This window comes from Corylus avellana, chromosome 1 (genome assembly GCF_965113065.1).
Source record: "Corylus avellana chromosome 1, dhCorAvel1.hap1.2, whole genome shotgun sequence".
In the NCBI taxonomy this organism is placed as follows: domain Eukaryota; kingdom Viridiplantae; phylum Streptophyta; class Magnoliopsida; order Fagales; family Betulaceae; genus Corylus; species Corylus avellana.
The window spans coordinates 43970378-44024426 of record NC_142490.1 but is presented as its reverse complement, the minus strand read 5'-3'; the positions used below and the strand labels follow the sequence as shown (position 1 = coordinate 44024426).

General features: G+C 35.8%; 7 protein-coding genes and 1 non-coding gene across 8 annotated transcripts; 5 read left to right on the top strand and 3 right to left on the bottom strand.

Moving 5' to 3' along the window:
* Positions 1–9617: 9617 nt before the first annotated feature.
* Positions 9618–15123, top strand: LOC132169958 (uncharacterized). Its single transcript, XM_059580895.2, has 2 exons — positions 9618–9638; positions 12973–15123. Exons 1-2 carry the CDS (start codon positions 9618–9620, stop codon positions 15121–15123), a joined length of 2172 nt encoding a protein of 723 aa, XP_059436878.2.
* A 1650-nt stretch (positions 15124–16773) lies between these two features.
* LOC132171117 (Adenine nucleotide alpha hydrolases-like superfamily protein) lies at positions 16774–20318 on the bottom strand. Its single transcript, XM_059582346.2, has 2 exons — positions 19565–20318; positions 16774–17052 (listed from the first exon to the last, which is right to left on the bottom strand). The coding sequence occupies exon 1, from the start codon at positions 20190–20192 to the stop codon at positions 19572–19574; it is 621 nt and encodes a 206-aa protein (XP_059438329.2). The 5' UTR covers positions 20193–20318; the 3' UTR covers positions 16774–17052; positions 19565–19571.
* A 957-nt stretch (positions 20319–21275) lies between these two features.
* On the top strand, positions 21276–24737 carry LOC132169056 (phosphoinositide binding protein). The gene is made up of 2 exons (XM_059580146.2): positions 21276–21611; positions 23881–24737. Exons 1-2 carry the CDS (start codon positions 21373–21375, stop codon positions 24551–24553), a joined length of 912 nt encoding a protein of 303 aa, XP_059436129.2. The 5' UTR covers positions 21276–21372; the 3' UTR covers positions 24554–24737.
* Positions 24738–27158: 2421 nt separating this feature from the next.
* LOC132170870 (PLAC8 family protein) lies at positions 27159–30686 on the top strand. The gene is made up of 5 exons (XM_059582007.2): positions 27159–27532; positions 28649–28712; positions 28922–29086; positions 29795–29860; positions 30046–30686. Exons 1-5 carry the CDS (start codon positions 27270–27272, stop codon positions 30241–30243), a joined length of 756 nt encoding a protein of 251 aa, XP_059437990.1. The 5' UTR covers positions 27159–27269; the 3' UTR covers positions 30244–30686.
* Positions 30687–32298: 1612 nt separating this feature from the next.
* LOC132169957 (transcription repressor MYB6-like) lies at positions 32299–33254 on the top strand. Its single transcript, XM_059580894.2, has 3 exons — positions 32299–32446; positions 32552–32681; positions 32762–33254. Exons 1-3 carry the CDS (start codon positions 32299–32301, stop codon positions 33252–33254), a joined length of 771 nt encoding a protein of 256 aa, XP_059436877.2.
* Positions 33255–33501: 247 nt separating this feature from the next.
* TRNAT-AGU (transfer RNA threonine (anticodon AGU)) lies at positions 33502–33575 on the bottom strand. The gene has a single exon. It is a non-coding gene; the product is annotated as a tRNA-Thr (tRNA).
* Positions 33576–39490: 5915 nt separating this feature from the next.
* LOC132169955 (uncharacterized) lies at positions 39491–48024 on the top strand. The gene is made up of 5 exons (XM_088515708.1): positions 39491–39832; positions 40239–40664; positions 40780–41028; positions 44723–45743; positions 45888–48024. Exons 1-5 carry the CDS (start codon positions 39491–39493, stop codon positions 47750–47752), a joined length of 3903 nt encoding a protein of 1300 aa, XP_088371834.1. The 3' UTR covers positions 47753–48024.
* A 4023-nt stretch (positions 48025–52047) lies between these two features.
* Positions 52048–53325, bottom strand: LOC132169954 (putative disease resistance protein At5g45440). The gene has a single exon (XM_059580892.2). It carries the CDS (start codon positions 53323–53325, stop codon positions 52048–52050), a length of 1278 nt encoding a protein of 425 aa, XP_059436875.2.
* Between the last annotated feature and the right edge of the window lie 724 nt (positions 53326–54049).

Sequence of the window (54049 nt, the reverse complement as noted above, 5' to 3'; positions counted from 1 at the left end):
GCTAATTACGATTCCAAGGCATAATGAAAGATTGGCAGCATCCTTTCGTCATTCGTCAACTTGGCTAATATTATTCTATAATTTGCGATGACCATGAAGCCAGATGTTTCCTCTCTCTGTTGTCATTTTCCTTTCTTAGGACAAATATTTATTTTAATTTGTGTTTACACCACAGATTTGACTTGTTAATTATCGTGTAACATCTCAGAAACGAGAGTTTTGAGGTTGCCAGGTTCACCTTCATGATGTCATTTCCCCACCCCACTTTGAATAATTAGCAACAACCCCTACTCCCTTCTTTTGACTGACGGCTAGCTAGCCCAACTCTTTTGAATTAATGTCAATTTCCAAGACAGAGAGTGGTTTCTTTTCTTTTCTACCATTACATGAAAAAACTAAAAAAAACGAGAGCTTCGTTTTTTCTTCCTCCTTTATTTTCTCACTTTTTTTATTTGACAATCATTTCATTCAAAACAAAACCTTAAAATATAAGTATTTATTTCATGCTTTATGGTGTTTTGATCTATTCACACTAATGAGCATGCACATCTCTTATTGCATTAAGGTTGCAATTTAATCCATTAAACACAAATCATTCAAGATAAAACCTTAAAATATAAGTGTTTATTTCATGCTTTATTTTGTTTTGATCCATTCACACTAATGAGCATGCACATCTCTAAGCCCATCTACTTGGGCTAGGACTATTAATTACGACTATAGCCTAAAATTGGGGCCGTTACAAGAAAATAGTTTGAACATGAAGGTATGAAAATATTTAAAATAGTTCAATATCTCAAAGGTACGTTTTTATGATTTCCAACACTTTTTTTTTTTCAGAATAATGCCTTGCGTATGAGAGTATGTTCTAGTTGTACTAAAGCGTTGAAATAGATACATGTCAAACACTATTCTTGTTTAATTATACTTTGAACAAGTTACAAGATAAGAAAATGCTCGAGTACTAAAATTTTTACTATAGGCCTCTTAGAATTTTGATGTGGCAGTCCGTAATTGATGAAATGACTAAGCTCTTATTTCCATGGGAAGCATGAAGAATGAAAATACTTAATCATTTCACCAATTATAGACTTTTATGTTAAGTTCGTAAAGAATTCATGGTAGAAGTTGTAATAACCCTAGCAATATCCTGTAAGATATTATGAAACATTGACAACATAAATTCCAAAAGGGCATACATCAATTAGTGAACTCAATATGATTAACTTGTTTCTTGAATTTTCTCTTTATTCCTTCCTTCTAAATGCTCGAAAAATGAGCTTCTTTGTTTTTTTTGGATACATGTTAGCATATAATTGGAGACACACATGTTACTAAAAATTTTTAGGAAAAACTTAACTTAACTTTCCTAAACTTCAATCACTTTCGCGATTACTCATTCTTAAGTTTAAAAACTCTCAATTTAGTGTATCAAACTTCCAATTTTTTGCAATCATTCTTCGTTAGGTTTTTTTGTTAAATCCTAACAGAGGGGTGTCAAAATTACCAAACTATCCCCAATTTGTTTTGAAAATATATATATAAAAAAATAGAAACTTCACACAAAATCTCTTGAACTTTCACGCGCTTTGAAATTACCCACCCAAAAGTGAAAAAAACTCTCAATTTAGTGTAACAAACTTTCAATTTTTTGCAATGTCACCCATCCGTTAGAATATTCCGTTAAATCTTGTCAAATTTTTCAAAATACTCCTATCTTTTTACTGTAAAAAAAAATAAATAAATAAAAAATTGCAAAGATTCAAGCATAAGTATTTTTGCAAATTCCATTAAATTTTGACCAACGCCTGAATTTTTTCAATTTTTATTTTTTATTTTTTTATAATAAAAAGATAGAGGTATTGTGGGAATTTTGACAAGATTTAATGGAAAATCCTAACAAATTGATGATATTACAAAAAATTGAAAGTTTGATATACTAAATTGAGAGTTTTTGAATTTTGGGAGGTAATTGCAAAGGTGATGAAAATTCAGGGTGGCTAAGTGAAGTTTCTCCAAAAAAAATTGTAAAGATCCAGGCATTGGTCAGGATTTAATGGAATTTAGAAAAATACTCCCGCTTAAATCTTAGCAATTTTTTTTTTTTTTTTTTTTTCAAAAAAACAATGTTATTTTAGGAATTTTGACATATATGATTTAACGAAAAAACGTAGAGGATAAGTGATGTTGCAAAAAATTAGATATTGAATATACTAAATTAAGAATTTTTAAACTTTAAGAGGACATTGCAAAAGTGATAAAAGTTCACGGGGTTAAGTGAAGTTTCTCTTAAGATTTAATATCCTTCAATATTTTTCTAAGAATGAAGTTCACAAAGGTGGCCCACGTACTAGAGAAGTATCTCTTTATTCCTTCCCTTGTGTTTGGGTGTAGGTATCACCTTTTTACATTGGATGGCTTTAACTTTTTATTTTTTATTTTTTATTTTTACTCAAATGAGAGAAAACGTTACAAGAAAAATGGTTTTAACTTGATATAGTATAAAGGTGAGTTAAGTTGCAAATCTCATAAGTCGCAATTATTTTAAACCAAAAACATCTATAAATACCCCAGCTTTGATTTTAAGTTATTGTAGATCTTGATTTCCCATTTGTGTGTGACACATTGACACCTCTCTCTTCCATTTGTGATTCTTTTTTCAAAACAATAGTTGGTTGATCATCCCAGCCGACCAATAATCAGAAAATAAGCAAGTCCACCATTCCGATCTTATTCTACGGCAGATACGTATCACCCTTCTAATTAAGAGGGTCCTTCAAGTTAGAAGGGTCCTACAATTTAACTTGATATTTATGGTATACAAGGTCAACTCCATCACAATAAGCCCTTGAGATTCAAATTCCGCTAAAATGTATGTAACTCCTCTAAAATGTTTTCGGAAACACGACTTTTTCAAGGATTTGGAAATAACTTTATATATATATATATATATTATTTTTAAATTAATTTTTTTCGTTTTAAAAAAAAAAAATCAATTTCTTTTTGAATTTATAGGGGTATTTTTGTCTTATTAAGAAATTTATAGGGGCATTTTTATCTTATTGCTAGTATTGGGGGGAGCATTGACAATATTTTGATAGTTTAGGAAGGACATTATCACAATTAAAATTGGGAAGACATTATTATTAATTGAGTGATAGTTTGAGGGGTAAGTGAATTTTATCCTAAGTATTTATTTCATGCTTTATTGCATTTTGATCCATTCACACTAGTGAGCATGCACATCTCTAAGCCCATCTACTGGGGCTAGGCCTATTAATTGATAGAGCCTAAAATAGGGTTCGTTACAAGAAAATAGTTTGAACATGAAGATTGATAATAACGTGAAATAGCCAGTCCAATATCTCAAATGTACGTTTTAACGATTTCTAACACTTTTCTTTCAGAATAATGCCTTCCATATGAGAGTAGAGAGAAGATAGAAAGAAATAGGATAAAGCGAAAAGATGATAATCTAGTCGTACTAAAGCGTTGGAATGGATACATGTCAAACACTATTCTTGTTTAATTATACTTTGAACAAGTTACAAGATAAGAAAATGCTCGAGCTCACCATAAGCCTCTTAGAATTTTGATGTGGCAATTCGTAATTGATGAAATGACTAAGCTCTTATTTCCATGTGAAGCATGAAAAGTGAAAATGCTTAATCATTTCATCCGTTATAGACTTTTACGTAAGTTTGTATAGAATTTGCAATACAAGTTGTAATAATCCTAACAGTATCCTATAAGATATTATGAAACATTGACAACATATATTCCAAAATGGCATGCATCAATTAGTGAACTCAATGTGATTAACTTGTTTCTTGGTTTTTCACTTTATTCCTTCCTTTCTGTACGCTTGAAAAAAGAGCTTTTTTTTTTTTTTAATTTTTCTTTTATACGTGTTAGCATATAATTGGAGATACACATGTTACTAAATTTTTTTGGGAAAAACTTAACTTAACTTTCTTGAACTTCAATCACTTTTGCAATTACTCCCCCCTAAAATTTAAAAACTCTTAATTTAGTGTATCAAACTTCCAATTTTTTGCAATCACCCATCTTTAGTTTTTTTCCGTTAAATCCTAACAAAGGGGTGTCAAAACTATCAAAATATTCTCCATTTGTTTTGAAAAAATAAATAAAAAATAAAAAATAAAAACTTCACAAAACCTTCCGAACTTTCACCAGCTTTGAAATTACCCACCCAATGTGAAAAAACTCTTAATTTAATGTAGCAAACTTTCAATTTTTTGCAATGTCACACATCCGTTGGGATTTTCCGTTAAATCCTGTCAAAGTTTCCAAAATACCCCTATCTTTTTACTGTAAAAAAATAAAATAAAAAGTTGCAAAGATTCAAGCATATATATTTTTGCAAATTCCGTTAAATTCTAACCAACGCTTGAATTTTTTCAATTTTTTATAATAAAAAGGTAGATGTATTGTGGGAATTTTGACATGATTTAATGAAAAATCCTAATGAATTTGTGACATTACAAAAAATTGAAAGTTTGATACACTAAATTTAGAGTTTTTGAATTTTGGAGATAATTGCAAAGGTGATGAAAATTCAAGGTGCCCAAATGAAGTTTCTCTTAAAAAAATTGTAAAGATTCAGGCATTGATCAAGATTTAATAGAATTTATAAAAATACTCCCGCCTAAATCTTTGCAATTTTCTTTTAAAAAGAAAAAAAAAATTGGTATTTTAAGAATTTTGACACGATTTAATGAAAAAAAAAAGGATATATAGGTGATATTGAAAAAAAATTAAAAGTTTGATACACTAAATTAAGAGCTTTTAAATTTTGAAAGGACATTGCAAAAGTGATAAAAGTTCACGAGGAATAAGTGAAGTTTCTCCTAAGATTTAACATCCTTCAATCATTTTTTGAAGAATGAAGTTCACAAAGGTGGCCCACGTACTAGAGAACTCCTCTCTTTATTCCTTCCTTTATGTTTGGGTGTAGATATGACCTTTTTACATTAGATGGCCAGCTTTAACTTTTTCTTCTTTCCTTTTTTTTTTTTTTTGTTAAAAAAAATAATAATTTAATTTCTACTCAAATGAGAAAATGTTACAAGAAAAATGGTTTTAACTTGATATAGTATAAAAGTCACTTCAATTACAAGCAAACATGTATAAAGGAGTTAACTTGCAAATCTTATAAGTCTCAATTATTTTAGACTAAAAACATCTATAAATACCCTAGCTTTGATTTTAAGTTATTGTAGATCTTGACTTCCCATTTGTGTGTGACACATTGACACCTCTCAATCTCTTCCATTTGTGATTCTTTTTTCAAAACAATAGCGGGTTGATCATCCCAGCCGACCAATAATCAGAAATAAGCAAGTCCACTCTCCCTATCTTATCTACGGCAGGTACGTATCACCCTTGTACATCACATGGCTAAAGAGGGTCCTACAATTTAACTTGATATTTATTGTATACAATCGTTTAAACTTTCAAATTTTAATCCATATCACTTATGATTGAAATGTGTCCCCAATGCCATTTTTTTTTTTTTTTTTTGACATGTCCGCACAAGAGGGGGGAGGGTGATTCGAACTAGTGACCTCCATTTCATTAAGTGTGGTCCCAGCCGATTGAGCTACCTCTTGGGGACGTCCCCAATGCCATTTAATATTAACAGCATTCCCATCTTTTTTTTATAATAAAAAGATAGAGGTATTGTGGGAATTTTGAAAAGATTTAATGGAAAATCCTAACGAATTGATGACATTACAAAAAATTGAAAGTTTGATATACTAAATTGAGATTTTTTGAATTTTGGGAGGTAATTGCAAAGGTGATGAAAATTCAAGGTGGCTAAGTGAAGTTTCTCCTAAAAAAATTGTAAAGATCCAGGCATTGGTCGGGATTTAATGGAATTTAGAAAAATACTCCCGCTTAAATCTTAGCAATTTTTTTTTTTTTTTTTTTTTCAAAAAAACAATGTTATTTTAGGAATTTTTACATATATGATTTAACGAAAAAACGTAAAGGATAAGTGATGTTGCAAAAAATTAGATGTTGGATACACTAAATTAAGAATTTTTACATTGCAAAAGTGATAAAAGTTCACGGGGTTAAGTGTAGTTTCTCTTAAAATTTAACATCCTTCAATATTTTTCTAAGAATGAAGTTCACAAAGGTGGCCCACGTACTAGAGAACTATCTCTTTATTCCTTCCCTTGTGTTTGGGTGTAGGTATCACCTTTTTACATTAGATGGCTTTAACTTTTTATTTTTTATTTTTTATTTTTACTCAAAATGAGAGAAAACGTTTCAAGAAAAATGGTTTTAACTTGATATAGTATAAAGGCGAGTTAACTTGCAAATCTCATAAGTCGCAATTATTTTAAACCAAAAACATCTATAAATACCCCAGCTTTGATTTTAAGTTATTGTAGATCTTGACTTCCCATTTGTGTGCGACACATTGACACCTGTCTCTTCCATTTGTGATTCTTTTTTCAAAACAATAGTGGGTTGATCATCCCAGCCGACCAATAATCAGAAAATAAGCAAGTCCACTATTCCGATCTTATTCTACGGTAGAGACGTATCACCCTTCTAATTAAGAGGGTCCTACATTTTAACTTGATATTTATTGTATACCAGGTCACCTCCATCACAATAAGCCCTTGAGATTCAAATTCTGCTAAAATGTATGATAACTCCTCTAAAATGTTTTCGGAAACACGACTTTTTCAAGTATTTGGAAATAACTTTAATATATATATTCCAATGAATTACCTTAAAATATAAGTATTTGGGGAAAGTTCATATACCCCAATCAAACTACCACCCGATTGGTAATGTCCTCCCAAACTTTCAATTGTGACAATGTCTCCTCACAAACTACCAAAAATTATCAATAATCCCAAATGACAAAATTACACTTAGTAAAATAAAAACAAAAATACTAAAACTTCTAGAAAAAACCTAAAACTAACACACAATAATCCAAGCGATGGCCAAATTTTAAAAAGTACTAATAATAATAAATTTTGATTTTTTTATAAAAATTGAAAAATTTTCATTTTTTTAAAACAAAATTAAAAAAATAAAAATAAAAATTTCCGCTTAATTTTCAATATATATATATATATATATATATATATATATATATAAATTAATTTTTTTCTTTTTAAAAAAAATAAATTTCTTTTTGAATTTATAGGGGTATTTTTGTCTTATTAAGAAATTTATAGGGGCATTTTTGTCTTATTGCTAGTATTGGGTTGAGCATTGACAATGTTTTAATAGTTTGGGAGGGACATTGTCACAATTAAAGTTGGGAAGACATTGTCAATTAAGTGGTAATTTGAAGACTAAGTAAATTTTACCCTAAGTATTTATTTCATGCTTTATTGCATTTTGATCCATTCACACTAGTGAGCATGCACATCTCTAAGCCCATCTACTTGGGCTAGGCCTATTAATTGATAGAGCCTAAAATAGGGTTCGTTACAAGAAAATAGTTTGAACATGAAGATTGATAATAACGTGAAATAGCCAGTCCAATATCTCAAATGTACGTTTTAATGATTTCTAACACTTTTCTTTCAGAATAATGCCTTCCGTATGAGAGTAGGGAGAAGATAGAAAGAAATAGGATAAAGCGAAAAGATGATATTCTAGTTGTACTAAAGCGTTGGAATGGATACATGTCAAACGCTATTCTTGCTTAATTATACTTTGAACAAGTTACAAGATAAGAAAATGCTCGAGTTCATTATAAGCCTCTTAGAATTTTGATGTGACAGTTCGTAATTGATAAAATGATTAAGCTCTTATTTCCATGTGAAGCATGAAGAGTGAAAATGCTTAATCATTTCATCCATTATAGACTTTTATGTTAAGTTTGTAAATAATTTGCAGTACAAGTTGTAATAACCCTAGCGGTATCCTGTAAGATATTATGAAACATTGACAACATATATTCCAAAAGGGCATACATCAATTAGTGAACTCAATGTGATTAACTTGTTTCTTGGTTTTTCACTTTAATTATTCCTTCCTTTCTGAATGCTCGAAAAAAGAGCTTTTTTTTTTTTAAAAAAAAAAAAAACCTGTTAGCATATAATTGGAGACACACATGTTACTAAATTTTTTTGGGAAAAAGTTAACTTAACTTCCCTGAACTTCAATCACTTTTGCAATTACTCATTTTTTAAGTTTAAAAACTCTTAATTTAATGTATCAAACTTCTAGTTTTTTGTAATCACCCATCTTTAGTTTTTTCCGTTAAATCCTAACAGAAGGGTGTCAAAATTACCAAAATATTCTCCATTTGTTTTGAAAAAATTAAAAAAATAATAAAAAATAGAAACTTCATAAAACCTCCTGAACTTTCACCAGCTTTGAAATTATCCACCCAAAGTGAAAAAAACTCTCAATTTAATGTAGCAAACTTTCAATTTTTTGCAATGTCACACATCTGTTAGGATTTTCTGTTAAATCCTGTGAAAGTTTCCAAAATACCCCTATCTTTTTACTGTAAAAAAATAAAATAAAAAATTGCAAAGATTCAAGCATATGTATTTTTGCAAATTCCCTTAAATTCTGACCAACACCTGAATTTTTTCAATTTTTTATAATAAAAAGATAGATGTATTGTGGGAATTTTGACATGATTTAATGAAAAATCATAATGAATTGGTGACATTGAAAAAAATTGAAAGTTTGATACACTAAATTCAGAGTTTTTGAATTTTGGAGGTAATTGCAAAGGGGATGAAAATTCAGGGTGGCAAAATGAAGTTTCTCTTAAAAAAATGCAAAGATTTAGGCATTGATCAGGATTTAATGGAATTTATAAAAATACTGCCGCCTAAATCTTTGCAATTTTTTTTTTTTTAAAAAAAAAAAATCGGTATTTTAGGAATTTTGACATGATTTAATGGAAAAAAAAAAAAAGAGGATATGTAGGTGATATTGAAAAAAATTAGAAGTTGGATACTCTAAATTAAGAGCTTTTAAACTTTAAGAGGACATCGCAAAAGTGATGAAAGTTCACGAGAGATAAGTAAAGTTTCTCCTAAGATTTAACATCCTTCAATCATTTTTCGAAAAATGAAGTTCACAAAGGTGGCCCACATACTAGAGAACTCCTTTCTTTATTCATTCCTTTATGTTTGGGTGTAGATATTACCTTTTTGCATTAGATGGCTTTAACTTTTTCTTTTTTTCTTTTTTTCTTTTTTTTTTTTTAATTTTTTTTTTATAATTTTAATTTCTACTCAAATGTGAGAAAATGTTACAAGAAAAATGGTTTTAACTTGATATGGTATAAAAGTCACTTCAATTACAAGAAAACATGTATAAAGGAGTTAACTTGCAAATCTTATAAGTCTCAATTATTTTAGACTAAAAACATCTATAAATACCCCAGCTTTGATTTTAACTTATTGTAGATCTTGACTTCCCATTTCTTTGTGACACATTGACACCTCTCTCTTCTATTTGTGATTCTTTTTTCAAAACAATAGCGGGTTCATCTCAGCCGACCAATAATCAGAAAATAAGCAAGTCCACCATCCCGATCTTATCTACCGCAGGTACGTATCGCCCTTCTAAAGAGGGTCCTACAATTTAACATGATATTTATTGTATACAAGGTCACCTCCATCAGAATAAGTCCTTGAGATTCAAATTCCGCTACAATCGAAGCTTTCAAATTTTAATCCATGTCACTTGTGATTGAAATGTGTCCCCAATACCATTCAATATTACAGCATTCCCATCTTTTTTTCTAAATTTTAACCGATAGCTTCTTTTTTTTTTTTTTTTTTTTTCAGTTGAAATTTTTTCATATGCATTTAATATTCTATTATTTATTCTTTCTGCCATGGAAGGAGGGGGTCACGACTCCCTCCTCCTCCCCCTTCCACTCTAATCCCATATTCCTCATTCCCCCTCCTCAGGGGCGGAACTAGGATTTTAGGTGTGGGGAAACAAACTTTTTTTTTTTTTTGTTTTGATAAGTTAACATTGACTTATATAAATACAAAAGTACATAAATAAATATAATTTATCTATATGTGTGTTGTGCTTGTTTATATAAAGTAAAAACATAGAATTTTTAAATTTAATCTCATAGTTAAGATCACAAACACACAATAATATAAATAATTAACAAAATAAACTAAACACGATCTATAGAGTTCAAAAAAAAAAAATTGTACAAAAAATAAATATTATAAACCCAAATGACTGCAGAATAATCACTCAAAAAATAAATAAAACAGATGTTTTCATCATATTCCACACTTTTGCAAAAAAAAAAAAAAACATAAACAAATACATGCAAGGAAAAACGAGACATGGAGAAGATGGTTAAGAGAAAAAGAATATAAACGGAATAAAGCATAATATGTTAATTTTGGGGGGACAAATATATCAATTTTTAAGGACGAATTCATAAAATATGTATATTTTATAAAGAATTGTAAAACATTTGGGGGGACATTCCGTAACACTTGGGTTCGCCCTGCCCCTTTCTTGCATCTTTTGAAGCTCTAACTGCCTCTTTGGAGGCCCTACTTGCCTATTCAGAGGCCCTATCTATTGCATTTGGTGATTTATCCTGTCTCAACAACTCCATCATCTTCTCCTTCACTATAGATCGACTGGTCACTGCCTCCATCAGCGACTCCCAGCCTCAGATCCACCCTCTTCTTCAAATCTTTGGATTTGATTTTTTCAAAATCAAATATGTCTATTTCAAGAAGTTACTACTGTACACGCGCCACTCTACTATGTTCCTAGGCGTCTCTGCTACCATCTGCCTCTAGCCCCGTCCCCATCCAGCCACCATGCAACGGAACATGTTCAACACGCGTCGACGCGTGTTGAACATGTTCCGTTGCATGGTGGCTGGACGCGTGACGTCTAATCTCCTCCTCTCTGCCACCTCCCACCACTTTTGCCGGTCTCCTAGATCTAGCTGCTGCATCCCGACGTCCACCGCCGGCATGTAGTCTTAATGTGCTGGTGAGTGGCTTACACACCCTGGTCACCAACGACCTCCTTGCGGCCTTCCTCCGCCTCATTAGCCATCGATGATGTTGTTTTGTGTTATTTTTTTATTTTATGTTTTTGGCTTGTAGTTTTAAGGGCTTTAGATGCCCTCACCACCATTTATGGTGTTCTTTCGATCTGGTTGTAGATCGTTATGCGGTGTTTTTTAGACTCGTTCTCGTTTATCCTTTTTCGTTGGCTTTGAATTGACCTTCATTAGTGTCTTTTTCTTTGCTATTGTGGTCCTCTTTTGAGTGTGCTGTTGCAGTCCTCTTGGTTGTGCCTTTCTCTAGTGCACCTTGTCGGTCAAACCACCTTAATTAGTGGCCAATTTTTTTGGTCTTCATGCCAAGAATCTATAGGACGGTGTCATTTATTTGATGCATTCCATTCTAATTTTTGTTTACCTACACCTACACCGATGTGGTCATTTTGAGGCTTATTGTTGCATTGCACATCCCTTTGTTGTAACTTTTCGTTGATGCACTAAAAAAAAAAAATCTAGGAAACCCAATCCAAAATTGCAACCAAAAACTTGATCATCAAACATCACAATCAACTATAGACAACAAGCCACAAAATCTCTTCAAGCACACCCATTTGGCCATCACCCACCTTGCTCCCAGGATATGTGCGTACAGAGGGCAGAGTGCTTCCTCCATTGCTATCACTATCAGTGCACTCAGCCTAGTTATATAAGTATGACTGAGGGAATACAATTTTCTCAAACATCAAATTAAATCTTGAACGACAAAACTTGAGATTCAAAATTCACTTAATTTCTTTGCATTAGTTTTCTCTGCAACCCGCCAGAGGTACGTGTTTTTTTTTTTCTTCCTTTTTATGTTCTATAAGAGCTATCATGCACCTGCCATCAATTTATTTGTGAAATCCTTGCGTTTATACCTTATAGTTTGGAGAAATGCCATTTAACATTATTCAAACCTTTTTTTAGCATTTTTAATTGATATGGCATGCGTAAATTCCTCTTAATTTTTTTTTTTTTTAATTGAGATTTATCTAAAGATGAATCAAGCGTGTCATGTCAACTGAGAATACTAAAAAAATGTTAAAAGAATATTAAATAACATATCTCATATAGTTTGTCCATAAATTTCATCATATGTCATTTTTATAAATTATTTTGTCTTTACGTCAACACAATTATTCTTATAGAAAAGCCGTTAAAAAACTTTGATGTCCATAATTGAACCGTCATATTATGCAGTCAACTCTCTTTTTTTTTTTTTTTTTTTTTTTACATGTCTGCAAAAGGTGTGGGAAAGGGGGATGGAGATTCGAACTACTAATTAACCTCCGCTTCATGGGACAAAAATTATCTACAAACTAATATGTAGTTAATTCATACAAACCAATCTAATAAAGTGACATATATCTCATTACTATTAAAAACATGTGATTCTCACATGTTGAGGGATACATGTCACTTTATTAAATTGGTTTGTATGAATTAACTACAAACCAGTTTATAGCTAATTTTTGTCCCGCTTCATGATGTGTAGTTCTCAGCCGATTGAGCTACCCCTTAGGGACATTAGTCTTATACCAACTATTATATTAAGTAATCATGTTTTGACTATCATAATTAGCTCCCTATGGTATCAAAATGAATTCAAAGGTCTATTAGTTCTGCCAAAAAAAACAATTTACTTTTTACAATCAAATTCTGCCAACTCATTTAACAAATTCGGTTAGTGTGACACTTACTTAAATAGGACACGTGTTACAATTCTATTGATTCTTACATTTCACGCTATCAGAATCTGTTAAATCAGTAAACGAAATTTGGAACTTAGTGTGCTTTTGTTCTAGCAACTTAAAAACTAACACTTTTTTGTTGAACAGGGGTGAAGGAGACGAGAAAGAAAATTAAGCAAGACAATGTATAACTCGGGCCTTACCGGATTGAAGAGGTTGTATGATCAATGGAACATCCAAGGTTTCGTTCTGTTAAGTCTCTGGTTACAGAGCATTCTAATTCTATTTGCACCACTCAAAAAGCGAACAAGAAGTTGGATAGTAGTGCTGCTGAGTTTGGTAGCTTACTTGGTGGCTGATTGGACAGTTAGCGTTGCAGTGGGACTTATAACCTACAGTCAAAAAGAGATTCATGATCAACATGGTTCTCGGAAATTCCCTAATGATAAATATGCTGACATTCTGGCGTTTTGGGCTCCCTTTCTTTTGTTGCACCATTTACCAGAACAGGATAGTGCCGGCCTCTGGCAAAGGCAATTCATTGGGCTCCTAAACCGGGTTGTCAGTGCTTTTACTGTCTTCAGCCAATCCCTTCCCAGAAACAGGTTATCGGTTCCCACTATCCTTCTGTTTGTCGCTGGAACTCTCAAGTATGGTGAGCGAACATATGCTTTATTACAAGCAAACCCGAATAAATTAAGGCAATCCATGGTTAAAGCACCTGGTGACCCAGGGCCGAACTATGCAAAGATCACGGAGGCATACTCTGGGCCGAAAGAGGCCAACCTCCCGACTAAGATAGAATTGGTAGAGTCAAAATTTGAACGTTATGCGGCAGTAGATGAAGGCCCACTGGATGACGTTAAGGCGGTGAAACATGCTTATCACTTCTTCCAAATCTTCAAGGGTCTCATCGTGGATCTCATCTTAAGTTTCCGCGTACGTGAAGAGAGCCGACTGTTTTTCCATAAAAGAAACCCGGAAGATGCCTTTAAAGTGCTAGCGGTTGAACTCAACTTCATGTATGAAGTTTTCTGTACGAAGGCTGCTGTGGTGCATTTAATATTTGGACACCTCCTTGTCCGGTTTATATCTTGGTTTGCGGTTGTGGCAGCCCTTTCAGTCTTCTATACAATAGATAAGCATGATTTTCGCAAGATTGACGTTGAAATTACCTATACCTTGTTCTTTGGTGCACTAGGCTTGGATATAATTGCTCTCCTTATGCTGGCTCTCTCTGATTGGACTGCTGCTTCCATCCAGAACTCACCGAGGCGAAATTTCTGCATAGAAGCTATTAAGGGATGTCTCCTCTTTCTCCTCAGATACTATCTCAAGCTCAAGAGGATAAACTGGGGGGAAAGGAAACCAAGTTGCTTGGAGTACTGGGCTAGACAAGTCCTACACCGAAGGTGGTCTGAATATCTAAATCAATACAACTTGATGCATTATTGTCTCAAGGAGCGTCCAAACAAGAAGCGTAGTTGCTTCGATTGTTTTTGTCGTATGGTGATATATCTCTTCAACTTGAAGGATTTCTATGATTCGATTATATATGTGTCCAAGAAACCATTTGAAGAAAAGCTATGGGAATTCATCTTTGTTCAGCTAAAAAAGAAATCCAAGCTCGCAGAACCTGAAACTGCGAAGAGAATATGTTCAGCCCGAGGAGAATGGGTTCTACAAAATAATGATTGGACTACGGAGGGTAGCAGCAAGTTGATGCATTATATTGTGGACGTTGATTTTGATCAGAGTCTTATATTATGGCATATTGCTACAGATCTCTGCTATCATAAGAATAGTGACACGGACAATCAGAGGGATGAAGAAAGTTATAGTCGTCGTGAATTTTGTAAAACCCTTTCGGATTATATGTTATATCTTCTAATTATGCAGCCTACTATGATGTCTGCTGTAGCAGATATTGGCGAAATAAGATTCCGCGATACATGTGCCGAGGCCATAGAATTCTTTACCAGAATTCTCCTACCAACAGGAGAAAATGATAAAGCACTAGCGGAAAAAATTGCATGTGAAATGATCCTTCAAGTAAATACTGATGTGGAGCCTGTTGCTGTTAAGGGAGACAGAAGCAAATCTGTGTTGTTCGATGCATGTATTCTCGCAAAAGAGCTAAACAGATTGGATTACAAAAAGAGATGGGGTATAATGAGTGAAGTCTGGGTGGAATTGTTGTCTTATGCTGCAAGCCATTGCAGGCCCAATACTCATGTTGCTCAACTAAGCAAAGGAGGAGAGCTTATCACATTTGTTTGGTTATTAATGGCCCATTTTGGCTTAGGGGATCGGTTCCACATAAGTGAGGGCCATGCAATAGCAAAACTAATTGTGGGTAAGTAACTAAATAAATTGGACAATCCAACGGCTTCTTTCTATTTAGAAGCCTTTTTATTTTTTAATTTTTTTAATTTTTTAATTTTTTATTTTGGAGGATGGGTAAAAGATTTTTTTTGTATCTTTATTTCCTTCTAGTAGCTAGGAATTGAGATGTTTGTGATGTATGTGAAAACACTATCATATCTTGGCTCCGCAGCAAAGTTTAATGAATTTGTTGACTGTGACTTTTAGCGGTATTTGTTTGAATTGTTTTTTAACAGGAACTTGGGGACCTGATAAAAAAAAGATGGATTGCGATACTCTACAATGGGACTGCAATTATCTCGATCATAACTATTTGTTTTGGAATCGACGGTCTGATTTTTTGCTAAGTCAATTATCAAAAAAAAAAAAAAAACTTTTCAGTGCCCCCTGATCTCCTCCACTTAGGATGGCCACATAGCCACTCAATTTTCATTTTCCTTTGTTTTTTTTTTTTTAATAACAAGTTGTCAAAATATTCTTACAATGTGTAAAAAGTTTTGTGTTTTGAGTTATATGTTAACATATTTGAGAAAAAAGTGTCAAAAATACTATAAGCCTATAGTCTATAGGAAAATTCAAATTATTGCAATCCTGAAGCTCTTACAATATATATATAAGGAGAAATTCTAATACTACTAGGAATCTTTGGTTGAAAAGCCCTCGATTCTATAAGATCATAATGTCATAATTAGCCCTCAATTCGGTAAGTCCTTCAACCCATGAAGACTTAGACTGTCAAAAGTAAGTTATGTTTCATGTGTGTACTTTTTTTTAGATGTTACCAAGTTGTTAGAATGCCTCCGAAAATTAACTAATCTATAGTTAACTCGGCGTGCTTCCTACTAACTCATTTAGATCTATTTAACTAATTAACTCTGTTACAATAAATCAACGGATAATTCATTAAAGGCAATTTAGACAGTTTAGGTAAAGAAATTTATTGTACACTTGTATGTAACTTTATTTGTCACATCTAAATGCCCAAAGAGTAATAATTTAAGGGGGCTAAATGCACTTTCTGCAACAAGTATTATACACTCTTGTAAGTTCATACATGATGTCTAAAATTACACCATGAAGTGAATGAACTCCTTGGAATAACATCCTCGCTGGTGTTTCTTTTTTCATTGTAATAAATGGCAATGTTTAGAAACCATTTTGTGAAGATATTTCATATTTGAAATTGCAACTAGTTTTTCTTTTTTCGCTAATGAGGGAAAATTCAGTTCGCACAACTATCCATTAGATTATATTGGACTAACCCACGGGTAAACCCCAAGGGGCCCAAACACTTCAATCAAAAAATTGGGACCTCTGCCAACAATGTGAGGAGACCACATTGTAGGCTTGTAGCTCGTGTTACCATCAGGTATACTCCATTGCATCTAGCTATATGTGACAAGTAGGGGCCATTTTGAGAAATGGTAGAGCATCTATCTCGGTCCTTCTCTCATTCTTCTCCATATTTTTAAAATTAACCATTAGATTTATAGGACCCACTTTGAAAAAGGATCCAATGATTGATTTTAAAAAATAGAGGATGGAAGAATTACTGGAATAGATGTTCTAGGATTCCTCGGCCATTTTACACATCTTCCTGTCAATGTCATAGCACTGAAAGAGTGTGGCTGCAACCAGTAAAATGCCTCCAGACAGAAGATTTTATATTAACAAGCACAGCCTATCATATTCAAAGACCTAAAAGCACAAGAAAGACTTCATCCGTCATGCATCATTCCAAACACGATAGATATATAATGCGGTGAAAACGGTGCAGAATGCCAGAAACAGAGAGCAGCAACAAACTTTTCCACAAGACATGACCACACACCAACCAGGAGTATTCCAAACTGTCGAACAAACATTTTAGCATTCCCACCATCTATACTCATGAGGCCTTATCCACATCTGCGAGGAATGGAAGCTGTGTCTCAATATCAACATTCACACATAATAGAGAGAATTAATGACATCAGTCACGTGAAAAAGATAAAACTGCAACAACTTCTTTATGATAAAAAATTAGAACACTAGGTCATGGTTGTAAACGGATTTTTTGAAGTGTTTTCTTGACCGGTCCTCCAACCCACCACAGCTCCCTGAACCCACTCCCAAGCCCAAGTGACTGCACTGCCATTTTCTTGTTCTTCCCTTCTCAGCCAGCCATCATGGTGGCTGGGGATGGCTCAGACATCTCCCCACCAACATGGTTAGCCTGACACCTAGCCATTGCAGTGGCTAGCCATACGACATCAGTTCATGATCTTCCACAAGCATGACTACCATTTTCCTGTTCCTCCAACAAGAGAACAGTCTAACTCCCTTTGCCAAGTTACATCTTAGATGGTCCCAAGAGCATAACCTGCTCTTGCATCGTAGTAATTCAAGGGGGCTGCTCCTTTTAGCTACACCAAACTCTTTTCTGCAGACTCCTTTAAGCTCCATTAGCACATCAGCCATCTTTCACTTATCTGTTCCCATCATATCTTGTGTTTGAAAGTTTACCATGTTCAATTATATCTTCAACAACATTTCAAATTTAATAACCCACCGAACCCAACTACTGTGAGCTGCATCTTCAAACCCTCGAGGAACTTTGATTCCTAGATTTTTCCTCTACTTGGTGAAATTTAACTACGGTTTTTAGTGTCATAAGGAGTCAAGACATTCTATGCATTAAATCTGCTCTCTCTCTCTCTCTCTCTTGGACAGCTAATAATTACAATTATGATATAAAAAATCAAATAAAAAAGTTACATCTGAACAAGGCTTTTAGGGAAGATGAAGAAAAACAAAAAGATGGGAATGGCATTGCGCTCCTGTTTTTCAGTTCATTCATCTATTACAGCTCCAGATATCTATCATAATTTTATACACACATTATACTTTTTTTTTTATTGGCAGGTCAGACAACTTATAGGTCTTGAAAGCAAGACGACACCCTTCACCTTGTTTTTATAGGAGAAACAATTTGAGATGGGAATCATTGGCATATAGATGCATTGTACTTTAGGACTTACGACTTATAGCATTTTCTTTCTTGTTTCTTCTCTTTCTTTTACTTTAGTCTTCTTCTCTTTAAGATCAACTCCTGTTTGTATACTTCCTGTATTTTTGGTTCCGTCACCTTTTAGGTGCTTCCGTAATGAAATTTGTTACTCAAATATGCAAAAGTTTACAAGACAACTCCAACCATCACCCCCACCCACTCTACCTAATCACTAAAGAAGTAACAACAATACCATCAACAAAAATTTAAGCAAAAATAAATTAATGCCAAATCGAATTACTATAGGTGTAGTCAACAACAAACTCCCATGCAGCAAACAGAATTCAATCAAAGGGATTTCAACTAAAGCATTTAAATTTTTTCACAAAAAGGGGCTTTATTAATCTCTACAAAGATATGACCAGTTACTGAACTCGATGTGGGATAAACAACATCATTATGTTTCTCTTTCTGAATAAAACATTTCACCAAAAATGGCAGTAATCATATAAGGTTTACAATTGTGAAAATAAATATGGAGTCTGAAACTAAAGGATAAAATCTGTTGAAATATTTGAACCCACAAAACCAAAGTTATATTTGAACAAGAAAAAAGGGTAGGAAAAAGATTTAATGCCTTTGAGTTTATTATTAGAGTACTGTTACGAATACTACAGTTTTTACAACAAGTCTGTTACACGTGGCACTTAACACGTCAACCACTAAACAATTAAATTTATTTGTCAAATTTTATTGCTTAATATTTTCACCTATGTTGTGCGACGTGCCACTCATGTGAACTACAAATAAGTTGTAGTAACCCAAGCACTTTCCTTATTATTATGCCATTAAAAGGAAAGATTAAAAAAAAAAAAAAAAAAAAAAAACATGTATCAGGTATCAGCAAATATGGCAGTTCAGAGTACATGACAAATACATTGAAACGGTTAAAGTGATGCGAAAGAAGACCAAAATTGAACGAGATCCGCAAAATACGGCTGTCGTGATGTTTCATTTTATGAAATGATAAAGTTCAGCAAAAATGGCTGCAACAAAAGACTGTATATAACTTTGACAAGAGACACTTTAAAATTTGTTTGATAAGGAGACACTTTTAAAACTAAACGATCATTTTCAATATATTGCATTAACCATCCATTAAGAACAAGAAATTTAATATCAAGTTCAAAGAACATGACATGAGGCTGATGAATTAAAGAAAGAGCATAGTTATGTTAATCTGCATCGGCATAATAACATCATTCAATCATAATCAGCATAGAGAATTGAATGTTAAATGATATCATTTAGCAAATTAATTCGTTCAAACTACTATATGCTCTAATTAATACACAAACAATCATATGCAAATATATCAATCTTAGAGAAATGTAATAAAGATTGGATTATCAACTAACTAATCGAAATTACCAGTTTGCTAATCCAATGCGTCATGGTACTCCGGATCCTCCTCCAGAACAGCCTTTTCTACATCCTTCTCGTCGGGGAAGCGAACAATGACGACGGGGCAGACGCAGTGGTGCACGCAGTAGTCGCTTACGCTGCCGAGCCGGGCCTTGGAGGCGCGGCGGGAGGCGCCGAAGCCGCGGCTGCCCATGATGACAGTGCTCAAACCTAGGCGCTCCACCTCGAGGCAGAGGCGCTCCTTCATGTCGTGGTCCTTGACGATGTGGATCTTGAAGGGAATTTGAGCCTCCACAAGGGGCTGCGCCAGGTCGTTGGCCTTGGTGGACGTGAAAGCGTCGAATTCGTTCTCCAGCTTCTGCTGGGACTGCTCGTCCTCCACCACCGCCACGTCGATGGCGCCCCAGTCCGCGCCGTAAAGGACGCTCGTAGGCCGCACGTGAACCAGGATCACGGCGTCCCCAGGCCGCAGATAGTTCTGTACCGCCCATTTCACCGCAAAGGCGCTCTCGTCACTCAGATCCACGGCTATCCCGATCTTCCGCTGGGCCCCGGCCGTTGGCGTCCCGCTCGTCGGGAACCTCGGCGACGACGGCTGCACCGTTATCGCCGTTGCGTGCTTCGGAGAAGCCATAATAGTTTTTTCTTCGGTTTTTTCACTGTTTGGATGTTTTTTTTTGTTGATGTGTTCCTTTCGGCGTTGTCGTGGGTTTTGGGAAGAGAATAGCTTTTGGGGAAGATTTGGATATGCTTGTTTTATTTTTCTCTTGTGTCACCAGGCGGTGTATGGAGGCAGCGGCGACCCGCTATATGTGAGGGACAAGTTTCAAATGTGTCAGAACTGTCAGTAAAAGTTTCAATATTTGTCCTTTTGGAATTTCCATAGTTTCCTTATCCAAATATTTAATTAATTTTATATATTCTTCTTTGCAATTTATTTTATCATTTAAATTTCTTATATTATCCTTTTTTTCAACAAAAAAAAAGATGAGAAGGAGGAATCAAACATTAATCTTTATCTCAACGCTACCATGATAACATCTTATCCGTTAAAATTTCCCTTAAAAAAAAAAAAAAAAAAAACAGAAGAAGAAGAAACAAGGTACATTATTAAATAAAATCTTAAGGATATTATGTCCATTTCACTTAAGGTGTAATTTTATAGATAGAAATGCGATTTTAAACCAAATAGTAAAAAATAGATTTTTTAGAATTGTGTTTTCAAAAAATTGTGATTTGAAAACGCATAACGCATGTAAAGATGTACTTTTTAAAACGCATAATTTTAAAGGAAAACAAGTAATTGCGTTTTTAAAAATCGCAAACCTAAACGTACTCTTAAAATTAGATGGATCTTATCAAATTATCCAAACTCCAAAAATTATAATAAAATTCTTATGTTTTAGTTTTCAAGAAGTAGTTCAATTGGCTATGGACTACGCCTTATGAAACTGAGATCACTAGTTCGAATCCCCTCTCCGCACTCTTGTGTCAACACGTAAAAAAGAAAAAAAAAGAAAAGAAATTCTCATGTTTTTGTTTCGGGCCAGGCTGGGCTTTCTATCTGATAAGCCTAAATACTCGGTTAGCTATCTTCTTAAGGGTCGGCCTAGTTAATCTAACCGAATCTGGATCGGATCTGGGCCTGGCCCATTCAGACCCGATGAGGTCTGGCGGTGAGGACTCTTTAACATCTTCTACCAAAACACAAAAAACCCCCAAATCACTGAATCCAATCTACAAGCTCGATTCAATTCAGGCTTCATTCGTCTTCTCCAAGCTTAGGGTTTTGTTTTTGCGCGAGAGAGGTAAAAATGCCGCAGAGGCACTCGAAGAACAACAATGACCTCGCGTTCTTCACGTACGACGAGAAGAGGAAGCTAGGGTACGGGACGCAGAGGGAGAGGCTGGGCAGAGACTCCATCAAGCCCTTCGACGCGTGCTGCCTCTGCCTGAAGCCCCTAATTGACGCCTTGTGCTGCCTCAAAGGTCATGTCTTCTGCAAGGAGTGCATTCTCGAGTGCCTTCTCGCCCAGAAGAAGGACATCCAGAGGTCTCTTCCACGCCCCACTATTAATATCTTGTCGAATTTTGTTTTTCTTTTATGTTTTTCATGTTAATTTCTTGTTGCGTACACAAATGAGTAAGAGAAATGAAGCTAAAAATCTGATTTTTGTATGTGTGTGGTTATGGTGACTGATGCCCAGTAAGTAGAATCTAATGTTGAAGAATTTCAATAAGGATTATGAACTCGTGCTGGAAAGACTCTGGCGATTTATATGGATATGAAATAGCTTTTTATGGGCAAGGATTTCTTTATAAATATTCACTTTTGAATGAATGGTTAAAGATGTTTTGGTCTATGCTGTTGTATATAGTTGAGAGTAATGCCCTTTACGATTTTAGTTTATACTCGGAGAAGTTCATGAATGCATGTTCATGGGTTTTGGACTTTTTGGGTGACTTTTTTATTTATTGCTAGTGATATCTTCATTTGTTAGCGTTAACTAGGATAAAAGTTGGGATTGGGTTTTGTTTGGTGACAATCAGGTAGCCCTTTTTGTCCTTTATCTGAGATTCTGGGAATACTTCTAGCTTTCAGACACAAACAAAAGGGACTATTGTAGGTATAGTGTTGATGTTTTCTTTGCACACTGCAACTGGGCGATTAAGTGATGTAAGTTGTTTCATTAATTGAGGGTGGAATCTCAAACTGTGAAAAGAGTATTCTTAAGTCTACTTGAACTGTGTTAGATTGATTCCATGCAACCTGTGTGCATCTTATATTTATGACATGTTAGGAATAATTGACGGAAGTGTTGAGATGGGCCTTTAATAAAATTGGCACTTCAACTGTATAATTCCAAAGTTTTGATTTTGTTAGGTAAGTTAGTGGCACTTTAAACCTAGAACTTACCCTTTCTACTGTCCAAAACATGCCAGCCATTCTAAGTTCCAGGGGTGGGTTGCATAATAGTTGCTTTCCATTTTTATTGGGATGCATTGAAGCCCGATGATGCTACAGCTAGATGATTGTGGTTTGGAACATGATAGTACTCACTGTGATAGGAAAAATATGTTTTGCATCATATTCATAAACAAAAGGAAGAGGTTTGTCAGACTTTGGTAGTTTTAAACTTTTGCAATTGAAAGCTGAGTTGAGACTGGATAGAAAACCAAAAAGTTGAGGCGGGAGACTGAGAATTGTGTTTGGGTTATCCGTATAATAGCAGATGCTCCAATATTTTGGCTCACAATCTTTCTTTTCTTTTTCTTTTTTTTTTTTTTCTTTTTTTTTTTTAATGTCGGGGAACCTCTCCAAGGCAAGGTCCTTCGGACTCACCCCTGCAGAGTAAACCCTGGTCCCGTGCACTACACCCTTGGAAGTTTTCCTACACGAAACTGGTTAAATCGCTGGCTTTTCACCAGGGGATGTGGCCCTAAGGGATTGTTTGCACCCATGAGGTGTTGAACTTTGGACCTTGAAGGGATGATACCTCAAGACCAGAGCCTCCACCACTTACTCAATGGCCTTCTTTTTTTAATATCTTTGGATCCATCTCTGTTGGCTCTATTCCTTTTGATTATGTATTTGATGATGTTATGGGAGGATCTTCCTTCTGTTAGTTTTCTTTTTGGTTAATAAAGGTATTTTCCCAGCCAAAAAAATGAAACAACATATTCATTGTAGCTCTACCTTGGCAGATCTGTTTTATAATATTTGATTGTCTTCAAGATGTATGCTGCTGTGTACACTTGGATGGTTGGAGGATATGTTGCTGTGCTGTTGTAGCATATGTTTGACTGGGGAGATGATTGCTGGGAAGCTCTTAGAATGTTCGTTTAGAATCGGAAGTTGAAGGATATGGCTTGTATTGACCCCAATTTTGTTTTCGTTGATCATGAGCTCACTTGAGCTTAAATTTGTTTTGTCGTCAATACTGAAGTATTATTCTGAACATGAAGGCTGTACTATCTTCTCAGCAGATGTTTAGCTGGTCCACCTTGAAGGTTGCAGATGTTCTATTGTCCGCTCCCTACGCATCATGTTTATTAATTTTCTTTGAAATAAAAAAAGGTGGTCAAATACTATTATGTGTGTCTTGGCTGTTCTTGATCTCTTTATAGGAATTGAATGTAAATCAAATATGTTTTATTTATGTAGGTAGGGTATAGAACAAATAGGTCTTATTGTATTTCTTGGCACGGAAAGAGGGGGCCTGTTTTGCACTGGCCTTATGGTTACATCTGAATGAAGATTTCCTCATACTTTTGTTTAATATGTTTAATGCTGTCCTGAAGAGTGGTTTAATAACTGGCAGGAGGCTAGCGGCTCATGCTACTCAGCAGAAGCAAGAGAAAGAAGAGGAAGAAGAGAAGCTAATGTCGCAGAAAGCCAGAGAACTTGATGCATTTGATCAGCAAAACCATGGTGCAGTACCACAATACAATGATAAAAACCACAGCCAAGGCAAGAATGGCTTCCATGGGGCGAATAGTGTGAAGGTCACTTCTTATGAAGAAGAAGCACTGCGGACAATGAAGGCATTTTGGCTGCCTTCTGCTACACCTGAAGCTCCTGTTAAAGTAGAGGCCCCCTCGATCAATACAATCTGTCCACAAGGCAACGAGAAACTCAAGCTGAAGACTCTCTTCCCTATATTCTTCACGGAAGACACTAGCGACCAGAAGAAACCCAAGTCTCTTGACAAGACCTATATATGCCCTAGCTGCAAGGCTACTTTGACCAACACATCTTCACTTGTGGCTCTAAGCTCGTGTGGACATGTCTTCTGCAAGAAGTGTGCTGATAAGTTTATGGTGGTTGATAAGGTTTGTCTGGTCTGCAACAGAGGATGTAAAGAGAAGAATTTGGTGAAGTTGGAAAAGGGAGGGACAGGCTTTGCTGCCCATGGGGATCATCTTGATGGAACGGCCTTTAAGCATTTGGGGAGTGGTTCAGGATTGGGCCTGACAAGACCTGGGAAGACTTGAACTTTTCAGTTCTACTCCGGTAAACTATACGCAACTATCCCTTGCCCTAAAAGAGCAAAAGGTGCACCAACTTTCTTCTCTTGATTTGTTTAGATTAACAACATAATCCTTGGCGCTTGACCTGGTTGTTATCAGTATGTTCATTGTAAAGATAAGAACATCAATGCATCCTCTCTTTTCTCTCCCTCCATGTCTCTCCCCTCTCTACTATTGGTCCTTTGTCATCTGAAAACCTTGATAATTTGTAATCACTTGTCAAAAATATTAAGTTTGTTCAACACCACACAAGATTTCAATGCTGCTTGGACATGTATTTAGGTGAGGTGATCTCCAATCTCATCCCCTATCCGAATTTCAGACAATTCAGACCAGAGAATTTCTGGGATCCAACCCATAAATCCGAACCCAAAAGCCAGCCTCACAATCTGATAATTGCACACCGAATGATTTATTATTAGTCAACTTGTAAGAGAATGAATACCTTTTGCACGCGGGTTGGTTGAGAAATGACATTGACACTACCTGGAAGGCTTGGAATCAGACTTATCTGAACAAAATCCAGACAGCCATCCCCACCCACCCACTTAGGTCGGCCACGGTGGATTGGACAATCCTATTACAATCTCACAAGAAAATCGATTAAAAAAATCAAGTATTTTTCACGAAAAATACACACTGCATTAAAAACCTTTAAAGTTTTTTGTTGGAGAATACAGCTCGAAGTCTGCTGTCTTTTTCCTCGTTTATCCTATTCATTCACAAAAGCAAGCCTGGTTCCTCAATTTAATATTGTCCCCACTCAACCTTCCATAATCAATTTGCCTTCTTCCTTGTGTTGGTCGGCTGATACTTTGAAATCTTGTTTGTCTGGCACTGGCAGTATTTTTTGATGGATGACACTTTCTAATCATCCAATACTCGGTTTCGCAATGGCCACTTCATATTATTATTATTATTATTATATGAAACGGATATGATTTCGAGTCTCTACTTATTGAGAAATATTTTATGATTTTTGACAATTTTTTTTGGACCAAATGATTGTGTAAAGCATAATTGACCGAAAGTGTAATCAATGGCTTTCAACGATATTCTTTTCTAAGATATCATTTTCTGTTTAACGTCAGTTTAACGATGATGAAGACGGATTCGATTTTTGCCATCAACTTATTGGGAATTATTTTCTAATTTTTTCAAATTTTTTAGAACTAAAATTGCGTATTATATATATATATATATATATATGTCATTAAGGGTAAATTTGTAAAACATTTATAATAAAAACTATAATATCCACCTTAATTAACTGATGCTTTGTCTTCTGAGTTCTGAGTCAATAATTGTCTCCCATCCGATATTCACTCAACAACAGCGAAAAAAGAAAAAGAAAAGAAAGAAGAGAAATAGGCGGGGGCTATGTCATGTGTTACTTTTTAGTTGCTGTTGCGAACAACTTTCGACGGTTGGCTGTTGTTGCCTAAACACGGATATTGATTAGTGAAAACGTGGCAACACCTATAACTTTATCGATAAATACCTCCGCCTCCGCTCGGTCCCACAATCCCATCATTGCATGCCAACCCAACCCTTTCCCAAACAAAACTCATTAAAACGATAATAAAAATTGAATAAAAGTAAATAATTTATAGACATAAAATTTCTTCTTAATTAGCTCCGAAGAAATATCATTTAATCTTTTTAATTTATTTAAAATGGTTTCAAGTGTCTATAAATATTTAAAAGGTATATTAAATTCTTAACGTTATTAATATTAGCTTATTAATTTAGACTAAATTTAATGTATTTTTTAAATATTTATAGACACTTAGCACTATTTTATGGGTTGAAGGGGTCCCCAAGAGATAGCTCAATCGGTTGAGACCACGCCTAACAAAGCGGAGGTCACTAGTTCGAATCTCTCTCCCCCTCTTATACAGACATGTCAATAAAAAAAAAAAAAATGATTAGAGGAAATTTATGTCCATAATTTACTAGATTCATGTAGAAATGTTGTAGAATTAGATAAGGTGATAATGAAAATTAATTATTGAATTATATAATACATGAGTTTATTAATAGAATTACTCATCATTAGCATTTTAGAGTGTCGGAAACAAGAAATCTCCACAACCTACTCTCTTAAGATACTATCATCATTAAAAATTTTGAACAATATTACCTTTTAAAATGCACTAAATAAAAAAAATTGAAGAGATTTGGAATGGAAAGGATCCTTACACTTGTGAAATTAACAGCCTAAAGCCTAATTGTAGTGCAATTATAGTCCCATTAATTATCATTATCTCAAATATTAAGCTGGTCTAAAATTTTAAATTAAATTAAGAATTTTCACTTTTCAGTGTCAATATTTAAATTAAATAATTAAAATTTTAAAATTTATTTATTTTTAAATATGTTTATTGTGTTAGTTTGTTGAATATTTAATTTTATATCAGTAATTAAATAATAAAATATCAGTGGTTCTCTTTTAAACCTCTTTTAGAAAAATAAAGGAAAAAAGAAAACCCAAAAAAAGAAAGAAAAAAACGTTATTATTAATATAATACAATCCGTCAAAGGCAGGTCTTTTTGTTTCAAATCACACCAAAGCATCAAAGCAAAGCGCATTTTCAGAGAGATCCCAAAAACGAAAAGAGACGAAACCAAACGAAACCTACCCTTGCTGTTGTTGTTGTTGTTGTTGGTGTTGTTGGGAATGGGGGATTTGGAGAAGCGAGAGAGGGCGGAGGAGGAGGAGGAAGAGAAGGAGAGGTTTCTGGAGGGAATGGCGGTGCTGGATTTCGACATGCTGTGCTCGACGGTAGCTTTGCAGGCACAGCAAGGGAAATGGAGGAGCTTCGAGAACGTTGGAGAAGAAGAACAAGAAGAGGGAGGGGAGTTCGGTGGGGTTCTGAGGATGTGGGAGGGTGAGGTCCAGGATTGCTTCGAAGACCGTCGCATCGCTATCGAATCGGCTTGGTGAGTCGTCTCTTTCTTGGTTTTTGTTCTTGTGTACGGTGTGTTTGTTTTGGGGGAAAATGTTTCCCGGAAAAGTTATTATTTTCTCGAGTAAAAAGCAAAGAGGCAAAAAAAAATTCAAGTCCGAGTATAAAGAGAAGTTTTTTTTTTTTTTCCCGAGCGTGAGGAGAAGCTGAACTTACTTCAAAGACATGGGGTATCTATCTTCTAAAACTCAGTTTTGTTTGTTTTGAGGGAAAATGTTTCCCGGAAAAGTTCTTGTTTTCTCGGGAAAAAACAAGAAGGGGATAAAAAAAATCATGTTTAGGTGTGAAGAGAAGTTAAACGTGCTTGAAAGGTATGGAGTATTTTTGTTTCAGAACTTAATTTTTTTTGTTTGATGGAAAAATTTTCCCGGAAAATTTTTTTCTTCTTGAGAAAAAGAAAATCAATTTTGGGTGTGAACAAGCTAAACTGATTTTGAAGGTGATATATTTATTTCTTTCAAAATCAATTTTGTTTGTTTTGCGGAAAGAGTTTCGAGGAGAAAATTCTCTCTCTTCACGTTTAGCGGTTTAGATCCTCTGGATTAAAACTTTTGTTCATTGGTATTATTTTTAGAAAGAAAAGGTACGAAAATTGAACCCTTTTTTTTTTCGGTTGGAAGCTCCAAGTTTTTTGGAATTTCCGAGATTAATTAGAGAGGAATAATCGTGATTGGTTTCTTTTTTAATTTCCCCTCTTTCTCTTCTTTGTCGTTGAATTCTTCTGATTTATTTCGGAAAAGAAGAATTCCATCGAATTTAGCTCCGATTAGGAATATAAACACTCAATTTTCCTCTTTTTCCTTTTCTTCGTTGCTGGTACTATTTTGGGACATGCTTTGCGTGACTTCTCCGCCCGTTGAGGGTTGGTTTCTTGTTCTTTGAGTTTGTGCCTGTCTAAGGCAAAACAGAAAAGGAAAAGAACAGTAATGTGTTGCTGTTTATGTCATAGTCTTGGAACGGCAATCTTGCTTTGAGGATGGGGTTTGCTGCTATAGGTTTACGTTTTTTTTTTTTTGTTCTTCTTGCACTTTTCTCAAACTAATATTGATATTTATACTACGCTTGTGTGACAGTGTATTTGATGTTGCAGTTGTCCGTGCTACAGATTTGGGAAGAACATGAGACGAGCTGGTTTTGGTTATTGTTTTATTCAGGTAAGAAAACTTCAAAAAAAGAGAGGGAGAGGGAGTTGAAATAAATGTTTGAAATAATTGTGTTGAGATTCCAGGAGAGTGACAGAAGTCATATGGAAAGTTGGACTTTTCTTTATTCACCCAATTAAATGGCCTGTCTATTTTTGTATTTTCAATTTTCAACTTCTAAAATCGTTCTCAGTTTTCAATTGCTCGTTTTTATTTCGCAGGGAACCGTTTATTTCATTCTTGCTGCTAGTGCACTTCTCAACTGGGTTGCCTTTATTGTCACCAAGAGGCACTTCTTTTTATATCTGGCAGTTGCTTTTACTATTTCATTAGGAACATATTTGGGCTTTTTCCGTACCCAGATAAAGAAGAAATTTAACATCAGGGTGAGCTTTTTGTCTACCACTGCCACTGTTTGGGATTGTTATCAGCTCAGGATATTCTTTTTATGATCCAAAAGTCTTTGGGTTCGTTTTTGTGATCATATACTCTGTTGCACAATGGTTTCTCCAAACATCCACTTTGGTTGTCTATTTGGTACTACACAATCTCATGTTTACAAAAGCTGGGCTTAAGATGAATTGTTCTGGGTGCAAAAGCTACAGAAGCTGGAGAAAAAGAATGTTGGGATGGGTTAGTGTGGGTGGGGATAAATATTGCTTAACTGACCTAATTCTTCTTCTGGATAACATGTAAACTATGCAACAGTTGTCAGATATAAAGGGGTTTATGGAGTATCAACAAAAAATTGAATTAAACGTGTTCTGCATGGTCTTCTAAACTTGTATTATTATGGATTTTTTTTGGTATAAAACATGCATGAGGAACCTTCCTTTCATGAAGGATGTGTTTCTGGTTTACTTTGATTAAGCTCGTAGCAGCCTTTTTTTTTTGTCTTTAAATTGAGTGAAACCAATTGTCCCATGTTGATCTATCGAATACCTTCCTGATCTTTTTTCTTTGTCTACTGTGATTTTGATAAACTTTTAACAAATATTTGCTACCTTTCTATCTAATGCCCTTTTTTTTTGTTGGTTTCCTTTCTCCAGTTACATGATTGTTACTGACATTGTGGGAAATATAATTGTTTTCAGGGTAGAGATAGTTCCTTGGATGATTGCATCTACCATCTTGTCTGCCCATGCTGCACATTATGCCAGGTCAGTTTCCTGGCAAAACTTTCTTCTGCAGAATTTGATTGTTTCAATTAATCTGCAGTCTTTATAAAGCTTCGCCATCTCTTTAAATTAGTGGAAGTCAAAATCAACATTCAGACTTAAAAGTAAAATCGGCCAAAACCTTTGTATCCCTGGAAATTATTAGCATTCTGTTAAATTTGGAGCAGGAGTCCAGAACATTGGAAATGAACAATGTCCAAGATGGAACTTGGCATGGTCGAGGTGACACAATATGCATTGGTGGCTTTGGCGAAGGAAGCAAAGCATTCTTTGAGCTTCAGCAACCTCCTATTGTATCAATTAAGTCCCCTGAGCCCTGCAGCATGCCAAAAAGTACAGATGGTAGTGATCCGGCTGCAACTTAACATGGTGGGCATTCAGAATCATTGGTCCTCCATAGCAATAGTGGCCACACGTAAGAATTAATGTAGACTTCCTGTGTAATTTCTTTCCTGAATGGGGGATGTTTTGCAGCCTGCATGGCATGAGCCAGTATATTTTCAGGATTTGGCAGTAGTTGGCACTGGAAAGTAAAGGTTCATTGCTCCACCTAGAGAGGCTGCTTTGTGGGTCTGCAAATATTGACCTACTTCCAAAAATGTGTTGTAGAAAACTGTATTTATATTGGTGGGGGTTTTAGGGTGTGACCCCCTGTTCTCTACATATTTTTAGCTTGTAATTCAGTGGTAGAAAATGCCATCTTTATTGTTAAACTGTTTAGAAATGGTTTATATGATCATCCACCTTGCTGGGTTGATTGCCTGCTCGGCTAATTTGGTCAGAGACCAATTGAGATGTAGTGCATATAGCATTTCTCTATTGGAAATTTGGAAACATGTTGATACAATTTATTGGGCTCAGGCAGTTTGATATGATTGAGATATGATGGAGCTTTGCTGGGAGATGGTGTCCAGCTATAGGGGATATCCATGTTGAGCATGAATTTTCCTTTGGGCTAATTTTTCTAGCCGGCCCAGCTCTGAGTGATGGCTACTGCAGGGTTTTGACCGGCTCATCTCTCTTCTCTGGAGTATTTTTCTCTAAATATAAGTACGAATTTTATAAGGAAATAAATAAGAAAGAAAAGAAAAAGTTTATATTCCCTCCTTTGAATGTGAAGTATGAAATGGAAACATGAGGAGTTGAATATTGTAGTGAACAAGACATGGAGGGTGACTTTTGCCTTGGAGTCATAGCACACCTTAAGACATAAAATTAACACACACACCTTAGAGAAATCAAATTTAAGATTATCTATCAACATTTGATACTCGACTCTACTTTTCTTCTCCGTATTCTTACCAAACCTACCTTCTACTTCGTAGAAATCTCTAGTTTAATCCTCAATAATTCAAGAAAATAATCCCCATTTCTTCATCAAGATCAGATACTTAATTTGCTTCTTATAATAGCTTGAATAATCTATGAGTTTTAGAACCACCATTAGTCTTTATTGGATTTTAATTTAATGATAATTTTAACCAATGAGTTTAAGAAAATGGGTCTAATGAAGTTGGAGTAAGTATAGCATTACTTTAATAGCTTAACCAAGCTTATTAATCTTCGGCTTATTAACAATCAAAGTGAGACATTTTTAATGATGACAACTTAAGCGGATAGAAAATAGGTTAGGACCCAAAGCCTAAGGCCCGATTTAAACTGGCAACTAAATTCAAACTTGGCGTACTCTTGTCTATTTCATTTTTCCATACTCCATGATGTAAGCTAGCATTAAAAAAACCACTTGTCTATAATTTATTTGGTAATTTGCATATTTATTCTACACCTCCAACATGTATTGATGATCAAAGCAAATGGACGTCACAATCCACAACGACCATTTCGGGTTACGTTGCGATAGTTATCACAAACAAATTGAACCATTTCTCACGTTAATTATTAAATAATTAAAAGATACTACCACATAAATTTATAAATAAATAAAAAATGGGTACCACAAACATTTTTCTTTATAAAGTGACTTAATCTGAATATCAACCCTCGCTTCACCATGGAAAAGTACTCTTCCTATGGTCTTTGTTAATGGAAATTATATATGATTTTCTTTAAAAAAAAAAGAAAAAGATAATTATGATTGCTTGACTTTATATTGTTATAAAAAAACTACATAGAAAAAGACGATATAGTTTTCAATGTCGGTCGCTCCTATAGGCTATAGTACCACTTTAATAAGTAAAAAAAAAAAAAAAAAGAAAGAAAAGTAAACCAAGACTTGTTCCAGGAGGGATCCTCAGTTAAATATGCTTGCTTTGTTTTCGAAAGTCTTTGTTATTTCAAAACGTCAAACTTTCAAATGTAACACGTTTTCCCACTGAATCACATGATAAATAGCAATCACCAATCCCCTATCTATGGTGTTTTGAGGTTAATTTGGAAGTTGAAAATGAGCTAAAGTTATTATGACAGAGATGGAGAAGGCTAGTCCCCATGCTGAGAGGAAGATGCCTTTGAGAAAAGGCGCATGGAGTCCTGAAGAAGATCAGAAGCTGACAGATTATATTAAGCGATTTGGCATTTGGAATTGGAGTCAAATGCCAGAGCCTGCCGGTACCAAACACTAAACTTTCCATATTTTCCATGATTACTAAAACTTGGTCATCAATTTGTCATTAATTTGGGTGTTTTTTGAATGATACTCTGATTAACCTTTAGGTCTGGCAAGGTCTGGGAAGAGTTGCAGACTCCGTTGGTTGAACTATCTAAGGCCAGGTATTAAGCGTGGAAACTTCAGCAAGGAAGAGGAGGAAACCATACTCAAGTGGCATCAAGTGTTGGGAAACCGGTAAATATTCATTCATCTGCACATCTTTTGATATTGCAGTGATACTTTTTGAAGTGAGTGTTGTGTTTCTCTTGTTTCAGATGGTCTGCAATTGCATCAAAGCTTGCTGGGAGAACAGACAATGAAATAAAAAATCACTGGCACACTCGCTTGAAAAAGTGCTCTAAGAACAATTTGGCACCAACAACTGTATCCGACATTGAAGTTGACCAGAATGGTTTATCTGGGATTGATCCGAAAGTGTCAGATGATCACTTGGATGGCTCTTTGGGAATACCGATTTCAGTACCGCACCTATTCATGGCTGATGATCTCTCTTCTTCATCAAGCACTGACCCCCCTCACCCTGCTGTTGAAAAAGATGGAAACCAAAGCACGGAGGAGAATTTTGGTTCATCGAATGCATTTGAAGAACTCCAAAGTTTATGGGAGCAGCCATTTTCATTGGAGGAGTACTTGTGCATGGTGGAGACAGAGCCCGGAATTATGGCTCCAACTAGTGCGGTGTGGCTCCAGGAGCCCATATATCCGTCCATTTCTTATGATGGCACGGCGATGGGCTTTGGGATTTAATTAAATGATAAGGTTAGTATTAGTATGTGAACATTTGAATCCTTGGGGGCAAAATAGTTATTTTCTATAAATAATTTACAGATTTCTATATAGCATAATCCCAAATATTGCTTTTTTTTTTCTTTTTTTTTTTCTAATTGGTAAGAGGAAAAATGTTACAAAAAAGGGTCTTTCTCAAATATTGCTTGATTGATTGAAAGGGAATAAGCTAATAATTAGAATTTAGAAAAAAAAAATTACAGGTTTGTGCTTTCATTGAGAGTTGAACTCAAGACCTCCCGCTTACTAAACGGGTGCTCTAACCAACTGAGCTATGAAAGCTACTGTTAAAGTTCGCTAAAGGTCGAGTTTTAGAGTATAAACCCAACCGACAGGTTTTTGAATCACAAGAAACTATTTTGTCGATTAGTGAAGTCAAAACGGTTCACTTCCTCTCTCTCTCTCTCTCTCTCCGTAGGCCATATCATTAACTCATTTAAGACCCATATTCTTTGGACAAAACACCGAAAAAAAATAAATGATATAATTTATTTATTTTTTAATCATATTTTTATTATTATTATTTATTTTTTAATAAATCTTTTAACCATTTTCATAATGAATAGATGAATTGATTATTAAATTTATATTGGGTCTGCATAAGTCTACAAATTTAATAATTTATCTATTAAATTTATAAGATGAGATGAAAAAAAATATTGACGGGAACCATTTCTTACAAAATATTATTGTTTCGCAACCAACTAAATTGCGACTTGTGAGTATATATATATATATATATAAAAGTTGCAATGCCATAAATTGGATTATTTGTTCATGTGACAATATGGATTTTATAGGAGACAATCATTGATGTTATCTAAATCTCACCGTCATTGACAATTTCAAATCCTCATCACACAATCGGGTAAATAACAGTGCGTAGTGTTTGCGGAATGTAATATCTTGGTGCCCACATTCCCAAAAATGTGCCTATTTTCACGTTTGAAAATATTACGAATCTGATAGAATATTCGGGAATATGAGATTTCATGTTTGGTTTACTCCTGGGCATCATGTAATTTTTTTTTTCTTAAAAAAATATCCTTATGTTATGTTCCTATGATCAAGTGAATAAGGTCGTTGTTTGATATAGAATAATTTAAAAATTAGGAAAAAATGTAAAATTAGTCCTTGTGGTTTAATTATATGATTTACAATTAGCTATCTATGGTATCAAATTGAACTTAAAGGTTCATGAGGTATGCCAAAAAAACAATTTAGTTCTTACAATCAAATTTCGTCTACTAATTTAATAGATTCTGTTAGTGTGACATTGACTTAAATAGAACAAGTATCACAATTTTATTGGCTCTAACATTTCACGTTATCATATATAATCTATTAAGGCTCCGTTTACTTCAACGTAAAATGGTTTTCAGAAAATGATTTCCGCATTTTATGGTATTTACTTTGACGTAAAATAGTGGTCAACGGAAAATATTTTCCTTTTAACCGAAAATTCTTCTTTAATTTCGGAAATGAAAACCGTAAACCATTTTTTGACTGTGAGCATCTCATTCTTAAATCGATGGACCTTGCCAAGACCCGCCCAAAACCTTGCAGGAACTTGACCGGGACTCGCATAGGACCCGGTTGGGACCACGCCAGGACCTGCTCGGGACTTGACCGAGACCTTCCCATGACTCGCCCGAGACTTGACTGGAACTCGCCCGTGACTTGCCCGGGACTCGCCTGGACTTGATTGAGACTTGCCCTGGATGCCGCCGGGACCTGCTCGGGACTTGACCAGAACCCCACCAGGACTTGACCGAGACCCGCCGGGGACCCGACTAGGACCTGGTCGGGACTTGATCGAGACCTGCCCGGGACTTGACTGAGATCCATCTGGGATTTGCCTCGGACCCTGCAGGATCCGCCTGGGACTTACCTGGGACCCGCCTAGGACTTGACCGGGACTTGCCCGAGACTTGATCGGAACCCCGTTGGGACTTGCTCGGGACCCCGCCAGGACTTGCCCAGGACTTGACTGAGACCCAGCCAGGACTTGACTGGAACCCGCTTGGGACCTAACCGGGACCCGCTCGAGAACTGACCAGGACCCGCTCGAGAACTGACCGGGACCCGCTCGGGACCTAACTGGGACCCGCCCGGGAGATGACCGGGACCCGCCTGGGAGCTGACCGGGACCCACCCAGGACTTTCCCGGTCGGGTCTAGGTCAAGTCCCATCGAGGTCCCAGGTGAGTCCCGGTCAAGTCCCAGGCAGATCCCAGGTGGGTCTAGGTCAAGTCTCGGCGAGGTCCAGGGCGAGTCCCAGTCCAGTCCTGGGTGGGTCCCTGTTAGGTCTCGGTCAAGTCTTGGGCGGGTCCCGGTCAAGTCCCTACGAAGTCCCAGGTCCTGGCGAGGTCTCGGGCAGGTCCTGGTCAAGTCCCAGCGGGGTCCCAGGCGAGTCCCGCCAGTTAGGTCCAGATCAAATCTCGGTCAAGTCTTAGGCAGGTCTCAGGTGGGTCCCGGGCAAGTCCAGATGAGGTCCCGGATAAATCTTGGTCAAGTTCCTGTGGGGTCTCAGGCATATCCCTGCGGGGTCCCAAACAAGTCCTCGTGCAGGTCCCTGCAGGGACCTTATTGAAAAAAAATATATATAAAAAAAATATTAAAAAAAATTATTTTCCGTGTACGTGGTAAACGCCGTAAAATGATTTCGACAGAAAACATTTTCAGGGAAAATGGCTTCCCTGAAAATATTTTCCGACGAAAACCATTTTACGTCGAAGTAAACGGAGCCTTAGTCAATGAATAAAAATTATTTTTTTGGCATACTTCAACGACCTTTGAGTTCATTTTGATATCACAGGTTTACATAAAGTTAATTGCAAATCAAGTAAACCACATGGATTGATTTTACATTTTTCCCTAAAAATTAAAAATATCATCCAAAACGCAACCACAACAATCAAACTATCAAAGGCCTCCCAGTCTTATAAAAAATACAAGAAATTCAAGGAATTGATAAATTTTGGATTAGGCATAAAATTCCCTAAATCTAATGGGTTCGGTTCATGAGTGTTGAAATCTAACCTACCCAACACTTGCAAGCAATTCTACAACAATCCTGGATTCAAAAAAAAAAATTTTTTTACAACAATCCTATAACGTCCAAGTGTCGTGAATTCAACAAGAAGCTTGTTTGGTTAATCAATTCTTTTTGATTATTTTTTTACTATTTTTTGAGTTTATGTTTGGGTATCTTTTAGTCTTTTACACCAAACTCTAACCTTTTCAACTCAACTACACTCAAATTTTTTTCAACTCAACTAATAATAAACTACAAATAATTTTTTTTAAAAAAATAATAATACCCACCTCCACGGGTGGTCCATCCACAACCCCGCACCTGGGGTGGTGGTCGAACCACCCATAAGTGTTGCGGGGTGGCCGGTGGTGGCTTGGCCACCCCTGTTTGATTCGAGGGATGCCAAGCCACCTATAAACAAAGGCTTGAGGTGGCCGAGTCACCATCTGCCACCCCTTACGGGTGGTTTTCGAACCACCCAAGTTTTAGTGTTTTATTTTTTATTTTATTTTTTTTTGAAAAAATAGAGATTTGTTTTTCATTTATTTTTAGTTTTTTTATTATTATTATTAATTTTTTCAAATATATTCAATGCAATTTACCATCCCAAACATCTTTTTTAATTTTGTTTTATATTCTCTAAAACCATCTAAACATTCAAAAAACCAATTTTCTCGGTATTCAGAATTTTGAATACAGTAAAGAATAATAGAAAATAATAGGGAAAACTTCACAAAACTCCATGAACTTTCACGTGTTTTGAAAGTACCTTTATGAAGTTAAAAAACTCTCAATTAATAATATCGAACTTTTAATTTCTTTCAATTACTCTATTTCGTTAGAATTTTCCTTTAAATCTTGCCAAAAGCAACAAATTTGACATTTTTGTGCTTAGATATTAGGGTAAACTTCACTAAGAATTCACAAACTTTCACTCATTTTGAAATACCCCCCTGAACTTCAAAATCTCTCAATTTAGTCCCCTGAACTTTCAATTGCTCTCAATTTGAACCCTTCCGTTAATTTTAGCCGTTAAAAATTCAAAAAAGACCAAAATATCCCTATTTTTGTTTTTTTTTTTAAATAAAAAAAAGTTTTAAAAGTTGAAATTTTATACAAAAGTCAGGGGTAAAAACATCATGTGACGTTTCAAATCTGACGGAGTGGTCCAAATTGAGAGCAATTGAAAGTTCAGGGAACTAAATTGAGAGATTTTGAAATTCAGGGGGTATTTCAAAATAGGTAGAAGTTTTTGGGTCCTTAGTGAAGTTTTCCCTAGATATTATGTTTAATGCAGGTTATGAAAATACATTAAATGAGATATGTCATGTCGACAATTATCTATTTTAGCTAAGAGTTTAAGTTTATAGCACTAGAGTGCAATGTTGAATAATGTTAGAAGTCGTTCTTGTGTCACTTTAAAAATGATGTGGCTTATAAAATCATGCACTATTGTGTTTGTGATGAATCATTATTGAATTTTGATCAAATAGTAATTTTAGAGTGACACAAGAGTGACTTCTAGAATTATTTTACCGTATTTTATTGCAATATATAAGTCTCTATTGCCTTAGTTTATTAAAAAGTATGAGTTTATAGTTTATCTCATAATAAGGTTAGGAGTTTATCTTTAAGCCAATATAGGAGTTTATCTTCAAGTTAGAGTCGAAGTTTATCTCTAATTCTTTTACTTTGATTCATGTAGTTGTCTATGCAGTCCCCTATTTAAAAGATGATAAACAGTAAGCATAATTAATCCTAAACTTTGTGTTTTAGGTTTTCTCAAAACCTAAAATCTATCAACTCCATTCCGTATTCACTTTCACTGATTCTTTTGAAATCAATTATTTGTACTCTAAGAGGGCTGTTTCTTGTAATTCTTTGCGTCTCTCTAGCAGTTACGCTATTCTGATTCTTTTGAAATTCAACAATGCCTTGCTTGTGTGAGGGTAAGGAGAACTGGAGAAGGTTGGAAGATACCCAGACAAAGGATAAAGTTAAAAAGATGATATTCTAAACGTTGGAATGGGACTAAAATATAGATGTCAGCACGCTATTCTGGTTTATAGTACTTTGGAATATGATTTTTCAATGATCAAAGTGAGAGTATTTTGATCAAATTAGTCATCTGCATGCAGGACACATGACCACTTTTTCATTTATTCTAATGTCTGACGATAACTTATCCAAAATTTCAAATGTCACATTTGTCTGTTCAACTCGAAAACAGACTGTAGTTCAATAGGCTTAAATATATTTACCAATTTTTCTTTAAATATCAAATTGCATACTTCATTTTATCTCTTTGCTCATTCACTTTCGAAGAATTTTCATACCAACATCTTTGTACAAACAAGATTGGCTTATTTTATTCAGAAAAAAAGTGAAAAGATGATATAGTAGAAAAGAGCAAAATCTGAAACACTACTTCGTGGTAGTAAGGGTGGATATATATGTGTCATGGGCGTGCCGGATGAGTTGAAGATTGAAGATTATGACCAAAAGATACATATTACAAACTATAGTTATGTTTCGAATTAGTTATGACTTGTAAGTGTATTTGCTTACAATTTTTTTTTTTTTTTTTAATCCCATCCCCTTCAATTTGTAATACAATGAATTGGATTATTTGTGCAAGTGATGTTGTTGTTAATCTTACATGGATCTTTCTTAAATCTCACCATAACAGACAATTTCAAATCCTGCAACATAATATGTGGGAGACTACATTAAAGATGCCTTAATTAAAAATTTTATGTGGGCTATGGGAGAAACCCATGGCAATGGTTTATATGTACATATAGGTGGGAGGGAAATGTACTTGGAACTCTTCTCTTTATTCCTTTCCTTCCTAGTTTGGGCAAGTATCACCTTTCTACATTAAATGTCTTTAACGTGATACTGCATAAAGGTCACTTCAATTATAAGAAGCATAACTAGACAAGTTGGCTTAGTGCGCTTGAGATTCGGATTCCTCGACAAAGCCTTTAAACTCACAAATCTTAAACAATTAAACCCAAAACCCCAATTATTTTGGACCAGAAACATCTATAAATTCCCAGCTTTGATTTTAACTTAGAGTAGATCGATCTTGGCTTCCCATTTCTGTGTGTGTGACGCTAATACCTCTCTGTTCCATTTGTGATTCTTTTTCGAAAACAATGGCGAGTTCGTCTCAGTCAACCGTTGATCCGGAAACAAGCAATCCCACTATCCAAAATCTTGTCGACAGCCTCACAAAATCCGAGAACTTGCTCGAGGATGTCAAGACGAAGGACAGTTTGAAGAAGTTAATTGCAGGTCTGAAGGATATAGAACCGTTCTTAATGAAATCCGGGCACAACATTGTCGTTGGTGCCCGACTCAAAACTGTTTTAGAAAGGATCCACAAACTCTCCAACAAGTTGGGAGCCTATGATGGTCAAAAAGTTGCCTTGCCAGCAGGGCAACTTAAAGAAGAGGTTGCATCACTCAACAAGATTGTCTCCAAGCTAAAGTCCCAGGTATCTTCGCCGCATAAAACATCCTTCACATTCTCTTATGCATGCGAATCCCCTCCTCAAGGGTTGGAAAAGAGTTTGATGACATACCCACACACTGTTTTCAGGACGTATATAGTTGGTGACTAATTTCTTTATATGACATTAAGTACATGAAATCATGCCGACAAAAGCATGTGATAAGAAAAGATAATGCTACATGTAACAGCATATATATGATTTGATTGGAACCACGCCAATCACTAAAAAAATATTGAATACCCTCCAATTACATGTTAGCATCGCATATTTTGTACTAAAAACATTTATAAATCCCAACTTTGATTTTAACTTACAAGTAGTAGATTTTGGCTTCGCATTTCTGTGTGACACTGACACCTCTCTCATCGATTTGTGATTCTTTTTCCAGCTGACTGTTAATAAGGAAATAAGCGAGTCCATTATCCCAAATCTTGTCAATCACCTCACCAAAGTTGTTGAGAAGTTGCAGAAGAGCACCGACAAAGTCAAGGGATATCATAAAGACAACATGTTGGAGCATCTGAAGAAGTTGCTGATGAGCACCGAGAAAGTCAAGGGATATGATAAAGACAAAATGTTGGAGCATCTGAATGGGCTAATTGCGAATCTGAATAAAATAAAAGAGTTCTTCATGAACTCCGGGCAGGACATTGCCGAAGGAGCCCAAGTCAAAAATGTTTTAAAAAGTATCCTCCACGAACTCTCCAACTGTTTGAAAACCGTTTGTGGTGTAAAAGTTGCCTTGCGAGCAGTACTAGAACTCGAAGCTGAGTTTGAAAAACTCAACGAGATTGTCTCCAGGCTTAAGCGCCAGGTATCATCCATCACATTCTCTAATGCCAATCCATCCTCAAGGCTTTGTATTTCTGTGTGACACTAACACTGCTTCTCTCTTCCATTTGTCATTCTTTTTCCAAAAAAAATGGTAGGAAGAAACCAAGTCCAAAATCCGATCTCTTGTTGGCCACCTCAGTACTGAAGCTGAGAACTTGATTAACTTCGGTGACAACAAGGCCAAGGCCAGAGGTGATCTCGTCAAAACTGTTTTAGAAAGGACCTTCTCAGCTGAAAAGCTCTACGATTTGGGAACTGATGATGATGGTAAAAAAGTTGATCACTTGCCAGCAATGAAAGCCAAGCTTGACGAACTCATGACTCTCATAGGGCGGAAGGACCAGGTATCCTCTTTAATAATGCAATATTCTTCGCTTTCTCTGATGCCAATCCCACCTCCCGGGTTGGAAAAGAGTTCGATCACATACTCACATTGTTTTAAGGATGTACCCGTTTGGGTCAGACATGTTTTAAGAGGTTACAGAGCAATTACTATATAATATGTAGAATTAAATGCATGCTAAGAAAATAGTTTCAAATTAAAAACTTTGTTAAATGGATATTAAGGTCATGTTTGAGTGTGTATTTGAGGGGCCTAAAAGTACATTTAACATTCAAAAAATTCGTTTGAAGAAAAAAGTATCAGTTTGGTAAAAAGAATTGAAAGCGTTTTTAAGTGTTCAAAAAGCCTAAAAATTGATAAAACGCACTTTTGACAAAACCTTAAAAATAAAACTTTTGCCAGAAAACACACACACACACACACACACACACACACACACACATATATATATATATATATATATATATATATATATATATATAACTTAAAAGCTCTATTTATCAAATACAATCTCAAACATGCTCTAAGAGTCTGTTTGAGTATGTGTTTGAGGGGCCTAAAAGTGTGTTTAACACTCAAAAAGTCTGTTTGAAGACAAAAGTATCTGTTTGGTAAAAAAAAATTGAAAGCGTTTTTAAGGGTCCAAAAAGTTTTTTTTTTTTTTTTTACTTAAAAACTCTATTTTTCAAATACAACTCCAAACATGCTCTAAGAAACATTTGGAATTTTGTTCGGAGAGGTCTATTTGGGTCTATTCTAACTAATTTCCATCCATCTTAACCTTACCATAATATTAAATTGGACTGTTTCCCTAATCTGCTCTAATTACTAAGCTCATGCTACCTTAAACATAAGTTTTTTAAGGAAAATCATTCTTATCTCATTAATAGAGGAGCCAAGAGCATTAAAACTCTTACAATCACAGAACATAACGTTCTGAAAGATCCTAGCTGAAGCTAAAAGATCGAAGCCGTAACTAAAAGATTACACATCAAAGACGCTAAACATCCGCTAACCTATAACTAATCTTCATTTGAAATAACAGATTTGCGCTAGGCAGACACAAACTAATGCATAGGTAGTTCTAATTCCTCGACCCTGGGATCAAAAGGACCCCATGCTAACACACATCCTCCTCGACCCGAAAGCTAGGATATTGTTCACATCCACAACCCCAAGGGTCTGGACTAAAATAACAAGTTAGTAGATCAAGAGAGAGGACGTGGCCTTATTACAAGCAGCAAGAAAACAAGGAAAATACAGGGAAAACAACACATCCTAACCAAAATATAGGGAAAATCAAAGCAATACAGTTGAAAATTAAAAAACAGGAGCACACTAAGCGGATGGTAGCAGCCGAAAGAAAAGCCGATCGCATGCTTGCCGGAAACTGATGCGTAGGTCGTGTTGGAAGCACATCGCAGTGGGGACGCGTGAAAAGACCCGGAAGAAGATTGTAGACGGCAAAACTAGCGCGGAGGAGATCGGCGGCACACTTTAAGAACGCCGGGGGGGGGGGGGGGGGGGAAGTTTGAGTGAATCCCCCATGAGCGGCACCCACAAAGTTTGCCCAAACATACACCTAGCAAGAAAAAATAGACAAGCAGACAAAGAACAACAACAGGGAAAAGAAAGCGAAATCCAAAAACAAACACAAAAAAAAAAAAACACAGATTGGGGAAGAGAGGGGGGAAGGAAAATGAGGAAGGGAGGGGGCAAAAGATCAGGAAAAGAGAGGGGGAAAACAAATTGGGGAAGGGAGGGGACGGGAGAAACTCCCCCTCTCCAACTGTGCGGCACTTCCTTAAGCTCTGCTAGGGTTTGAAATCTAAGAAAATCTTTATCTTAAACATAAGTTAGCTAGGCCCACTAGTCTATTGAGAAATGAGAATGGATCAAATAGATTTATTTTTATTTTTTTTAAACATTCGTAACATGTTCTTATTGAATATTCCAGAACCTAATTATTCTCTTAATTCATTCAATTGTTGTGTCTATGGTATGATTGCTGTTTATATATACAAGGATTTTTTTTATTATTATTATTTATTTATTTTTATTTTTTTAATATTCTACCTATATTATGAGATGTGATAAATCATACCCCATATTCTTTTTTCTCTTAGCAATAACATTGTGAGTGAAAACCATATTTGATTATCTACTTTGGTGGAATTAATACCCGGTGGAATTAAGAGTTCTAGACTCTAGTTATACGACACACTATATATGTTATCTTCTTTCGATGTTGGAATATTTTGCTAATCTATTAATTCCGATTTTAAGAACATGTGAGTTTATGTGTGTTGTTTTCTAACATGTAATGAAAGTGAAGATACACGTGCTATAGTTGAAATTGTAAGAACAATGAAATCATGCAAGTGATTTATCGAACACGAAAAAAAATGTTCAAGAAAAACAAATAATAATATAGGCAACGTGCTATACTTGAAATTGTAAGAACAATGAAATCATGCAAGTGATTTATCGAACACGAAAAAAAATGTTCAAGAAAAACAAATAATAATATAGGAGCATATGATTTGTTGTACACATGACTATATGTAGGAGTTGAAGCACTACATGCTCTTAAAAATAATACATAGAGAGTAAGAAGATTGATTACTTACGTACGAATGGAGTTGGAGATGGAGAAATTTTTTTCCATAAGATCTTTGTTTGTGTAGATTGGTAGGAGAAGGTCATGAAATCAATTTTTTTTCTTGCGACTATGGGGTGGCCGATTCTAGGTGGTGCTAGGGTTCTTGGAGAGTGCTTTCATCTACCATATTTTTTTTTCCTTAAACTTATCCTTTCTGTGCTTTAAACTTATCTCTTTCATGCTTTAGCTCAAACCTTGCTACAAGCTCTTCTAACTAATCATATGTTTTCTTCTTGTGTCATATGACAAGAGAGTTGTATTAACCACTTCTAACTCTCAAGTGTTTTTTTTCTCATACATTAATGCCCTAATTAAATAATCATAGAAAGTAGGACCGATGCCAACAAAAGTATCACTTTATCTTCTTTTTCAATCTCTACTCCAAATTTTGAGAATTATGTATTCAACATTTTAAACTTGTTGATGTGCTCAAGCAGATATGTGTTTTTCTTCATCTGTAAACATATAATTGTTTATTCACATACAACTTATTCGTTAATCATTTTGTCATATGCAAACTTTTAAAATTCTATTGATTTATCTAATAAATTAAGATGAATTGCACTAGCAGCCTTGCATCCATCTCACTTATCATCATCCTTATTATCGGGTTTCTTCGCCTTTCCCAATATATAACACATTGTAAACTTCTTGATGAATCAAAAGATTTTTCATTATTCTTTGCCAAAAAGAGAAATTGTTTTTGCCATTTAACTTCTTTACTTCATATTTCATGATCATCATATTGACCAAAATCATAAATTTGAAAACCTGGCTCGCTCTAATATCACTTGTTGTGCAAAAGATGATAATTACTGTAAATAAAACGAAACAACCACACATACGAACACTAAGATTTATGTTAATTGTTCCCTTAACGTGAGACACAAATTTAATTACTATAAAAAATGAAATAAATCTAAAAAACAAATAGTTTTTCACGTGGATTTTACAAAATCAAATCTGAATGATTTATATTGTAATCTGTAGTTGGGATTTTGCACGAATTAATTTGAAGTCATTTATACAGCAGGCACCGGTACTATCGGCGAAATCTGGAGATGGTTCTACGAAAGTTTCGGAAATAAGCGAGACCATTATCCCCGGTGTTGTGAAGCGCCTCCAGCTAGCCAATATGTACTCCCAGATAGCTCAGAGCGCGGTCGAGGGCGAGGGCGAGGGCGCGGACAAGGGCGAGGACACGGGCAAAGAACTAAAGAAGCTAACGAATGATCTGAGTTACATAAGAAGTTTCCTGAAGAACATGGAGGACAATTCGAAGAGCTTAAGCAACAAAGTTAAGACCTTCGAGGACACTGCCACTGTCTTCGTCAACGCTCTTATACGGCACAGCGACTTTCAAGAATCGCAAACTGAACTTCAAGGCCAACAACAAGGATCACAAACTGAACTTCAAGACCAAGAACTCAAAGCCAAGATTCGCGTACTCAATAAGGTTGTCATGAAGTTGAAGCACCAGATCTCCTCGTCGAATAAATTGTCTCCCACAGACTCTGATGCCGACTGGTACAAGAAGGTCATGAGCGAGTTTGATCACAGCCAAGTGCTTGATATATTGCCTGTCTTACATCAAGATGACCAAAAATTTAAGAGCAGCCAATTTAAGAGCAGCCCAGCCTTCCGAGACTTTCGGAAAGTTTATGAGAATCTGGAGCTCCGAACAAAGCTGTGCTTGTTGTGTTTTGCTGTAATTCCGGAAAACGAGGTTGTGAAGAAGAGGTTTATGACACATTGGTGGTTTGGAGAAGGCTTTGTTAGCTCACTGGATGACAACGCTGCTGATCAAATCTTTGAAGAGCTGGTGAAGAAGAACTGCATTGAGCCCGTAGATGAGAAGTACAAGTATGTCGTGGACAGCTATAAGATGAATCCTTTGATTCGTTCTGCGGTGATTCTGCTTGCCAAGGAAGCTCAGTTCTTTGATTTTGATGACAAAAACAATCCCAGTGCCATTTTTCACAAGTCTTACCGGGCGTGTTTAGTCGATGAATTTAAGTATGGAGAATTATTTAAAAGTAAAATCGACTTGACTGGTAAAAATGGATCGAAAAGGAAAAATGAACCGAAAAGGAAAAATGAAGGGAGTGGCCATGGACCAGGGCCAACTTCCTCTGCATCGGATCCAGGGCCAACTTCCTCTGCATCCGATTCTGGGCCAAAGTTGAAGTTGGATCCAGAGAAACTGCAAGTAATATTCAACGTCAATGAGCCTTATCCTGATGTTTTTGATTTGGAGTGGTTTTCAAAGTTGAAGAATGTCAAAGTTCTTTATTTGGGAAGGTGGCAGACCTCAGCTAAGCATCATATTGAAGTAGAGGGCATTGATTTCTTGACAGGGTTGAAAAGTATGAAACTTTTAAGGTTTCTCAGCCTTCAAGGAATTTCTAGAATTACCAAGCTTCCTGATTCCGTATGTAAGCTCGTAAATTTGATGATCTTGGATCTTAGAGCGTGTCACAATCTAGAGGCAATTCCAAGTGGAATCGGCTCACTCAAGAGTCTGACACACTTGGATATATCTGAATGTTACCTGGTTGATTACATGCCCAAAGAGATTATCTCTCTCTCTAAGCTCCAAGTTCTTAAAGGGTTTGTAGTCAGTCACCACGACTCACGTGCAAATCCTAACTGTAGTCTTGAAGATTTGTCAAAATTGCGCGAGCTAAGGAAATTGAGCATCTACACAAACTCGAATGCATTCCCTGACGATAAAGATGTGACCACTCTTGTACATATTTTAGGGCTTCGAAAGCTGACAATTACTTGGGGAGCGGGAGCTTTTCTACCCAAATCAGACAACAATGCTAAGAAAGAAAAGGGTGCACCACAAGCAACGGAAGATAAGAAAACACAAGGCGTGGATGGGACACAACCAATTCCAGCAACCGGAAAGAGTCCAGAGGAAAGTGTAGAAAAGAAAAGGCAAGCCAGGGATGCAGCACAACCAATTGCAGCAGCCGCCAAGAGTCCAGAGGAAAGTGAAGAAAAGAAAAGGCAAGCCAGGGATGCAGCAGAACCAATTGCAGTAGCCGCCAAGAGTCCAGAGGAAAGTGAAGAAAAGAAAAGGCAAGCCACGGATGCAGCACAACCAATTGCAGCAGCCGCCAAGAGTCCAGAGGAAAGTGAAGAAAAGAAAAGGCAAGCCAGGGATGCAGCAGAACCAATTGCAGTAGCCGCCAAGAGTCCAGAGGAAAGTGAAGAAAAGAAAAGGCAAGCCACGGATGCAGCACAACCAATTGCAGCAGCCGCCAAGAGTCCAGAGGAAAGTGAAGAAAAGGAAAGGCAAGCCAGGGATGCAGCACAACCAATTGCAGCAACCGCCAAGAGTCCAGAGGAAAGTGAAGAAAAGAAAGGGCAAGACAGGGATGCAGCACAACCAATTGCAGCAACCGCCAAGAGTCCAGAGGAAAGTGAAGACAAGAAAAGGCAAGACAGGGATGCAGCACAACCAATTGCAGCAACTGCCAAGAGTCCAGAGCAAAGTGAAGAAAAGAAAAGGCAAGACAGGGATGCAGCACAACCAATAACTACAACGACCACCACAACTCTGAAAAACAGTGGGGATAACAAAAATGTGTCACAACCAAGGGAACGAAGCACCATGAATCCCGAGAATGTTGGAGATAATAGAAAGCAAGACAGGTTTGGAACAGCACCGGCATCAACGAGTGACAGTAAACCAGTTATCTCTGGACCTAATACATTAGAAGCACCGACGGGTCCCACAGATGGGAAAGTTATTAAGAAACTAGAGAAATTGGATTTGAAGTGTTACCCTGGTACGACAGCACCCATTTGGTTGCAGCCAAGAAATCTTCCAGAGCTAAACAAACTCTACATCAGAGGAGGGACCCTCCAAAATCTAAGTTCAGACAAGTGGGAGAAAGTTGAGGTACTACGTCTCAAGTTCTTGAGTAACTTAAAGATGGATTATAAAAAGCTCCGGTCATCATTTCCAAAATTGATCTACTTGGAGAATTTCAAATGCCCTAACCTTACTTATTTTCCGTGCAATGAGAAAGGAATAGTATGGCTGAAGTAATTAACTGAAAGATGAAGTAAGAGCAGTTGAGAGACACAACATTATACATTCACTCACTCGGTTGCTCCTAACAAGATGACTCAGACTATCAGAAGTATGTTATGTTTCCTGCCCAGTTTTTGAATTTAATTCTGTTTGGTGTGTGTACTTTTGTGGATTTCAATAAGTCGCAATATTCTTGTGCATCTCCTTGACTCCATCCCTCCTCAATTGGATCTAGATGCCAAGGTTGTGCATTAGTAGAGCATGTGGCATTCTTTTTAAGAAAATAAATGTAAGGATGAAGAGATATAATAGTTATCTTGATGTACTCTTATCTGTATAATCACAGCAAGTAATTTGAAGTATAAAATAATGGTTATAAATGGATGGAAAAAGAGAATTAACTTCTACAAGAATTTAGTATAAACTAGGTTTTTTTTGTTCCCTCCAATAGCAATAAGCCACGTCAGATTGGAACACCAAGACAATTTAACATGAAAACTCTAGATTACCCATACTATATATCTACAAAAAAAAAAAAAACGAGAGATCTGAAACCTTCTTAAAGAGAACACCACCCACACGGGCCACACCCTCCATCCCCCACCCAAAAGAAATATACTAATAAATTTTCTTGGTAAACACAATCACCCAAAGAGGCAGAAACTCATTCAATTTCACATAGTGAATCCATACATGCCCAAGCCTTTCCAAATAACAGTTCAAACTAAGCACACTTGAATTCAAAGAACACAAAGAGAGACACCTTTATTATTATTATTATTTGACGAACGAAATAACAAGCCCATGAAAACCCACTTCTTCTTGATCAGCATCAATACCATTCTGCAAGTCCGCGCCTTTTTGGCACCATCACGACTAGCTCTCCGCCAATACACCTCGTGCTTGCCATCTTCGGCCTCGTCAAAGCCGGGAGTCGAAACCGCAAAAGATCAAGCTAGAAGCTTATCCAAGAACGAACAATCTCCAACCTCCGTTCCTCTTATCAAGATCTTTGACACGCCCGGGAAGATTTCGATTGTGTGCGCTCGGACAACGTTGGTGATGTTTGTGCCTTCGGTGGTTGACTTGTGCTGGCGGAGGAACAGAGTTATGGAGGATATGGGCTTATTCTTTTGCCTTTTTGGTGTAGATATTATTTTTTTTTAAAAAAAAAAAATCATCCTTATTTCCCTCACTTAATTTTTAAAAAATAATGTTAATCTAAAATCAGAAGAACATGAAAACGACAGGGGAGATAATCTGTTGTTTTCTTGTTGGAAAGAAGCTCAAGAATAACCAAACATTTCCCTTTCTTGTTAAATTGTCTTAGTGGGTTATTGCTATTGGAGGGGACAATGGTCCTGTAAAAGTTATTCTCACTTAGCCTCCCCAAATTATCATCACTTCCACGCTTATAATTTCAAAGTTTAAAAATGAACATTTAACAACCTGCAATTGCAAATTGTGTCAAGAAAATGGGTGGACCACAGACAATTTAACAAGAAATAGGGTTTTGAGGTTGAAGAGTCCGAAGAGGTTGGGAATGGGTTGGCATGGATGATCACAAAGAGACATTAAGGGTGTTTTTAGGATGGTAATTTCGATCTGCGTTTTTAAAAGAAATCGCAAAACGCAAAGTGTTTGGCATTGCGATTTTTATAAGCAAGCTTGGCCCGCTTGGGAGTACTTATTTAAAAAAGCTCGAATTTAAAGTAAAATTACGATTTCACATAACAAATAATTGGCGCAATAATTACCAAATTTTCGAACGGGAATGAAAAATACCCACTTAAAATATGTTAAAAACGTCTCTTCTTTATTATATGTCTGTTTGAAATTTCTGTCTCAAAAAAAAAAAAAAAAAAAAACTCTTAGTACTGCTGGGTCAGATAAGGATACATATGTTAGGACTTAAGACTTTTTAGCCGTTAGGACTTGAACTTTTTTATTTTTATAAAAATGTTTTTATTTTTTAAAAAAAAAAAAAAACATTTTGCAACATCTTTGCAATTTTTTTATTTTTTTATTAAAAAATTGGTATTTTGGGCATTTTAAAAAAAAATTAATGGAAAATCCTAACAAAATTGAGCAATTGAAAGTTCGATATCCTTAATTGAGAGTTTTTAACTTTGAGGGTAGTGTTAAAATGAGTGGAAGTTTATGAGAGTTTTTTAAAGTTTCCCAAAACATTTATGTCATTTATGTAAACGAAGTAAAACCACTAACGTCTATTTTTGACAAACAACCTCAATTTGTGTTTGTTTTGGCACTTGAACAACTTAAAATAAATTTCTAGACCATGGGTTTTACCACTCACGATAAATTACCATGTCATCAACATAAAGGCAAACAATGACACCATAATCTTTTGTGAATTTTGAATAAAATACACATTTTAGCTCAATTATGTTTGAAAACATTAGATTAAATAACATAATCAAGCTTTTCATGCCATTGTTTTGATCTTATTTCAAACCATATAATGACTCAACTCATTTACAGACTTTCTTTTCATTTTCAAGTTGAACAAACCCTAGCCTTCATGTTGTTCTGTGTATACATTCTCACTAAGATCACTAATTAAGAATGCCGTTTTTACATCCATTTTATGCACATACAAATCATTTTTAGATGCAAGAGCTATAAGAACGCGAATATATATATATATGAAAATAAGCTTTGCCATTCTCTTGTCTAAAGCCTTTTGTAAGATCACCATATATACTTAGATAATGGTGTATAGGTATCAAAATATTCTATACCTTCTTTTTGTCTAAAGCGTTTTGCAACTCACCTTACTTTGGTTTAGATTGTCCTATCAAAATTATAATTCCTTCTAAATATCCATTTTCAGCCTATAGGTTTGGAACCTAGAGGTAAATCCACTAGTATCCAAGTATTATTTGGCATTATTTGATAGTATTGAGTCTATTTCATAATTTACAGTTTCTTTCCAGAAGGCTACGTCTCTAGATCACATAGATTCATCAAAACTTGTTGGATCGTCATCTATGTTAAGTACAATGGGTATTTTATTAAATATTGTATCTATGTCTCCTTCCACAAGGAAGACTATAGCTTGAGATGAAATAAAATGAGGACTAGATTCTTTTCCTCTATCAATTCTAAGGATTTTTATTTTCTACTTGAATGTTGACAAAGGCACCCCTTTTACTTTTCATTAAATACACATTAGAAAAATCATCTATGAATGTAATAAAGTATCTTCTACATCCCCTACTTAAGGTACCATTTAATTCACATATGTTAGAATGTACGAGTTCTAAGATTTGTGGATATCTTTGGATTGTGGGGAATGGTTTTTTAGTCATTTGAGCTTGAATACACATTTCACACTTGGCATTATTAACATGCTTATAAATATATATCTTAAATTTTTAAAATTTAAATGTGCTTAGCAACCATGTCATAAATAAGGTAACTCTACAATATAAGAAGAATGTGAATAATTTCATTAATAATACTGAGTTTAAACATTCCATCACAAAAATGACATTTTCCTAGAAATACCTCATTCCTAGAAGGGGTGGTTTGGGGTTGCGGAACCACCCCGTGGCCTTGGGGGTAGTTCCACCACACCCAAATTCGAGCAGAGATAGAGAGAGTGGTCAAACCACCCCCCAAAGCGTATAATGTGGCTCAACCATCACCACATTGGCCAAAAAGGGTGGCCCAACCACCCCTTCTAAGTGGTCAAACCACCCGATAGACCTCAAGCCACCCCACTCTCTTTTTATAAAAAATAAATAAATAAATAAATAAATTATTTGTTGTTAGGATCTAGGCTTTTCAGTTAAAATGAATAGCCCATATTAAATGTATTGCGCCGGATCTCAATCCCTCTTTTTGTCTATATGGCATTCTCATGTTTTAAAAATGTGAGTAAACAAGAGAAGAGTCTCTTCCTCATTATATTTAATATAAATTATAGTCTCATTTTCAAAACAAAATTGAAAGTACTAGGCAGTCCATATGCATGTTAAAGACACAAATTTCAATATATTGGATCATCCAAATATACCTCTAAAAGTTTATATAACTTAATTACTAAGAGACAATACAATGTATTATATAAAAATGTATATATATAGATAATTTATTACATGCCAAAGAAATTAAAATGTACTATATAACATGAGGACCACATTGGCGGTACTCGAGTCATAATTAAAAAAAAAAAAAAATGTTACATATTCATTTTTTAGTCATATCTTTTGCAAATCTATCACTGAATTTGTAGAACCTACATGTGGTACCACAAATTCAATAATGAAAAAGATGGGCAGTCTTTACTTAAGGAAATCTTGATACTCACCCATCATTGTTGCAGTTAATGGTAGGCCCGCACACTTTTGTAAGATTTCCTCCTTTAGAATTCCCGTATTAATTTGGAGCTCGGCGATGTCGTATGTCCTGTTTGATTGTTGTTCAGCCGCCTTTTTGAATATAGACCAGAAGCTATCCGGATCTGAAAGGGGTAGAACCCGATGTAGGATTCCCTCCCCGCCAACCATCTCCTTTGCTAATTCCACATTCCTGCTAGTCACAATAACTGCTGCCCCGCACCCTTTTGGCAGTCCAAACGCAAGATGATCCCATTCTCCCACGCGAGTTGGTGAATAATTCAACTGTCCGTACCACTCTTCTGTGCTGCTGGCATCATCCAACACAATCAGATACCTCTTCCCCTGCAATTGCAGGTGAAGAGCATATAGTAGCCCCTTGAGTTTATGTTCCTCCTCGTCAACCTTGTTGATGATCTTCTTTTCTACTCCAAGGCTCTCCAACATTCTCTTGAGGATTGCTACTCTTTGGTCCTTATCGTCTCCAGGCTGTGTTGACATGGATATCCAGATCCTTGGCAGGAAGTAGTCCTTCACCTCCGGTTTATTGAACAAGAATTGGGAAAGTGCTGTTTTTCCAATACCAGCCTTACCCATGATGCCTATTGCCTTGAAACGATCCTCACTTCCTGGCCTGACAAGTACCTTTTCCAGTGAGGTTACATCGTTATCAAACCCATAAACAATATTCGACGCACCAAATGACACAGCGCTCGGCTGGGTTGGTGGGCTGGGTTTAGTATCACCAATATCACCCTGTTTGCGAACAGAATCCTTCTTCAAGCTTTTGAGTTCGAGTTTAACCTTCATATCAGTTAGCTTCCTCTGTAAGTTCATACGGGTTCTTAGGTCTTTATTTGACACCACATTGAACTCCGTCCAAAGATCGTTGAGGCAGTAAAGCTTTTCCCTGATTCCAAATTCCTCAGGTGGAGGTTGGTTAATAAGATCGATTTCTTGATCAAGCGAAACCTTTATACCACGAAATAGGCCCAATAGGGATTGGTTCGATAAAGGGTACTGGTCGTAGATGGGAATTTTGGAGGAACTTATCTCATTGTTTTCAACACCATAGCAGAATTTCTTCTTTAGAAATTGATCAATCTCCTTCTCCATGTCTGTCTGCACTCTTCTTGCTCCAACTGTAGTCTGTGGTAGGAGCCGGGAGGCAATCTTATATGTATGTAGTTTCGTGAGGACCAGATATATATATATGAGGGCCATTGTACGTACTTGGGCAACTCCTCTTTTCTTTATTCCTTCCTTCGCAGTTTGGGGGAACATAATTTTCATTACCTTTCTACATCACATGACTAGAGATCGAGGATCACCTCAATTGCAAGTAAGCATAAAGATTTCCGATTTGTAACGAAAAGAATCGTGGTTGGTTTAAGATTTCCACTTTGTTTTTCCTTTCCTAAATGGGTAAGCATATATGCTGTTGGCAGCACCATAACTTAGCCCAGTGGGTCCGGGATCTAATGCCCCTATCCTCCCTCACTGAAGCTAGAAATGTTACTTTGGGTCTTTATTTGCTAAAACAATAAAGACCTGTGTACATCTTGGCATATCAAAAACCTAGTTCAACGTTCTCAATGAGTAGGTCAATCGGCTGTGAATCACGCTTATTAAAACAGAGGTCACTAGTTCAAATTTCTCATTCCTCTTCCCTTGTGTAGACATGTTAAAAAAAAAAAAAAAAAAAAACCTACTTCAACAGTACTGGCTCGTCTGTCTACCCATGGACATCAAATAATTAATAATTAATGCCCGAGCAGCAGCGGGTAAAAATGGATCATTTTTATTTCATTTGAAATAGAGAGTATTTATTTAATACATTTAAGAGGATAATATTATTTAAAAAATTTGCTCCTGAAAAGATAAGGACAATATTCCCCTCCTAAATGGATTCCTTTTTCGCAGCAGGCATGCGCCAATACCACCTTCA

What these genes read in the sequence shown, in the direction of transcription:
- LOC132169958 (XM_059580895.2), top strand. Translation starts at nt 9,618, where the DNA reads ATGATATTTATTGTATACAAG. An exon ending in TGATATTTATTGTATACAAG is followed by an intron (nt 9,639 to 12,972) that starts GTCACCTCCATC and finishes ACCGGATTGAAG; the next exon opens with AGGTTGTATGATCAATGGAA.
- LOC132169957 (XM_059580894.2), top strand. Translation starts at nt 32,299, where the DNA reads ATGACAGAGATGGAGAAGGCTAGTCCCCATGCTGAGAGGAAGATGCCT. An exon ending in TCAAATGCCAGAGCCTGCCG is followed by an intron (nt 32,447 to 32,551) that starts GTACCAAACACT and finishes ATTAACCTTTAG; the next exon opens with GTCTGGCAAGGTCTGGGAAG. An exon ending in CATCAAGTGTTGGGAAACCG is followed by an intron (nt 32,682 to 32,761) that starts GTAAATATTCAT and finishes CTCTTGTTTCAG; the next exon opens with ATGGTCTGCAATTGCATCAA.
- LOC132169954 (XM_059580892.2), bottom strand. Translation starts at nt 53,325, where the DNA reads ATGGCCCTCATATATATATATCTGGTCCTCACGAAACTACATACATAT.
- LOC132171117 (XM_059582346.2), bottom strand. Translation starts at nt 20,192, where the DNA reads ATGGCTTCTCCGAAGCACGCAACGGCGATAACGGTGCAGCCGTCGTCG.
- LOC132169056 (XM_059580146.2), top strand. Translation starts at nt 21,373, where the DNA reads ATGCCGCAGAGGCACTCGAAGAACAACAATGACCTCGCGTTCTTCACG. An exon ending in CAGAAGAAGGACATCCAGAG is followed by an intron (nt 21,612 to 23,880) that starts GTCTCTTCCACG and finishes AATAACTGGCAG; the next exon opens with GAGGCTAGCGGCTCATGCTA.
- LOC132169955 (XM_088515708.1), top strand. Translation starts at nt 39,491, where the DNA reads ATGGCGAGTTCGTCTCAGTCAACCGTTGATCCGGAAACAAGCAATCCC. An exon ending in TCTCCAAGCTAAAGTCCCAG is followed by an intron (nt 39,833 to 40,238) that starts GTATCTTCGCCG and finishes TTCTTTTTCCAG; the next exon opens with CTGACTGTTAATAAGGAAAT. An exon ending in TCTCCAGGCTTAAGCGCCAG is followed by an intron (nt 40,665 to 40,779) that starts GTATCATCCATC and finishes AAAAAATGGTAG; the next exon opens with GAAGAAACCAAGTCCAAAAT.
- LOC132170870 (XM_059582007.2), top strand. Translation starts at nt 27,270, where the DNA reads ATGGGGGATTTGGAGAAGCGAGAGAGGGCGGAGGAGGAGGAGGAAGAG. An exon ending in AGAAGAAATTTAACATCAGG is followed by an intron (nt 29,087 to 29,794) that starts GTGAGCTTTTTG and finishes AATTGTTTTCAG; the next exon opens with GGTAGAGATAGTTCCTTGGA. An exon ending in CATGCTGCACATTATGCCAG is followed by an intron (nt 29,861 to 30,045) that starts GTCAGTTTCCTG and finishes AATTTGGAGCAG; the next exon opens with GAGTCCAGAACATTGGAAAT.